General features: G+C 40.5%; 3 protein-coding genes across 4 annotated transcripts; all 3 read right to left on the minus strand.

Moving 5' to 3' along the window:
* Positions 1 to 21,741: 21,741 nt before the first annotated feature.
* On the minus strand, positions 21,742 to 26,412 carry Rdh14 (retinol dehydrogenase 14). Its single transcript, XM_005079059.4, has 2 exons — positions 25,965 to 26,412; positions 21,742 to 22,740 (listed from the first exon to the last, which is right to left on the minus strand). Exons 1-2 carry the CDS (start codon positions 26,349 to 26,351, stop codon positions 22,123 to 22,125), a joined length of 1,005 nt encoding a protein of 334 aa, XP_005079116.1. The 5' UTR covers positions 26,352 to 26,412; the 3' UTR covers positions 21,742 to 22,122.
* A 702-nt stretch (positions 26,413 to 27,114) lies between these two features.
* LOC101835181 (cytosolic 5'-nucleotidase 1B) lies at positions 27,115 to 47,370 on the minus strand. 2 transcript variants are annotated; one of them, XM_021232421.2, is made up of 10 exons: positions 47,251 to 47,370; positions 45,619 to 45,708; positions 45,128 to 45,301; positions 44,398 to 44,538; positions 42,823 to 43,338; positions 42,492 to 42,659; positions 41,106 to 41,235; positions 35,052 to 35,174; positions 34,475 to 34,659; positions 27,115 to 27,480 (listed from the first exon to the last, which is right to left on the minus strand). In XM_021232421.2, the coding sequence occupies exons 1-10, from the start codon at positions 47,281 to 47,283 to the stop codon at positions 27,151 to 27,153; spliced, it is 1,890 nt and encodes a 629-aa protein (XP_021088080.1). In that variant the 5' UTR covers positions 47,284 to 47,370; the 3' UTR covers positions 27,115 to 27,150. The 2 variants fall into 2 exon arrangements, with proteins under 2 accessions (XP_021088080.1, XP_005079118.1); XM_005079061.3 differs by lacking the exon at positions 45,128 to 45,301.
* Positions 35,285 to 38,125, minus strand: LOC106021858 (coiled-coil domain-containing protein 71-like). Its single transcript, XM_040731024.1, has 2 exons — positions 37,118 to 38,125; positions 35,285 to 35,296 (listed from the first exon to the last, which is right to left on the minus strand). The coding sequence occupies exons 1-2, from the start codon at positions 38,123 to 38,125 to the stop codon at positions 35,285 to 35,287; spliced, it is 1,020 nt and encodes a 339-aa protein (XP_040586958.1).
* Positions 47,371 to 72,089: the final 24,719 nt, after the last annotated feature.

The following is a 72,089-nucleotide window of genomic DNA, read 5'->3' on the forward strand; positions in this document are numbered from 1 at the left end:
AGTTATTTGTTGTGTTCCTTTGCCATGGTCAGCATATGAAACTCTCCAGACTGTTATCACAGTTTTGGAGGCTGGAAGCCATGACCAAGATGGTGGCAAGCTTGTTCCCTCTGAGTATTTATCCCTTGGTTTGCATACTTGCCATTTATTGGGTCCTCATTTGTTGATGTCCTCTATCATATACATCCCTGATGCCAGGCACTAAAACACACATGGATGGGACCTGGAGACCGGCGACACAGCCATGACTTCTAGCATTCTCTCAAGGGTAGAGTTTAGAGGCGATGGTATCTTGTGGCCAGAGAGGGTGGTCTTTAGAATATCCACTTAGCTGTAGTTTAGGGCATTTGAACCAGTGTGAGAAAACAAAGCAGGGAAGATAAATGAAGCCAAATCCAGGAGAATGTTTCCTGTTTGAGAGTGACCGTCTGTGGCCCGAGACTTGTCACATGGGCAGTAGTTTCATAAAGGAAGGTGGTTAACACTATCAACTTGACTGAATTTGGAATCTACAAAAATGAAAGCTTGTGGGCTTTTCTTGATGATGTCACATGACATGGAAAGATCTAACCTTACAGCAGCCACCGGATATAAGGAGGTCTGAGGGAGAGCCTTTGATTTTTGCCTGTTTGTCTTGCCTTATTCCCATGTTTCTGGAGAGTTCTACTTAGTTGCTGCTACCTCTGCCCTAGCCCTTCTCACCAACATCAGAACCCAGCTTCTGCCACCTCCTAATGTGATCTGAAGACCAGTGACCCTCCAGGAATCCCCCAGTGCCCATGAAGTGGGTCTGTTGAGGCATTCAGCCTAATAGACTAAGCAGACCCTGGGCTCTTAACCTCTTCACTATAAAGATATCTATTCTGGACTACCCAGGCCATAGTGCATAAACCAACCTAATAAATCCCCCTTTAATACATATCCATACAGCAGGTTCCGCTCCTCTAGAGAATCCTAATACAGGAATGAAATTGCTTTTCGTTCTCAGCCCATGCCATGCAAGGAGAAGGGAAAATATTTCCCATGGAAGGAAGTGCTCCATATGGAGAAAACCCTAGTGACTGAGGAGAAAAATCTGCAGGAACACCGAGCGGCTAACGTTAATCTGAGAAGCACTGTGAACTCAAGTCAGGGACTTTGGCTTGCCACATAGGTCACCTGCTTTCATGAACTTCCAGATAGCAGAATCAAAAGCAAGGGCTCACATATGGGATGACTTAAATTGGTGAGAGGGAATGTGTGTGTCACACTGATGGGGTGGTACGTGCTGCGTTATTAGGCCCAGCCTGAGGCCACAGTGCAGCCATAAATCAAGGAGCGGGTGTTTAAAAAACAGTGGAAGTGTTAAGGAAACATGAAGTGGGTGACCTGTGGGGCTGGGCTGTTCCTCCTTATAAGAATTTCAATGACTAATGATGTGGATAAAAAAGTGCTCAGCTTTCTTACAGCCACACATGCGATTTATTTAATTCTGGAGGTATTATTCGATTCTGGAAGTCTCTGAAGATGACGCGATCAGTTGCAAAAGCCTTTCCAACTTCTCAAGATGGACATGACCTCATTTTCCTAAACAGAATCCACCTTCTCATCATATACAGAGAAATGGGCTTGGGAGTGGCCACCCACCTTTCTAACCAGAAGATGATCTCTCTGCTGTCACTTTAAAATGAGAATAGCCTGGAAGGTTCTGCCTCTTCCATTAGAATGTATTGGACCTCGTTCACAGAGATTCATCTCACAGGGTGAGGGAATGACCTAAAAGCTCACATGATTGGAGAATGACGATTACTCGAGTACACACTAGAGGCTGAGCCCCTGCACAAGTATTAATTAGTGGCCCCTTATCTCTAAGCCTCAAGTCCCCCACTACTTCTCACTGTTAATAGAGGATGCTGTAATTGGCAGACGGGAGTGTGTCTGACCAAATTTATCGTATTATTAAATGAGCTAGATTGGAAGAGGTTGAGGAATGAAGATATGGTAATGAGTCAAAGGAGACAAGCTACTCCCCAGCCACAAGACACAAGCACTAGCCAGGAACTTTCATCTCTGGTCTTTGAATGCTCATCTGCCCAGGGCAATGAAAAGAGAAAGCTTATAGTCAGAAAGGGTGGAGGATACTCAGCATCCCAGATCACCCATCAAAAAACCAAGTGATACTGAAAATCTGTCTTAGGTATCTGAATGTTTCCTTGAGCTAACTTTTTAACTTTTGATATTATAATATGGTTACAACTATTTTTAGGGGCCTTTGGTACTATTTCTAATGAGGTTCTTCGGGGGCAACTTTATCAGCTTTATGACCCGCTATTTGAATTGGTTCTCACTAAAATCAAATAGAGTAAAATGGGAAACACAGGGTGGCAGATGCTGGGATGAGCTTTTTCAGCCCTCTTTCTCGGTGTCAGCATTTATCCCATGGTCACACATTCTCTGTTATTTCCAGATAAGATTCTCACCACAGAATTGTCCACTAGCAGGTGTCACCCAGCTCCAAGTGAAACCCCTTTATGAGGTCAATAAGCCTCCATCACTGGAAGTGGGTGAGGCACGGCTGGCTTGTGGTGTGCTGCAGCAGAGTATGTGTTAGCAATTTCACTTTTCGTGAACTGGGATGGGAAAGAGGAAGCAAATGTCATGACAGATGCAATATCTCAGATGTTCAGGAAGTCCATGGAAAGTTACTATAAAGTCTTTAAAATCAGATGGGTTTTGCTGAGACCTGTGGATATGTTAGGGGGTGGAGAGGGAGGGAGGGAGAGAGAGAGAGAGAGAGAGTCTGGGAGTTATTAATCTCTTAATTATAGGGGAAGCATGGAACACCAGGGATTCTTTTAGAACATATAAATAAACTTGGGCAACCCAGGCCCAAGGTGACATGGAGTGGGCAGGACAAATTGACTTGGGACCTATGTGGGGAAAGTCTCAGGAGGTATGAATGCTCAGACGTAAGAAGTCTTTAGTGCAGGCTCAGGGCCTTGCTTGGATAGGAGAAATGGTGCCTGAACATAAGGAAGAGGGAAATTTTGGTCAAAAACTGCCTTCAGTTTTTACTGAAACCTCTGGCTCCACAGCAAGAAGTCTGATTGTTAGCTTTGTGTAGAAGAACACTGACTTACATCTTAGCTCTGTGGTCATGAGGAGAGAAGGTCATACTCTAGGGGATAAAGCATGGGGAAAAGGGTCCATAGTAACATATATAAAGTATATATGACTTCTGAATTGCTTGTTATCAATTCTTTTTAATCTTTTTGCTCTTTGAAATTTTTACCCATGTATACAACGTGTGTTTATCTCATCCATTCAGACTGCTCCAACTTTCCGAGACCCTCTCATCACATCTCCTTTCTTATTTATGTCCTCTACTGAGTTCAGTTAGTGCTTCACATGTGTGTACACACACCCATGGGTGTGGAACCATTCTTTAGGGAATCACCAACCTATCAGTGGCCACACACTCAGTGAAAAATTGATTCTGCCTCTTCCAGCAGCTATTAAGTCCATGTAACTTTGGGAGTTCCTCCCCATTCATGCTGTAATACCCCCTCTTGAGCATCCAACATGGAGGAGGCATGACTAAGCCTTGTGTATGTAGTAGTATAGAGTCAACAACAGCTAATTTGTCCCTGGTCCTTTGGATCTTAAATACATGGATGGAGCAGTCCTACCTGCAGGCATGGAGGACAGAACAGCTCTAGTAACCTATGCTGATTTCTGCTTTGGGTCAAAATCCGTTTTCCTTGGCCAGGTGAAACACTGTTACAGGTTCATTTGCTCACTGTGCTTTGACTTTAGACAGTCTGAGATCAGTCACGTTAGTGTTAATTCTCAATTAAGGCTATGTGACTCTTTCCTGATCCCCACGGCCTCCTTTATCTCCCCTCCTGGATCACCATGCTGTCTCACCACCCACGTGCCTGTGGAAGACTGTGGATGATCATAAAGCACCTGACAGGGAGGGGTGGTCTCTGGTCCCTCCCCCCTGGGGTGCCTCTGGTCCCTCCCCTTGGATCTGATGGACTCTGAGTCCGATTCCAGCAGTAGCCCCTGTCAAATGTGATGCTACAGGTTTCCGGGTCCAGGCCCTAGGAGCTGTCCTGTTGTCACAGAAACACTTGCTCTCGAAACCCAGATGCCAGGCTCTAAGAAGCTCAAGGCAGTCCATGCTAAAGTTGACATCCAGAGGAACCAGGACCCCCAGGCAGCAGCCCTGGCTGAGCAGCCAGCTGGAGCCAGAATCAGATATCTTGCGAAGTACTCAAATCATCCTGTAAGCCGGTCCTTCAACCCAGTCAGGCTGCCAGTTCAGGACTGGCTGCCTAATTTGTGGGAAGCAGTACAGAATGAAAACAGACACGCATGATCCTAAGCTAGAAGAAACCTTCTTTGCTTCCTCCTTCCCTTCTTCTCTCCACTTCCTCTCCATCCTACAAAGTTTTCTTCTGCCTCCAAGGCTAGTCTTGAAAGTATTAGGTAGCCTAGGCTGATGACCATAAACTCATTGCAACGCTTAAACTGACCACAATCATCCTTTGTCAGTTGCTTTTGCCTTGCTCTGTAGTCTCTTTTAAATCGGCCTGTTGGGCTTTTAGACATATAGCATTGTGTTGTTCAAAGAGACAGACATAACTCAGAGGGACCCAGGTCTCCGGAAGAGTAAGGGATAGGCAAAATGGGGGAAATCGCCAGTCATCCCTAAGGAAACAGTATGTATCAGACAGTTAGACTACCTGTGTAGCTGTCTTAGGGTTTCTGTTGCTATAAAAAGATATCAGGACCATGGCAACTCATACAAGGGAAACGTTTGGCCGGGCGGTATTGGCGCACACCTTTAATCCCCGCACTCGAGAAGCAGAGGCAGGTGGATCTCTGTGAGTTCGAGGCCAGGCTGGACCGACAGCCTCCAAAACAATACAGAGAAACCCTGTCTTGTAAAACCAAAAAAAAGGGGGGGGGGAACATTTGACTAATTGAATTAATTGGGTGGCTTAATGAGTATGAGTGCCCAGATAGATGAAGTAGCCCTTAGCTAATGCAAAGATGAAAAGAGATGTGTAGATATGGACAGCCCAGCCCCAAATAACAGACTCATGAGTACAAAACACATTGCTGTGTGGTATTAAGCAACACTGTTATGGAGCAGTTTGTCTCACTATCAGCGGAAGCAGACAAAAATCTGATAGCTTAAAATGAAATGGTGAGAAGGATAAAGATGAGACCAGGAGCATGTAGGAGCTACAAGGGCCTCAAGAATTCATCAAAGCAGTTTCGATAAGAATATCATCTATGATGTTACAAAGGCAGTGTGTGGTGATGTCTGCTTGAGCCTTCTCTATAAAACTAGGTCAATGCAATGCCATTGGCCTATAAAAGAGCAGCACTGACTATTTGAATCTCTGTTTATGTTTTTGTTTTTATTTCATGAATACCTACTTTTCTTTCTTTTTGTGATTTTGTTATTAATATGAAATAGATATCTAGTCTTCATTCATCGCCTATGTCTCATATCCTTTACAAGTTTCTGATAGGAATGAAAAGGACAGCTTTCAATCTTTTCCAAAACTTTTTCAAGATTTATGAGTTTATGCTAATGAGGATGAAGTCTGGTTGCCAGAGGAACCAGCCTGTGGTTTAAAGTATGGAATATTGAGTACCACCACACAACCCATGGGGAAGGAGGAAGAAATGGAGATTTAAGTCAATGGCCCACAGCCAAAAATGGAATGAGTTATGCCTGCTGCATAATGTAGTACCAATGACGTACCATCTGGTTCCTAATTTCTGTCTTTTAGAACATTCTTTATAATAAAACTCATAACAGTAGGTGAAGATTTCTGAGTGTTGTGAGATGTCACAGTAAGCTGAGGAGGGAGTATTTGAAAATCCAACTGTGATCAATTTTGAGACAGTATGAGTAATCTGGTAACCCACCGCTTGTGATTCAGACCTGCAGTTTGGGGCAGTCTTAATTGGAAAGGTCTGACTGAAAAATTGAATCAGGATTGAATCACTAGACTCTACAGAGCACTCAAGAACTTCTTGGTGGGAGAAGATAAACTTCACATATTAGGTAGTGGCAGAGTTGTGAATGGTAGATGAACCATTCTATTTGCCTTTAATTGTTTTTCATTTTCTCTACATGAATTTTTGCCACATTTTATTTAACTCCTAGTACATTTCTTTTTATTCTATTTCTACTTTATATATTAAAATTATCTCCTCATTGTTCTAAAATATCTTAAGCTTCCATTTTATTTATCTTCTGACTCACTATTCATCTAGAAGTATACTTAATTTTTAAATATACATGATCAATAATATTGTATAGCAGTTTCTTCTGAGAGTGAAACATTCCATTTCCCAGGGAATATCCTTAAGACAAGAAGGTAAACAACTCAAAATAGCTTCAGGAAATCCCTGAAACTAACCAGATTCACTAGGCCCCCTCCCTATCCAAGTAAGCAATAAAGGCTGTTGAGAGTCACTCTCAGGCAAGCCTCACTGCAAAGAAGGCTCTCAGACAAGACAAGCTCAAAGAAGACACTGGGACCAGACCAGCTTTCTGGAAGAAGCAGAAACCAGCATGTGGCCGGGAAGATGTTTAGAACAACGAGTCACTTGGAAGGGACACTCTCCAACCTGCTGGAGGTTCCCAGTTTTGATGAGCTATAGCCCATCTTGGGTTGGGCTTTGTCAATGCAGCTTCAGTCTTTGAGTCATATTTAAGTAACCTCTCACTCATATTTCCAAAAGTAACCCCAATAAAACTCATGGTTCACCAAGTAGGACTTTGGTGGTATTGGTACTTTGGTCTGTTGTGGGTACCCTATTTGAGCTGAGCCGACATATGTACCACATCTCCACCGGAAAAAGCCTTGTCACAATAATAATAACAGCTAGTTATGGTTTAGCTCCTGATGTTTTTCTTGGCTGATGTGTGGTTTGGGAGACTTTCCGTGTACTCTCAAATCTATGATGTAAATTAGACCTTGCTCTATACACAGTACAAAGTCCCATTCTGAACAATTTCAGGAGCTTGACAGATAACATATCCTTCAATAAATGAGAGAAATGTTCTACATCTGGTCCATACAGTTATTTTGTCATAGTTCTCAAGAACTGATACAAACTTAAAATTTTTATTCCAAAGACAAATACAGCAATCACCTTAATAAGTACAATTATACAGATTTTCAGCTTATTAATGCTTTGAGGCTGTATTATTTAAGATTTGTAAATAATTAAGTTTATGAAACAGTTAATAAACTGGTGAACTAAATATTTTATTATCATGATATATCATCTGACAGTAATGCTTTTGGACTAGTTTTAATTTGACTAATAATTTCTTGAAACATCTTCCCCTCTTCTTTCTTACTTTCAAACTGTTTTCATATTTGTATTTTTTATTTTTACTAATAACACATGAGACTGTCCAAATCCCTCTGCTCCTGCTTTTGCAGAGTGATCCCCATCATTCCCGTTAATCTCAACTATGCATCTTGTCTGGAGTCCACAAAGCTAGTCCATGCCCTGCATACTCTATTTTTTTCTCCTGTTTCTCATTTTTCCTCATGTTACTTTATCATGTGATTTCTTACTATGTGATGCTGGAGAGAGTTCCTTCTTGTTATTGTTTCAGTGAACACCTGTGTCACAACAGCGTCCTTAGCAAGTTTTTAATGTCGATAGTTATTTTTATCTGATTTCTGGATGATGGAAAAAACATCTTAGAACACTCACACTCATCATTTCCATTATCTAGAAGATAATTTATATTTAAACATTGTTGGGTACTTTAAATTTGCCATTTTATACATCACACACACACACACACACACACACACACACACACACACACGAGGTTTTAAAGGAATCCACAAAACCCAGATAAATGATTAACAGCTATTTATTAGTGGAGCACTCACACAAATGGTGGTAAATAATCGCCTGCTTCTGAAGATGCAGTCTCTGGACTTCTGATGCTCCAGTGCTCTGACCATAACCCAAGAGATCGAGCCAACCTCTCCTCTTCTTATAAGGGGTCATGTCTGCATACCTGACCCAGGTCCCTAGGATTTGGTCCCCATGCAAATTCATTGGTGAAACAAGAGGCCACCACACACACACACACACACACACACACACACACTATTCTAAGTTCGTATTTTCTAATATACCTCTGAGGTTTAGTTTCCCCTTTCTCTGTGTTGTTATTTTGGATCTCTTGGCTCTTCCATCTACAGACATGAATCCCTGAGGATGCCTATGATGGGTTTCAGTCCTGTTTTGGTACATCAGCTAGCATGTGGGCATATTCTGATCTCTGGTTCAAATGACTGCTGCTGAGAAGGTAGCTGTCTCTCTCTTAAGGGTGATCCATCCATTCTTTTCCGTAGCTTCTCAGATTTTTCTCTCTGTCTCACTTTTTTTCCTGGATGCCTCTTCACTATGTATCTAGATAGGAATGTTTTCTTTATTGCTGTTAATACAGTTCACTCCTGGTGAACTCCCGGGGCTTTTGGCAAATGAATAATAAAGATGCTCTAAGATGCCTCTGTGCTCTCTGTTTTCATTCTTTACAATCTGCGCTAACCACTGATTATTCTGCTGCCTCTGTCGTTTGTATGTTGCAGAATGCAGTAGCCTCGGGTTCATACAATGTGCGGCCCTTTTCACTGTTTAATTTATGGCTCCAGCACAGGCCTGGCAGCATGCATCTTGTCAGCAGTGAAATCCATCTCATTGCTTAGATGTAACACTCAACTTGTTCATCTCCACTGTTCCGTGTTCGGGGCTGCAATGATTAAAACGTCTCCAAATATTCATAAATCCCATGTCTATATGTGCTAATATTTTAACATGTAACTTTTCACTTTTTATAACTCAAATTAGGCTTCTCGAAACTGAATGGTATTAATCGCATCTAGAATGTTCTTGCTCTTACTTCAAATATTGCCTCTGTTCTCATTCCCTATTATTAATTTCTGTAATACAGTAAATTCTTTAGTTATCCCACCTGTCACATCTCTTCGTATATCTTTCAAGGTTTCTGTCCTCTGTCCCTCTCTCATTGAATTTTGGTGATTTCTTCTCCGATCATCCCCCCACCCAGTGGCCACTTCTCTCTTCTACTGTATTCAGCCAACTCCACCTCTGCATCTTTTAGTTATGTTTTCATTGATACAGGGCTTATTTCATTATTACTCAGGTCTAACCATCTTTTTTTTGAGACAGCGTTCCTCTGTGTAGCCTTGTAGAACAAGGTCCATCACTTTTGTAGTTTTATGTTTCTATTGATGTTTTAATTTTGTTAGACATAGTAAATGTTGTTATTTTACCATTTACGTCTTCTAGTTCTTTTGTCTGAACTATGAGCATGGGTCAGTGTGCCTGTGCCTGAATTCTTAGTGTTAGTGATTATACTTAGAAAACTTAGAAGCTACCCAATCCTTTTTGGATGGTGCCTTCCAGTGAAAAATTGTTTTCTCCTGTCAATCACTAAGGAAACTACTGGTCCCTAACCAAATCACTAGTTTGAGTTTCTTAGACTCTCCTGTTAAACTCAGTTTGGACTCCCTGGAGGCCAGAGCACAGTTATATCCTTGAGGGGGTGAAAATTTCTTCTTTTGTCTATATTCCCTCCTCTGGTCTGTGTTAGTAGAACTACTATCACAAAGAAAGTTGGGAGAAGAACATAAATAACTCATGTATGTATTTAAGGTGAGTAGACAGCCATTCAAAATCCAGTTTTGTGTGAATTCTGTAGATGTTTAATTTTGTGTAATTTTTTTGCTTCTATTGTTCTTCAAGTGTCAGAAAATAAAAGAACAAAAGTTTATGTACATTGTTTTTAGATTGGCAGAGGGAGACAAGAGCCTCTCTGACCTAAGTCATCTTTCTGTTTGTGTCAGTCTTTTTATTCACATTGACAAGCTTTTGATCTGTTACTATTTTGTAGTTCTTTGAAGTAAAAAAAAAACATGAAATTTCACCCAGAGTTGTCCTTAAACAATGATAAGTTTGCATAATTTAGCCTATCAAGTCCAAATGCCAATGATCCTTTATTTTTTAAGAGACAAAAAATATTTTCTCTGCCACCCTTAACTTTATTTACACAAATCTGCATGAAATAATATAACTATACCAGGTATGTTACCAGGTTGGGAATAGGAAAACTATTCTAAGTAAGTGCCTGCCTTAATTGCTGGTGTTTTACTAATAAAGTGTGTCTAATGTCTTTGACTTCTCAGCAGCCGTGGGAGAGTTAAAAGTGCTTCATTGCAAAGGAAATAAATGTATTTTCTATAAAGTTCTATAACATGGTTCTTTTGATCATTTCATTATGATTTAGTTCAGACATCTCCATTGTTTGTTCAATTTCTCCAAAGTCGTGAAAGATGATATTGTGCCCTCTGGCAGAAAATGAACACTGTACTGGGCACTGGGTTATTTTACTACTCTGATAAATAATTTACACTTAGGATATTATGCAGAAACCTTTTTAATTAGCTTGTGTTGACAGAGAAACTAAATAGAGTATACTTAGTGAAAAAATTAACACATTCTTGACTTGCCTGGTAGAAGCAATCTTATTTAAAATAATACCTATCCTAGGAAATGCATATATTTAAGAGAAAGATGGAAAAATAATAGTTATAAGCATGACAATTAAATCTATATTATTCTTTTGAATTCAGAGGAAATATTAATTTGCTGTATGTAACTTGTTTGATTCCTAAAGAAGCATCTGCTAATATAGTAAAGCAGAAAAAACTCTACTTCCAGAAGGAATTTGGTTAAACCATTGGCTCATTAAGCCTTAGGTACATCAGTTTTTGTTTTCGGAATTCCAATTTCTTGTTCATAATAGAGGAATAAGAATTCCTTACACATCCTGCTGCTGTATCAGAGGTGATACATATAAAATCTCTCATAGAAATGGTAGCTATATGAGAAAAAAATTTTCCAGTGAGATTGATCATGTGTTCTTTTTGTGTTATTTATTAAGTGATGATCTCTGGTCTAGAAGTTCACAAAAGAATGTGTTATTATTGTATAAAGAATAAAAATCCCTCAAGTTTTTGCATCTACTATCTTACATGGAAATTCATTAATAGATGAGATAAATACACAGTGGTTATTGCAGGAATAATTGTGGCAGCCTTAGCATGCCCTGTTTAAGCAACCAAAAGTAGACAGTTCAACGCTGTACTTTGGAGCTCTGGAAACTACTAGATTGTGGGAGCCAATAATTTGACTAACAACCCAGAAGCATCTGGGGAAATTGGTGGCAGGAATCAGAACATTTTTCAGCATGTAGGACTTCTCTGTAGACATTCCAGCTCCCCTCTTACTAATTCTCAACTACCCTTGATTATAGTCACAGAAAATGATGAAACCTGTCTCCTAGTTTCTATTTCCACTGTTGAATAGGGCTGTCCCAGAGAACCCAGCTGTGCCTAATCCAGCCAAAAGATCTCTCTTCCCTTTTCAAACACTGAACCCTAACGTATTTCTGAGAGTGTAAGATGCACCGCTCTGCTTTCAGGACCACTGAAATCAACCCCATCTAATTTGAACATCAGTGAGGTGGTATGCATCTTACCTTTCAGGTTACCAAATATAAGCCCATATTAAAAAGAATACCTCAATGTTTTGTAATTCATTTGAGGCCACTCTTTAGAGAATAAGGGACTAGAAATGACTCACTCAAATGCTTGACTTCTGTGCATCAACAAATATCAACAAATTTAAATACCCAAAGTTGCTAGGCTGGGATTTAACATTACACATTTTTTTGTTGTTTTTTATTTCAAGACAGGGTTTCTCTGTATTGCTTTGGAGCCTATCCTGGAACTGGCTCTGGAGACCAGGCTGGTCTCGAACTCACAGAGATCCACCTGCTTCTGCCTTCAGAGTGCTGGAATTAAAGGTGTGTGCCACCAATGCCCGGTTTACACTACATAATTTTAATTTTACCAAAAGTTGCCATAGTAGCTGCTTCTTTCACCAGCTGTGTGTCTCCTTTTCCTTCAGGCTGTAAAGCAGTCAAATTCTCTACTTGTGCCATCTATCTGTACTGGAGTTATTTAGTCATCGAAAAAGTCAGTAATCCTGGTGGTCTATTTTATTTGTTGGAAATAGAATCCATCTTGGATAGTTTAAGAAGCAAGGTATATAACCACAGTAAGATAAGAACCAATAGAGTAATGGAAAAGTCTAGAAGAGTGGAATAAGTTACAGAATGCCTGAGAATATTACCAGAACTAATTAGCATAGTGAAGTTACTACTTCTGCCATAATCAGAAAGGCTAGGAGGCTTCTACTGGAACTACACGTTGAAACTTGGGTCATCACAGCTCTGCACCAAGATCAGGGTACCACCAATTCTGTCTTCCTTTCTCGACACCTTTAGGCATAAGTATACCCATAAATCATCAATGCTGTGCCCCAATTGTTCTTTGTCCTCAAAACTAACTGCTTAATAAGTGAAGTAAGCCAAAAGAAGTGACTGTTTGGATGATCTTTCTTGCCAGCAGAAAATATCCCATTGTGGCAGAAAGAAGGCTTCTTTCTCTGTGTTTCTGTGAAGAATCCTAGTTTAGCATCATGCATTTAGGATGGCACTGTTTTTGTTTTAATTTTTGTTTTTAAATTTAAATTAGAAACAAGCTTGCTTCACATGTCAAGTCTAGGTCCCTCTCCCTTCCCCCTCCTCCTCCCATGCCTTCCCATCAACCCCTTCAATATCCCCTCATTTCCCCAGGGAGAATGAGGCCCTCCATTGGGGTGTCCATAGTCTGTCATTTCATCCAGGGCAGGGCCTAGACCCTCCCCCAAGAGTCCAGGGTGAGAGTGCATCTCTCATTGTTGGATGGGCACCAAAAGTCCATTTGTATGCCTGGGAAAAATACTGATCTACTACCCAAAGCCCAATAGATTACCTAGGGGGAAGGCATGTTTTTTTATCCACAAATAGGCAATTCAGTTCTCTCTAGGTTTGGATTTATTTAAAAAAATTTTTTTTGAGAAGGTCTCACCTATCCCAGGCTACCCTAAATGGTACATAGCTAAAGGGGAACTAGAATTTCTGATCTTTCTTCCTCTATCTCCTAAGTGCTGGGACTATTGGCATGCTGCCAAACCCATTTTATGTGATGTTGTTGAAGGTAGAACCTAGGACTTCTCGCATGCTAGGCAAGTTTACCAACTGAACTACATTCCTCATCATTTGTTGTTTTTTTTTTACAATAAGTATTAAATAAAACCTATTGTCTTTATTGTTTTCATTTTCATAAGGATAATGTACTTAGTTTTTTTATTACTTTAATTTTAAATAGCTTGCTTCACATGTCAATCCCAGTTCCCTCTCCCTCCCCTCCTCTCGAATCCCCCCACCATCTCCCCCAGCCTCCCACCCTATCCCTACTTCCTTCCACATAGGGGATATCCAGAGTCTGTCATTTAGCTCAGGGCAGAGGCCAGACACTCCCCTAAGAGTCCAGGCTGAGAGATCAGAGATCATTCCTCTTTGTGTTATGGACACATGAAGTCCATTTGTATGATAGGGATAAATACTGATCTACTGCCCAGGGCCCAATAGGTTGCCCAGGCCTCCTCACTGACTCTCACACTCAGGGGGTCTGGATCAGTCCCATGCTGGCCTCCCAGCTGTCGGTCTGGGGTCCAAGAGCTCCCCCTTGTTCAGATCAGCTGTCTCTGCTGGTTTAGCCAGCCCATTATTTGTCTATTTGCTCATCGCTCCTCTCTCTCTGTCACTGGGTTCCATGGGTTCAGTTCAGTGGTTATCTGTGGATGTTTGCCTCTGCTTCCATCAATCACTGGATGAAGGTTCTAGGATGGCATATAAGGTAATTGTCAAGTTCATTATCAGGAATGGGCATTTAAAGTAGTATGCCCGTTATTTCTTAGCTTGCCAGTTAGTGTCATCCTTTTAGATCGCTAGAGGTCTCACTGGTGCCAGATCTCTCTTCAAACCTATGACTCCCTCTATTATAGTATTTCTCATGCTGTTTTCCCCCTATACTACCACCTACTCAACCTTCCTATTCCTGCATGACCTAGTCTCTCCTCCTCTTCTCCCCCTCTCTTCTTCCTAGCTCCCACTCCCTGCCCCCACCCTGCACCGTGTTCCCAATATGTTCAAGAGATCTTGCCTCATTCCTCTTCTCTGGGGTACCATAAATACATCCCTCTTAGGTTCTTTCCTGTTTCCCAGACTCTCTGTCAGTGGAAGTGCAGACTGGCACTATCCTGATCCATGTCTAAAATACATATATGAGTGAGTACATACCATGTTTGTCTTTTTGAGACTGGGTTTCCTCACTCAGGATGGTTTCTTCTAGTGCCATCCATTTGCCTGGGAATTTCAAGATTCCATTGTTTTTTCCGCTGAGTAGTAATCCATTGTGTAAATGTACCACATTTTCTCTATCCACTCTTCAGTTGAGGGGCATGTAGGTTGCTTCCAAGTTCTGGCTATTACAAATAATGCTGCTATGAACATAGTGGAACAAATGTCCTTGTTGTATGAATGGGCATCTTTTGGATATATGCCTGAGTGGAATTGCTGGGTCTTGTGGTAGATTGATTCCCATTTTCCTGAAAATCTTCATACTGATTTCCAAAGTGGGTATACGAGTTGGCACTACCACGTGGAGGAGTGTTCCCCTCTCTCCACATCCTCTGCAGCATAAATTGTCTTCGGTGTTTTTGATTTTAGCCATTCTGACAGGAGTAAGATGGTATCTCAGAGTTGTTTTGATTTGCATTTCCTGGATGGTTAAGGATGTTGAGCACGTTCTCAAGTGTCTCTCAGCCATTTTAGACTCCACTATTGAGAATTCTCTATTTAGTTCTGTACCTCACTTTTTATTTGGGTTCTTTGGTGTTTTGGAGACTTGCTTCTTGAGTTGTTTGTAAATTTTGGAGATTAGCCATCTGTCAGATATTGGATTAGCAAATATCTTTTCCCATTCTGTGGACTGCCTTTTTGTCTTGTTGACTGTGTCCTTTGCCTTACAGAAGCTTCTTAGTTTCAGGAGGTCCCATTTGTTAATTGTCGATCTCAGTGTCTGTGCGATCTCAGTGTCTGTGCTACTGGTGTTATGTTCAGGAAGCAGTCTCCTGTATTAATTCATTGAAGAGTATCTCCCACTTTCTCTTCTAAGAGTTTCAGTGCGGTTGGATTTATGTTGAGGTCTTTGATCCATTTGGACTTGTGTTTTGTGCAAGGCGATAGACATGGATCTATCTGCAGTCTTCTACATGCCAATATCGAGTTATGCCAGCATCATTTGTTGAAGGTGCTTTCTTTTTTCCATTGTATAATTTTAGCTTCTTTGTTAAAAATCAAGTGTTCATAGGTGAGTGGGTTAAAATTAGGGTTTTTAATTCAGTTCCATTGGTCTACCTGTCTATTTTTTGTGACTGGGTTAAAATTAGGGTTTTTAATTCAGTTCCATTGGTCTACCTGTCTATTTTTTGTGACAATAACAAGTTGTTTTCAGGTCTATAGCTTTGTAATAGAGCTTGAAGTCAGGGATGGTGATGCCTCCTGAAATTCCTTTATTGTAAAGGGTTGTTTTGGCTATCTGGGTCTTTTGTTTTTCCATATAAAGTTGAGTATTGTTCTTTCAAGTCTGTAAAGAATTGTGCTGGAATTTTGATAGGGATTGCATTGAATCTGTAGATTGCTTTTGGCAAGTTTGCCATTTTTATTATGTTGACCCTACCAATCCAGGAGCATGGGAGATCTTTCCATTTTCTGGTGTCCTCTTTGTTTTTAAATGCAACAAATTGTAAACATTTTAAATCCAGTTTCATTTTTGATAGAAAATTTATTTTTCACACAATATTCTGATTATAGTTGCCTTTCTGGAAACTCCTCCCAGATCCTCTCCTTTCTTCAGCTACCCAGACCCACAAACTTTCTTTTTCTTATTAGACTATAGACAGACATCTAATAATAAATAATAAGAAAAGTGAAAACAAACCAGAAACATGATTTTTAGAAAGGAATAATACTGAATACTAATTGATTATACCTGAGTGTTTCAAGTTCTATTTGTATGATTATTTTCTTATATAGTTTATATATGCCATACAAGCTAGTCCATCTGCCACAAAGTCTGTTGTTTGCATACAATGTCTTACATTAACGTATGTATTTGTGTGGGCACACACAAGGCATGGCATACACGTGGAAGTCAGAGGACGACTTGGGGAATTGGTTCTCTCCACTGTGGAGGTATGAGGAATCGGATTCAAGCCATCGGGGTTGGTGGTATGTGTCCTTACCAGTTCAGCTATCTCACCTGTCTGCATGTATTGTCTTAATTCTCATGTATATTTACATTTGTAAGTGTGCCCTAGTGTTGGATATAAATCATGCTTAGTGTAAGGTATTGGTTGGAATTCTGGGTATTAATCTGTCCTAAGATCAGTACTACTATGCTCTATACTCCTACAGTGAGTGAATCGGTATGGAATATGTGCATCACTGAACAAGCCTATAAAGAAAAGGCTCACATAAAGAATGATAGTGAACAAATAGCCAGGCAGATCTTTACTACAAAGAGCACTTACTTGGCCGTTATCTCTTCCTTTCTACTCCTCTATATACTTTTCTTATTTAAACATCATCCAGTTTGTGTAGTTTTCAGGTTTTTTTCTAAAATACCCAAATGTGGTTATCTTCTTTCCCAGTTCACTAAGAGAGACATAGAGCAAAAGTATGTATTTGGAGAAGAACAAAAATAATACATATCCTCACCTTCTCCAAAAGGTTGTGATGACTTTCACAACAACTCTGACTCTATTTATCTATAGGATGGCTCTTGATAGCTTTGTGTGAGCATTTGGAAGTTCCGCCAAGCCAGCTGCATGATCAACACAAAGACAATAGCTCCCACACACGGGGTTACATGGATTAAAAAACCCGATCCATCAGTAAATCTGCCAGATGGCAGTGGAATAAAGCTTGTAACTCTCTCACTTTCATTTCAACAGCAGCAAACAATGTTCAGTGTTTAAAATAAACTCTTCCAGATGAGCTAAAGATAAACTCAGAGGTGGGTGGACCTGATCTTGCTGGGCTATGGCTCTGAAGTGTTTGATTACATTAACGAGAAACCCTTCGGTAGAATCCCCTTCTGTCAACAGATTGCTTAGACCTGGACACTTACTACATGAAGCCGTTTCCTGCACTTTCATGGGTTGGTGGCAGAAACTAGGTTTGCTTTTCTTTCTTTCTTTCTTTCTTTCTTTCTTTCTTTCTTTCTTTCTTTCTTTCTTTCTTTCTTTTTTTGAAGAAGCTAATAATGATAGGACTCGGCATTTCCTCAAACCACACATACAACTTCCAGGTATAGCTAAAAGCCCAACATGTATGCAAATTTACAAAGATAAAAATTTCTGATTTACTCTGTTTACCACAGACTATTTGACTTCTCTTAGGAGTTTTGTGGTGGTACAAAGAATGGAAGCTAATAATTGAATGATTATTTAGATGTGTGTGCTATTACAACAACAACAAAATGTACAATTGCTTTTTATAAGTTTAGATTTATAAATGTATGAATATATTTGGTGTTTTCAGACAAGCTCGAATATCGGCAATGGGACTGTAACACATATATAACACGGCAACTTCTGATTACAAGATGACAATGTTCAAACAATAAATCTTGAGTATACAGGAACTTTGCTATTTACCATAATTAGTTGGTACTTTTTAAGTGAAGGAGAGCAAGGCAAAGCTGATAATGAAATTAAATCTGAAGGAGCAGCTGCAAAAACATGTTGGGACCACACTGATTATATCAGACAATCGATTCAGCACGTTGGTACATTAAAAAAATAAAGTTATTCCAAATTTTAGAAGTCTTTGGATAATTGCGAATTACCCCACAGAAAATGTGTAGTACAAATTCCATCAAACTGAAATTCTTCTGAAATGCCAGTGATTACTGTGTTTTACACAGTAGAATTCTTCTTACTTGAGACTGACTGGTTACGTGAAAAGGTTTAAGAAAGCAGGAAATAATGAGGAGTCATCTACACCATGTAGCCACTACCTGAACTTGAAACATCCATTCACTAACCTATCATCTCATTTGAGGCTAAGGGCTTAATCGACCTCCTTGCTGTTCTTTGAGCTTAAATCCACTTGGAACTGTATCTTCTTACAGTATATTTACTTAGGGAGTGCAGTCTATGATTTCCAATTTTTGTGTCTTTTTTTTTTTAAGCTGACCTAATAGTCATAGCCAACCTGTGGTATGTAGACTACTTGTACCCCAGGATAGCTGTAAATGAAATGTTAGAAGGGCTCTCTCTCTCTCTCTCTCTCTCTCTCTCTCTCTCTCTCTCTCTCTCTCTCTCTCTCTCTCTCTCTCTCTCTCTCTCTCTCTCTTCCTTCCTTTTTAGCTTTTGTAGTTTCACAGTTTTCCCGAATGATCTTTGGCAGTGTATTCTTGCAGTGTCCAAAGGTTGGATACTACACAATGCTACAAAGGAGCCCATCACCACCTTTGTGGGTTGAGACTCAGCCTGTGTGTTTCTCAGAATAGGATTCTGGTCCTACAGTCAGTTACACGGTGGTTGCTGGAGTGAATCTACTCTACTCTGATTAAACATCTGGCTTTGAAAAACCTCTTCCTTGCTGTCTGCAGAAAACTGGGCATGCCTTCCAACTTTCCTCTAGGAATTAACTACCTTCCTCCATGTTGACCTCTAACTAATTTAACTCCCCATTGTCCAGGGAAGCATTGTGAACATCTGAAGCTGTCTGTGGGGGCCCAGCTCCTGAAGGGTGATTAGTAACATGTTCTCTTTAGTGTTCCTTGGGACATTTGGAATCAATTAAATATTCAAATATAGATTTTTCTTAGATCTCTGGCCAGGCCCAGCAGGTTTGTGCAGGGAAGGATCTGGAAGCAGATAACTGCTATTCCTCACCCCAGAATCTATAGCTGGAGGTAGATTTCAAAATATACTCTCTAGACCTCCTGGGTCTTCGAGCAAATAATCATACAAGATTAAAAATCATATAGAAAAACAGAAGCAGCTCCATACAGAAGGCGTTTTTGTTATTACAACCACTGCAGAAAGATGAACTGTATGTGAATGTAGCAGGCTTGGAAGATGGCACTAGTTGTGGAAGTGCAATAGAATGTTCTGGACTAGCTGAGAATGGTCTTTCCAATTTTATAATATTGGAGCAAAAAAAAATAAGAAGAAGAAAAAAAAGAAGACGGTGTGTAAGAAATGTGGATTGGCAATGACTCACCAGACCTTAAATATACACAATTAGCTTCTGACAAAAATAGGCTCCTGGTTCACAGTCCTTTACATCAGCTAACCATTGCTATCTCTAATTCTTATTCCTATTACTGTCACTATTAGGCATGTTTTTGAAATAGAAGTGGATGCATGTCTATGTTATCATTTTAATAAACACTGGACTCTCTGTTACATTCATTCATGGATCAGTACTTTAGAGTATGTAATTGTCAACCAGCAAAAATAGTTCAATGCTTGCTACAGATGCCTGCTGACCTGAGCTTGATCTCCAGAACCCAGGGCTAGGTGAAAGGAGAGAGCAGACAACTCCACAAACTTGTTTATGACCCTTGTATATACTCTGTGGCACAGGCACATAGTCACTTTCCCTAGTACACAGCAATAAACTTTAAAGTGGACATTATAACTAACATTGGAGCTAGGAAAACAACCTTTTAGAAAGGTTAAGTAATTTCCCTTCATCATTGGGAGAATTAAGTTGGGGAAGCCATTACTGTAGTGGTATGCCAGGAAATGAAACCCCTTTTGCAACTAAATGGTAATTAGGAACCCCACTAGATTAAGAAACATGGGTGATATTCAAACAGCAGGTCAATGATTGTGTTCTTTCTAGGACCAAACTGCTTGAATGAAGCCAATTTAAAACAAACAAACAAACACCAAGTCAAGAATCAGTATGGAAAATTGGGTTTCCCCTCACTTATTTCATTACCTCATCCAGGCTTGCTCTACCAGTATGTTGCTGAGGTAAAAGTATCAAAGTAATAGGACTGTTTCTCTTATTCCTTTGCTCTGTGGAATGATCAGAATTGAGGTATGGGAGAAAGAAAAGAGCTGGAGTAATCTTCCAACTGTAACTAGTCAGGCTGGTGCCACAGTAGTGGTAAAGAAATCTTCCAAATGGCAACTCATTTTATCATAATAGTTGGTGTTTGCAGATAAGTTTTCCCCCCATCACTATAAATTAATATATCTTATTTTATTGTGGTGCCACTAACGAGAAACCTGAAAGGCTCAGAAGGTTCAAATCCCCTGAAAAGAATCAGGTATCAAAATCCAGCCAGAAGAGATGGTATTAAATGAAAAAGGGAGCTCCTTTTTAATGAAGTCGAGGTGTAGGACAGATTTATTAGCTTCTGTTTTTCCAAGTTGCATTCTCCTGTACTTTCTGCCCATATTTCCGAGTTAGCAGGTCTCTTTGTAGGATAACCTTCTAAAACACATTTCAAAGCACACGATGTAGCTCTGCCCACTACGCCCCCAGAGGCAACTGTGATAAGAGGGACCAATTGCTATGCTTACAAGGCAATCAGTAAAAGAAAACAGACCTTTTACATGATTGGCCAAGATCTTGCCAGCCTGGAGAAGAACCAACATTTGTAACCACGTATGACATCTTCTTAAAGGTAACAAGCATTTAGCTCTGCCCTTGTGGTCATAAACTCAAGGGAGTTGCCTCTCACTTGGTGTTTTCATTAATACTCTGAGGTGACAAGACAAAAAAGGTGAAACTATTAAGTTGGTAACTTCTGAAGCCTAAAACATGGGCCCAGATATTTTTATAAAACATTTTATATTTATATACGTTATAGAATTCATAAATGATATATAAAATATATAATTTTATAAAACCTGCAAATATACACATATTTCATTCTTTGTTGATCTTTTTTACTCAGTGAGCCACTACATTTAACTCTTGAGAAAACCTACTTTCTATGGATAATTCTTTTAAATTGTCTAACTGGACCTGGAGTGAATATTTAGTACACTTTAAGCAAAGCCACCAAAGCCAAAGGAAACAAAGCAAGAAGACAGAATTGATTCTGCTACTGATGAACGAACACATGACAAGTTGCTTGTATTCTTGAAACAGGGTACTCTAGACTGAGGGAACATACTCTTTACACATGTCTAGTCTACTATATTGGGCTGTGATGGACAGAGTTCTTTCCATTCAGCAGGATTGAGTACAAGGCCTGTGGATAGTTGGGGGGTGTCTCCAGCATGTGTTACAGAGCTTAAAGTTTAAGGATGATTTATCAACTACAACATTCTATGTCCCTTTGGGGGATTTCAGCCCTATATCACTGCTATATTTATATATTGAATCTTGAAGTTTGAGTAAAAGACTTCTTTGAATAAAGAGTTGTACAGCTGGAAAAGGAAAACAAAAAAGCAAAACAACAACAAAAAGGTTAAGAAAACTTACTGCATTGTTAACTGGAAAACGACCACAGGTTTAGAATTGTGTTAAGTCACAAGGCATTGGATTGGAGTTTCATAAACATAATCTTTCAGAGCACTATGCAAATATGACAGGAATAACATGGGTACAGCAAGACCAAGAAAAGTCTATGACAAGCTAATGGACGGCATTCAGGTATTTCTAAAGAAATGCACACTGACGAATCTGCATCACAGATTTATTCAAAGTGATAATTATGTGCACACAGGAGGCATATTATTTCCACAAAACAAGCACTGTAGTAAAAATTCTTAACATTTTCCTTATGGAGCCCTTATATCTTTTAGATTGCCAATGCCTTTAGCATTTGTAATTTATGATTGCCCGGTTGTAATTTTTAATGATAAAACAGAATCATGCTGCTCATTCTAGTTATTTAACATTGTATTAGTCCACATAGCTCCAGAGCCCCTCAAACATCCATGTGTCCCTCTCAGCAGTGTTATTGTCAAGCCTAAATTGTTTTCAGGCAGCTCATGCTCACATGCTGCTCCCCATCAAGGGAATAACGGGTCATCTTATAAATAGCCCTCCTATCTTTATTTCTATTTTAAAATGCCAACCATCACTTCACTGATATCCCACAGTTTCCTTGCTACTGACTCATCCATAGCTTTGGGTAATAGTTCTTCCTCCTTACAATCTCCAAAGTACCTTCCAGACACTCCTTCTACCTCGGGTGAAGAGGCTAAGTAGATGGAGGTCTGGGCACCTTCTTGTGGCGTTTTGAAAAAAGCCCACGACACCAAATTGAAAAGTGGTCTGGCTAGGATTGGTATGTGTATGTGCCTCCCAAGGTTTGTCCTCACAATACCAGGATGCAATACATTGACAGTCACATTTGTTCCTTCTAAGCGTCGGGCTAGTTCTCTGGTGAAAAGGATGTTAGCCAGTTTGCTTCGACTATAAGAGAAGCTTTTGTTGTAGCTTTGCTCACTGTTCAAGTCTTCAAAGTTGATGTCTCCATATTTATAAAGCTTGGAAGAAACGACTACAATTCTGCTGGGAGCGGAACTTTTCAGGAGTCCAAGCAGAAGATTGGTGAGTAGGAAGTGACCCAGATGGTTCACTGCGAACTGCATCTCAAACCCATCTTCTGTCTTCATATAGGGGCACTGGAAGATCCCTGCATTATTGATCAGGACGTCTAGCCTGGGCTCCTCCTTTAAAACCAGGAACAGAATGCAGAATTACGAACACATATTTTCCATAGCTCTTTTCAGTCATGTTTTACTAACAATGAAAAGAATTTGAAACTAAGAACTGCTCTCGAGTTTCAGCCTATATATCCAGTAACTATATGAATCACTGTCAATCTTAGTAAGCTTTTTACAACCTGATTATGAATATGTATACTCTTACATTTCACCCAGATGTTGATTATACAATTATCAAGGTCTTTCTTAAAACAGAAATAAGCAAATTTGGGGATAAAAGACTCCAAGGAGTCTATATCTACTTTTAATTTCAGTTGAACTAGAAAAATATCAATTTTGGTGTTATCACATCGAATTTATAGTGTCCCAGAGATAAACCTAAAAAACTTGCAAAATATAAAATATATACTTTTAAGGCAAAGTTGCATGATTAGTAGAGGCCTGCTTTGTCCTTTTCTCACATTATCTACTTCCAGTGTCCTAAGTTCAAGACCCAGCTCACTTGGTCAAAATCATCAAGCTCCTAAGAGCAAATCAGAATCAGCCTGAAGTTGAAATCCATAGACTCCAAAGCCCATTCTCATAATTAGTAACCTAGCCTGACCTACCAAGTGAGTTGTTTAAAATGGAGCCTGAGTCAAGATGAGCAAGGCAGGCCCCATCCAGCAAAGGGCTGGCTTTGTGACTCCCACATTACTGGTATCGCCATTAAGGGTAAATTAAGTTTAAAATGTCACCATAGGGACAGACCAACTTGAAGGCACTTCCCCAAAATTGGGACAAAGGTCAGAGATGTAAACTTTGGAGTTAAAGCAAATACTATTAGTAAATCAAAAAAGAAAGGTTAATAAAATCATTGAGTGGGCAACATAAAAGTGTTAGTAGCTGTTAGTGACTGTTACAGGAGTCTTTCAATAGTACAAGAGACCAAAGACAAAGGAGATGAAGGTCAACAGACACTATTAACTGTTACTGTGATTCCCTGTATGAAGTATCTTCCAAGAATTATCTACCTCCACATCTTCCCAAATTAAAGTCCTAAATTGTACTGTTCTCAGAGGGAGTCTTTTCACTCCTTCCATCATTTAAGTTGGTTTTCCTTGGCTCTTTCCTAGCTCCTCTGTCTCTTCTGATGACAGAGGGAAAGAAATTTGCAATATGTTCCAGGTGCAAAGAAACAGTGATGACCTATGATTAAATTAATTTCAGGTCAAATTTCAACTCTTTGCTTTTTTTTTTCTTTTGCCAAGTGTAAGTACAAGAAAAATGTGTTAAATTTCACAACTGTTATCAAAGGCTACCTGTCGGGTTAACTGTTTCTCATTCTGGCCTGTGGAAAAACTTTCTATTTTCTACCAGGCAACTTCAAAAGGAGGGCCATGAGTTCACAGATATGGGGAAGGAAGGAGTGTTCATCTTCTCTAATCTTCTGGGAAGTTTTCCAGAATTCATCATTTCAGAACTATCATTCTTTGCTGGGGTTGTGTGAAGACTTTATCATTTACTATTTTTTAAATTCTAGGTGATAAATGGCATAAATTCCAAGAACACCAAATAGTAGAATGTCAAAAATTTCTATTTCTTTTTCATTCTAATTATAATCACTGAACTTCAGAGCCAAGAATGTAAATACTTCGGATAAAACAATTTAGTTACCTCTTTGTGTTCTGACTGAAGCAGCAATGGCAGGCATCAGTAATGAGCATGTGCAACCCTATTTATACATCAGTGAGCAGGATAACCTGCTTTCTCTGCTTCCAGAATCTCTCAGAGCCTAGTCTTGCTACTTGATCTGCTGTATGCAAATGACATGCTAATAACAAAACAATTCCTTTATCTGCACCAGCTCTTAATATGCAACATGACACCCCAGAACACAAAAGCAGCTCACTGTGCAATGGTTTAACCTTGGGAGAAACAGTGGTACTCTCTACTCATTATCTAATACTCCATGTGGTTCTGTATGGGCTTTCTTCTGATGAGATGGTCTCTTTTGTACAGCTGTGAGTTTAGCAGTTATGAACAGCTATGGTCTTAAAAGCAAATGCAAAAGCCAAGAAAAAAAATTCTATGTAGAACAAGGAGGTGGCTGCATCCAATCTGACTCGGAGATTGGGAGAGTCACTACAGTGACGAACAGGTACCCTGTTCAATTAATAATTATGGTTACATATGAGTTAAATAAGATACTTCTTTTTGAATGCTGTCTATTATTGGGAAGTTATGGAATTTAGGACACACAGGGTTAGGTTGCTAACAAATGAACTTCTAGAAATTTGTTTTAATCTCAGTACATCAGGAAAAAAAAGTCATTTAGAACTTCAGCTTTAGATGCAAGAGATTCCAACTGAGAGAAGCAGTCTCCCTATGCCTAACTGGCTTCAGATCTACCTCTGGCAAGTCCCCTTGGCCACAGTCTTCCTACTTTGATGGAACATTTACCATCCACCCTAAGAAACCTTACCCCTTAGCCATCCAGCACCAGGACAGGAGATTAAAGCAAATTCTAAAGACAGACGTGTTAGTTACTTAACCTTCCAATGCTTCAGTTCCCTATTAGGAAATGGAGATATTAATGCTTACTTTATCAGAGTCACAGTCAAGATCTGGCAATAGCCAATGATATTTTTCCATCACTGAAAAAATGTGCCTGGCACATCTCCTGGCATACATCAAGCCTTCCACAAAGCTGGGCATATGATTTTTATTCCTGTCCCTCTTTGGGCAATTAATAGGATTCCAAATTCCATTCTCTTTGGAATCTGGTTAGGGATGAAGGTGTCAATCAGCAGGTTACACTCCCTCCTGCTTCAGCAGGGCAAAACAAAAACAAACAAAACCTGGAAATGGAAATAAAGAAAAACCGAAAAGAAATTTGTACAATGGGCCTAATCAAAATTCTTGGCTAGCTTTTCTCCGGCAGAGCTCTCAGACCTTGTGACACCAAGTAGGATTTGGCACACATTTCACTTCTGACACAGGAAAAACAATTCAAAGATCAGGTGATGATGCCTGGACTGTCCTCGCCTAACAGAATGAAATGTCCAGACACTGGCTTAATTTGTTCACTTCTCCTGGGGACCTCCCAGGAATTCCTTCAGGGACCTGACCCTCCTCCCAGCAGGGTCCCAGGCAGGCAGGTGTCTAGCTCAGCCACGACAGCTCTCAAGGTCACACCAGGCCTCAGGGGCCCCTCCCCGGCGGGCGGCTGGTCTCCATCAGACCCACACCTGCAGCAGTTCTTGGCAGAAGGCTCGCACAGAACGTAGGGAGGCAAGGTCCAGCTCCTTGACGACCAGCTGGCCTTCGGTGGCGTCGGGCTCTTGACCCGCGGCTTGGCAGAGCTCCTGGCGGAGCTGACCCGCCGCCTCCTCCGCTCTCGCGCGGTCCCGACATCCCATGATGACCCGCGCCCCCAGGCGCAGCAGCTCGGCGGCCGTGGCGCGGCCCAGGCCGCTGTTTGCCCCAGTGATCAGCACCGTCTTCCCGCGCATGAGGCTCCGGTCCCCGCCTCCCGGCATTCGCTGGCCCCTGGGCCCCGAAAACCTCCGCGTTGCCAGCCACAGCGCCCCACCCAGAGCGGCCAAGAGCGCCGCAGCCACAGTCGCCACGGCCATAGCCTTCCGGGTTGGGGGCACCGGGCCTAGAGCGCAGGTTCCGGAGTCCAAGAGGCCACTGAGCACGAAGGACTCTGGGGCGCCGCCTGCTGTCCTGGGCTAGTGCGCCCAGGGCTTGCTGGGACTTGTAGTTTCCACTCGGAGGACAGCTTGAAGTAGAGTTCATTCTAGAAATTACCCAGTGGAAACCACCAGTGGATTTATTTAGAAGGGGACGGTGTTAAAATTGGTGTTGTTAAAAGGCTCGCCACACGGAGTTAACAAAGAGCACAGCCCCAATTTTTAGTAGTGTTCATTCTGCCTTGCAGATGTCTGTTCTAGGTGGTGATGGGTAGAAATCCATTCGGCCTGCTAATGCTACAAAATGAGCAGTGTTTCCAGAAATTAACTAAGCTTCCTGCGAAACAAGTGTGTCAGTTCTGAATTGATCTAAAGAGTCACTGATACGAGTTGCACCGGTGCAATGGATTTCAACATCATTAGCTTACAAAGAAGTAGCTTGACTGTGTAATTTGACAGTTCAAAATGTTTTGCAACAACACAAAAGGAAAGAAAAAGAGAAAGAAAAGGAGAGAGGGGAAGAAAGAGAGAAAAAAGAGAGGAAGAAAAGGAAGGGGAAGAAGGAAGGAAGGAAGGAAGGAAGGAAGGAAGGAAGGAAGGAAGGAAGGACAGAAGAGAAAAACACCAAAGGGGCTATGTACTGTGGTCCCATCTTCGGAAATACCTAATCACTCTAGACATCCAAAACAAGTGCCATTCGTAATACCAGACTGTCACTGTTTATTTCTCCTCCCCATCCCTAGTTGCGTTTTTGAGCAACGCCATAAGGTACATGGGCTGTGATGGTGCCGAATTTCTGTGCTGATTCGATGTGGAACATCTGGTCATCAAAGAAGATGTGGGGCCGAATCTTCACTAAGATGGGACCTTTGGGGGCTCCAGCCAAGAAAAGCGCTTCATCTATCTCCAGACCCCAGCGGCGAAGGGTCTTCAGCACACGGGCGCCTGAACTCGCTGCACTCCTGGCTGTAACCAAGTAGGTCCTGATGGGACAAAGTAACCGTTCGTCTTTGGCATAGAATTTCTTCTGCAGTTTGCCTAAATCTTCCAGAAAGCCTTTAAGGGGACCCTGGAAAAGAGAACATATGTCTCAGCTGTGAATGGGTGATTACTAACAAAGCAGGGGCTTCTATGACCTTATTGTTATGACTAATGTGTCTGGAGGAACTTGGTGGATTCCATGACAGGCGAGGGTGACCGAAGTGGGGGACAAACATGCCAGGCAGACAGAGCTTAGTGAGAACTTGTATTAGAAAGGGAAAAGGCGGGGGGGGAGGAAGAGAAGAGGTAAAAAGACACAGATACAGAGAGAGAACAGAAGAAAAGAGGGGGACAGGAAAAGCCCTGTCAGCCCCAGGGCAACATCAGGAAAGAGAGCCAGAAAGAGGAGAATGGAAAAGAGAGCGTAAGTGGGTGGGTGGGTGGGGCTCTATCTTCTAAAGGGGTCTTCTGCACCAGCATGCAGACTAGTAGTCATGGAACCCTGGGCTGACCAGGCTACTGCCTGAGTGCATTCTGCCAGCATAATGCCTGAATCCTTACACTTAAAAAACACACAATGCTAACTGTCATTCAGTGATTCTGGGCTGGCAGCATGGTTGCCAAACTCTCTGCATTTGTGTGAAAGTATTTCCTGATACGCAACCATCCCGTTGCTTGCCTGGAATAAATCTTGGATACCCATGTCATTTACCCATACAAGGCTATCCTAAGTGTGAAAGAATGTTCTATAAATAAGTAAGCCAGGACAACAGTCGTAACTATGTGTGGTAACTTTGTGAGATGTCAGGTGATCACCAAAACTACGTTTCCCCTCAGTTTTTGTTTAGCTGCATCTTTTACCTTTGAAATTATTTGTCATGAGCTGTCTTAAAGCTATATATCTTTTTGTTTGTTGGTTGGTTTGTTTTTTGAGACACGGTCTCTTTTGTGGATTTGGAACCTGTCATGCACCTAGCTATTATAGAACAGGCTGGTCTTAAGCTTAAAGAAATCCGCCTGCTTCTGCCTCCCAAATTCTGGGATTAAAACATATATCTTTATAGTTTCTACATTAAGATATAATGGTTGCTTCTTTTTCTATGATACTCTAGTCTTTACCATTGTTTCATGTTTAAATCCCCGAGTAAATGTGTTTTATATTCCTCTATGTCTTAGTGCATGTAACTGTTGACATGCTGGACACTTGCCCCACCATACTAGTTTATTTAAGAAAATGTTTGTGGAAATAATCTTAGAGAAATTAGTTTATCATCAACCATACTGCCTGGTGTCTCCTCTTTACCTGAGTGAGGTTTGGCCTGGATTGTTCATGATTTATATTTTCTGTGCATAAGATGGGTCATTGGGATTGGTGGCAAGCACCCTTATCCTCTAAGCCACCTCACGGGCCCATTTTACAATCACACACATGTGTATGTGTGTGTGTGTGAGTCTGTGTGTGTGTAAAAGTGTATAGTTCACATATAGAAGAGGGCTACTTGCCAGATTTGGTTCTTTCTTTTGACCATGTAGGTCTCGTGCATTGAATACAGGTCATTAGACTTGGAAACAGACACCTTTTATCAGATGAAATATCTTGCTAGTCATATGTATGAATTAAAACATTTGGAATCTGTCTGAGATTTGGAAAGTACTATATAAATTATTTCTCCTTTCCTAATAACAATAAATACCTGGATAGTTGGAATAATTATAACTTTTCTTCCATATATCATAAAACTAAATCAAAGGATATACAACTAGACTAAAGTCTATGGAGAAATGGGCATCTTCCAAGGAGAGCTGGTGGGCAAGACCCATCCATCTCCAGAGCAACGAAGAGGGAAATACCAGACACTGTACAAGCAAGTATGAAAATTTAAAACAACAGTAAAGGACTAACCCCATTCTCTACTGACCAAGAAGTGCACTCTTGGATTTTTCTCTGTGGACTTCACTAGGTGTTCATGAGAGACACTGAAGGCAAGGAAAGGATGCAGAAAAGACACCATAGCTGGAACAAGACATGGTGAGGAAGCCCAGCATTTGGGAAAGGAGGGACCCTTTAGACCTTGAGGGAAAAAGGTGTATACTGATAGAAGGGCTTTAAGCATCCACTCCTCAGGGATATGTAAAGATCCACTCTCACTAGAGCAGTGAAAAGCTGTCTGCTCTTAGAGTTGACATGAGAAGCTATCAGATCCCTGACTACCGGTATTCAGGAAAAGTAGCACAAGCTTCAAATTACATGGTACACAGCAAGCAGAGAGGGAAAGAATTACTGACAGGGTGAGTTTGGAGATTCTTCTTTATAGACTTATAGAAAAGGCCTGGAGGTTTGGGTTGACAAAGACTCATGGACAGAAAGAACCAATGAAAAGAATTTGAAGTCTGTGATAGTATGTAGAAAGCCACAGCAACAACAATAACTAACTAATGAAACTCTTAATACATTGATTTAGTCTATCACAATCATTAGTAGAAGAGGAAGAATGCCAATTAGCAGATTGATAACAGTATTTAGCAAAGCCCCCATGTATAGATAGTGCAATTGATCACTATATATATATATGAGAATACAATCAAACAGAAATCTATTTTCAAGAGGAATTTAAAGAGCTTAGACTTAATGAGGACACAAATATTAAACACATAATAGAAAAATTAAAAAAAAACCCTGTTACTAATCCCTTCAAAAGTCCAATGTCTACTTTAACAGAAGAAAACAAAGACAAGTACAGCAGTAACTTTGGCAAAGAAGAGTTGAACACAATGCAAGAATTAAAAATTGCTGCACAGAAATGATGTCTTCAGCTGGTGACCATCAGACTCTGTATGACTAAGACAAGAAGTGATAAGCTTGAAGATGAATAAAAAATAGATTTAAAATATAAAGGCAAAACGAACACATTGAGATGCTAGGGGCCACACAAACATACATAGGGGGCTGGGAGGAAGAAGAAGAGAGGCACAAATGCATGCAGAGGCAAACAGGTCATGTAAGTGATTACACAGAGACATAGAAAGAGAGATGGCAGCATATGGCACACAGACATGCATGTACATGCATACACACATGTAAGCACTTTGCGTGCACTTTCTCCCCCACATACATGGTGGGAGTGGGTGGGAGAGCACATGCAACTGCTCCAAAAACAGGACATATAGAAAACCTTGATGAATTAGTGATAAAAGACATGGCATATACAGAGGATCATAGTAGATAAACAGTTCAAAATATTTGAGGTCAGAACCTTTGCATGCCAGTGTGTAAGGAAACCATGGATGAGCATCCTAAAGTTACTAAAGAAAACAGTTCTATTACTACTGAAAATAAAATATACTTTCATTTTCTTTTGTTGAGACAGTATCTCTTTCTGTAGCCTTTGCTGTCTTGCAACTCACTATGTAGACCAGTCTGCCTGTAGAACTCACAGAGATCTGCTTGTCTCTGCCTCCCGATTGATGGTATTAAGGATGCATGCTACCAAGCTTGGCTATAATGTAATTATGAATTTAGGAAGAAACAGAATTTCCAGGAATAGCAAATGGTAATGATTGCCAGCATGTATGTCCTACTGAATGCTAAAAGAGGACCTACAATTTTTAAAAGGAACCCAAATATAAAAGACCATTTTTTTCTTGGTGCTTATTCACTTTGAGTCATTGCCAAAGAGAAAAAGAGCATCAAGTTATTGTGAATTAATAGCATAGAAAATAAAGTCAGGATATGTCAAAACAACACAGAACAAGGTTGGGGGAGTTTGGGAGTGATCTGTGGCACGGCTCATATATTACAGACAAGGTAAATAGGATTGTTTTACCATATGTCAGGGTTACTTGAAGTTGTGTATTACAAGACCTATCATAAGCACGGGAAAGCCTTCAGTTAGTTATTAGTAGTATGTGTAAAGATTAATCTGAAGCAAATGACTAAACTAGAGATAAATTAAGAGATGGGACACATAGAAGACTGTAGGAAGGCTATAATGTAAGATATTGTTATTATTATTGATTCCATATACTTAAATGATTTCAAGTATACAGGATGCATTCAAGTGTCAGCCTTCTCAGCAGAAAACACCACAACAAACAAAGTACAATACAAAATATGTGACCAGCAAACTTGTACATGGTAACATATGTGTTGAAAAACCTCTTCAAATATTGGTAATTAAGTAACCTAATTGTAAACAACCCACCACACAGAGTGGAGGACACAAAGAAATTAAAATAATAATTAAAAACAGTGGTTTTCAATTGTATAAAAAGTAACTCCAACTGTATGTATATATATATATATAATGTCAAATATAAAATCGAGATAAATTTAAAGTTATGGATTGGTTGAATGTAAAAGTACCAAAAATATACATTACATACAGCATTATTCTAAAGTTCAGAAATATATGAATACCCAACTTGGGCATTGCACGAGAAAGATGAGTTGGTGAATATAATGAAAAATATATACAATAATCCTAAATATGTTGAATTTAAAATACATTATACAGAACTGACTAAAACTGCCAGTTGTGATGGAGTACAACTTCAATTCCAGCACTGGAGAAACTGAGACAGGAGGGCAGTGAGCTCAAGGAAAGCCTTGGTAACATAGTTAGATCTGTCTCAATCAATCAATAAATCCCACGTTTTACTAGGAAACTTCAATACTGTATTCTTGCGAATACAGCAAGCAAACAAAAAGAATTGTCCATCTAAAAACATGACCAGGCACTAGAGTGATGTGGCAGGTAGTAAAATGCTTGCCAGCAAGAGGACCCAAGTGTGTATCTCTAGCACCCACATAGAAAGCCAGGTGTGGCAGTGTAGGACTGTTTGTTATCCCAGATCTAGGAAGGCAGAATCAGGAGGATGCCCAGAGATGCTGTCTAACTAGTGCTGTTGTGAATTCAAAACACAAAAAGGAGAGTGATGGGGAAGGCAACTGACATCCATCTCTTCTGTGTGTGTGCGCACTGACACACACCACACACACACAGACACACATACACACACCTTCAGGATAAAAGCATGACTTTAATTAAAATGCTTAATCTAATTAACATTGGTAGAATATTCATTCCAACTGCAGCAATGTATTATTCTCAAAGTACAAAGGACACACTTGGTAGGTTATAGCATTCACAGTGCAAAATATAACACAAAGTAAAATACAAAATCTTTTTTTTGTCACAATGGAGTAAGACTTACACATAGTAACAGAGAGCACCAGGATGGGGTGGGGGAATAACCTCACCAAATATTTGGCAGTTAATTTACTTTACTTTAACTGTTAACAATGGTCGAGAAGTCATAAAGAAATTCAAATATATTTTGAATTGAAATAAAATGATACCACTTAAAAAAGTCAGGGAGATAAAACCATAGCCTACAAAGAAGACAAGATTCAAAACGTCTATTTTAGAAAAAAAAAACAACTAAAAAGATTGCAGTCAGTGACACCACATTAAAAATGTTAAGAAAGATATCTCATAGAAAAGAAATAAAATTGATAAATTATTGCTCATACTGACAAAAGAAACCAATAAAATAAAATGACGACAATCACTATCAGACATGAAAATGCAGACACATTCCCTAACTTGTCTACAAACATTAAAAACATAGTAAAACATTTACAAGTTTATGGTTATAAAAATGACAAATGAAACAGATGATTCTTGAGAAACACAAACTATTAAACTAAAGAAAGGAATGAATTGAAGAACAAAAATTAAATGAATAAGTAGGTTAAAAGCCTTCCAAGGTCTGGCAAGACCACTCAGGAGAAAAAGTGTTTCCTTCGTAAGCCAGATGATCAGAGTTAGATTCCTGGAACTCACACAAAGAAAGAATGAGAACTGACTCTACAAAATTGACCTCTGAACTCCATATGCATATGATATGCAAATGTGTCTCAACTTTATCATCACACTACCACCCCCACATTTTAATGCATATTAAAAAGTCTTTAAAACAAGTTGTTCAGACCTAGCTAGATTGTCTAGAAAGGCTCACCAAACATTTGCTTAGTTTTCATGCATTTTATAAAATCATCATTAATACGCAAATGAGCCATCATAAGTAAACTATAGACTACTTGGTCTGAAGTCAGACAACATTGCAACTCTAAAGACTGAATCCAGGAATATATATAAAAAAGATCACACTATATGACCATTTCGAGTGTACCAGCAGTGCAGAACTGCCTCAGCAAATTAAAATCCTTGAGTGGATTTATATGTCAATGACTTCAAAAGCCATTTGATTTTCTCAGTGAATAATACAAGGGCATTAAACAAAATCCAACATCCGTTATACAAACCCTCAAAAGTACATAGTGAGTAGTAGCAGTCTCAACTTGACAAAGGATACCTGCAAAGACCATGTAGACACATTACTTAAGACTGGAAGATTGAAAGTCCTCTGGAGGACAGAGGCCGATGCTCATGGCTATTACTGAACATTAAATGGTGCAGATTCAGCATTAAAACTGGGTCATCCATCAGTTCAGATTCAGTTTGGGTACCATTTTCATGCTTCCAATTTCCTTCTGTTCAGATGTCTTACAAATCTTGAAAACTCCAAACCAAAAACAAAACCCCCAAATACTTGTTTTGGGCTTGTAAGGGATGTTGGAGGCTATTTATTTATTTGGATACAAGCTCTCCATCTTGAAGCTCTTCTAAGTTAAACAGCATCTTTCTTGAATTTGGGGGTCACAGCCTGACAGCCCTGAGCAGTATATTGGAGATGACCTTACTGTTTTGAAGACTGAAGATTTTGGAATGGCTTCTTGGTGAGCTGTGTTATGTGTTACTAAGAACTTTAAGAGGGTTAACTCGTCAGTAACAGATTACAGAAGTGTTTCCAAAGGATAAATAAAAGATGTTCAATTTGGAAGCCAGTATTGCAAGCAGTAGATGTTCCAAAGTAAGGAATTTACAATGAAAAGGGAGAAGAGTTCAAAGAGGCTGGAGGGAGCCACCTATAATTAATTAAAATTACATCACAAGGATCAATATCTATATACACGTGTTGGAAGATAAACAGATGAAAACTGAACTTGGTAAACTTACCTGAGCAAGAGGCTTATTCTCAAATAGTGTTTCATGTTGGAAGAATTTGTCCAGTCCGTGATCCTTGGCAATATGTTCAGACTCATCAGAGAAGAGGACTGCATCCCCATCAAAGGCCACACGAAGCTGTGTGTCGCAATAAGCCATGTCTTTGGCTCCAGCAAACATGGTTGCAGAGGCAATGCCTGACATCATACAGAGAGATTAGTATTCTTCATAAGCCTATGGGTTTTAGTTTCTGCCAATAAACTTGTAACCCCACAGTGATAATTCTTCTGTAATTATTGCCACATAATTCTGTTCCGGTCCACAATTACAATTCTCAAAACAGATATCTATGCACTGATTCTGTTTATACAGGGATGGGAGGCAAAATCGAGTTGTGGAATAACCACTGAAAATGTTCCCCCTTCCAGGAAGGTCAGTTCTCTAGGGAACAAACCATAAGGGGTGCCACATGTGTAAAAGCATTAGCAAAAAACCCAAGGTAGTAAGCCACCTGAAGCTGTGTGAAACCCAAGGCAACTAAGCATCAGTGAGAACCTTATGAGTTGGAAGAATAAACCGAGGTCATTACCTTCTTTAATTGCTTCTTGTACTTTTTCTGAATCTGCAGACAGATACAAGTTGGTAAGATATGCCTTCAAATAGCCAATGGGACTTTTTCCACCCGTCAAACAGAATCGGTCAATTAGCAGACCTATTGTCAGGTAAGAAAGACTGTGTTATGGTTCAGACTAAAGGTACAACATTGATCCCAACGATGTTTATTATAGGGATAAAAAGTTGTATTAGTAAATTGGTGTGAGTTCATTTGCAAGTCTAATTGAATATTATCATAAAAATTATTGAAAATTAGAAAATCTCTCAGATACTTCATACTCTATGATTGGTACACTGTAGTTATGAAACATACTCACATAGGGCATGTCAATTCATTCAAGACTGCATGGCAGGCATTATTTTCCTTATAGGACAGGCTGCTGAACAGATTTGTACAATCTACTGGTTCACCCACTTAGGGCAGACTTCAGCCTACATGTGTAATTCATATCTGCACTAGGATAATTCTCTCTTTCCTTAAGCTACAGCTTCTTCCTTGCTTATTAAAAGGGGATTTTAAAGGTATAACCCTATTTTAAATACCATTTCTACATTTCTTTAATGCAATACTAATAATAAATCACTCTGTGATTTAAACTAGTTTCTAATGATTATTTAAAATTTTTCCTCTTTCTTGACTAAAATATTTGACTATAGTTATTAGCAGACTTAACAATATTCTCTGGATTTTCCTTCCTTTTTTCAGTAATGTGGCTTATGCCTGGAACATCATATATGTTAGGCAAACACTCTACCAGTGAACTACCACATCCAATTAATTTATTAAAATTATCAAGTAGGATATAGCTAGGTTGGCCATATTGGTTTTCAACTTGCTATGTTGCTGTGTAGCTCAGGTAGGTCTTGAAACAAAGGTAGTCCTTTAGTCTTTTTCAAAAATTTGGCATTATAAGCCTATGCCCTCAAACTCTAATTAACATACTTTTAAATACCTTCCAACAATTAAAGATAAAATGGACTGTTCAGAAGATTTTTGTAAATCCAGAACCCATGTATGTAATGAATGAAAGGATGGATTGATATAAATTGTCTGGAAAGAGATTCCTTTTTTGAGGTTATCATTTTAAAGAAATAACACAACATTTTGTTAAAGATTTATGTAGAAATGTCTGAATTTAGGACTTTATTTGAAAGAAAATGAATTCATCAATATGAGACACTACCATGCATATGATAAAATTCTATGTGCTTATTCAAAATTGGCTTTAAATTTATTAGGACCTAGCGACCAGAAGCCTGCTGAGAGACCCTGCCTATTCCTGCCCACATTCAGGGCAAAGGATAGAGGGCAGAGGACAGAGGGCAGAGGTCAGAGAGCATAGGGCAGAGGGCAGAGGTGAGCTCCAGGCCCCCTTCCTGGTCCCCACTTCCTTCTGCCTGCTCTCTCAGGGATCACCTGGAATGGAGACTGCAGCAAGCTCAGCTTCCCCCCACCCCCAGGACTGAGCATCTAGAAGCCTGCTGAGAGAGCTTGCCTATTCCTGCCCCCACTCAGGGCAGAGGGCAGAGGGCAGAGGGCAGAGGGAAGAGTTCCGACCCATGGGGAGTGGGAGTGCCTGAGACCCATCTGCACCCACTGTGAGACCTATCAGTGAATTGGACCTGCTTGTACCCACTAGAAGAGAACCTTGGACCTATACTCACCAGGAAAGGAAGAGACCCCTCCTGTACCCACTGAAAGAAGAGATGGGAAGATGACAATACAAGAACAAATCCAGCAACAGAAAAAGAAATATTATGCCACCAGAGTCTAGGGACTCTACAGCATCAAGATCTGAACATCACAACACAGATGAAACAGAAGAGAGTGACCTTAAAAACAACTTCATGAAGATGATAGAGACCCTAAAAGAAGAAATGAGAAAAATCTTTTAAAGAAATGGAAGAAAAGACAAACCAAAAATTACAAGAAACAATTCAAACAGTGCAAGGTTTGAAAGCTGAAATAGAGACAAAAACAAAAAAAAACAAAAAACAAAAGCAGTCTGAGGGAATATTGGAATTAGAAAAGGTGATTACGTGATCTGGAACTACAGCTGCTTTGGTCTTGGCCTTGACCACCTTAGCTTTAGCCTTGTCCCTTAATACATTGGCCTTGGCCTTGGCTCCCGCTGCCCTGGGCTTGGCCTTTGTCGTCTTGGCCCTGACCCTTACCGTCTTGTTCTGGGCTCGAGCTAGACTGGCGTGGGTATGAGCAGCTTCGGTCATTGTTCGAAATGCCTTGGCCTGGGCTGTTTTGGTGCCCAAGGCAGAGCATCCTTTCTCGGGTAGACCACTGCTCCAGGGCCCAGCGCCTCGTCTGTCAGCCCCAGAGCCTTTCCTGCTAACACATTTGAGGCCTTTGCTTGTGATTTTCCTGGATGCTTTGGACTGTTGATTCCCCAAACTTTCTCTCAGTTTCAGGGAAGAGTTTGCAAGTGACAGCTGCAGTGACTGTGCCCTGTGCTTAGAACCCAAACAAGGAGTCTTGAGTGGGACCAGTGCTTCAAGGACCACAGAGAGATGCATGGCAGGGTAGACACCTGGGTAGAGGTGGGAAGAGAAGCCTACTGTTGTACCACTGGTGTGGCTGCCATTTGATTGCTTCAGGGAGCTCAGCAGCAGGTTAGTGGGAGCATGCTTGGCAAGGGCTGGTGTGGATCCCTTAGTCAGCCTGCCAGACAGTGGCACCGGGAGCAGTGTGGCCTGGCTTACAGGTAGCGACACAGCAGTTTGGGGAGCCCTGGATGGAAGTGATGTGGCAGATGGGTTGGTGGTACAAGCTTGAAGCTTTGTCTGGGCAGGGGTGGGGGTGGCTGTGCATGAACTATAGCCATAGACATCACCACTTCGCAGAATGGTTGGCTGGAAGCCATCATCTCGCAGGCCTTGTAGGCAGGCCACAAGCTGGGCCTTTGTGGCACTGAGATCCTGGCTCATAGGATTAAACGCAAGCAGTGCCTCTTCCAGGGCTTTCTTCCCTGCTGTGGAGATGCATGACCAGGAGTGTACAGCTTTCTCCCCCACATGGTGCACTACCACGCTCATGGGATTAGGTACTGCAGATATGCCTCGGTATCCACAAACCAGCACTTGGCACCGGCACCTCTGTGGGGACCCAGGAAGGCATCACTGTGCCACCTTGCTGCTCCAACATGGCCGCATTATTTGTAATAGCCAGAACCTGGAAACAACCTAGATGCCCATCAACTGAAGAGTGGAGAGAGAAAATGTGGTACATTTACTCAATGGAATACTACTCAGAGGAGAAAAACAATGGAATCTTGGAAATTTGCTGGCAAATGGATGGCACTAGAAGAAACCATACTGAGTGAGGTAATCCAACACAAAAGGACAAGCATGGTATGCACTCACTCATGTATGGATTTTAGGTATGGAACAGGGAAGAGCCAGCCTACAACCCCACTGTCAGAGAATGTGGGAAACAGGGAGGACCCTAACAGTGATATGCATGGTAACCCAGAGAAGGGGAACAGGACAGAATCTTCTGAGGGAACTTGATCAAGGGGGTGGGAAGGGGTGAGGAAGCTAGGAGAAAGAGAGAGGGTGAAGAGGAGGAGGGAGGAGGACATGGCAGAGCAGGAAAGTTGAGTAGGGGGAAGAATAGAAGAGAGAAGGATCAGAGATACTATAATTGAAGGAACCATTATAGGTTTGGAGAGAGATCTGGCACTAGTACGATGTCCAGAGACCTACAAGGATGACATCAACTGGCAATCTAACCAATAGTGGAGAGGCTACCTTAAATGCCCTTCCCTGATAATGTGATTGATGACTTCTTTGTGTGCCATCCTAGAGCCTTCATCCAGTGGCTGATGGAAGCAGAAGCAGGCACCCACAGCTAAACACTGAACTGAATTTCTGGAACTCAGTTGCAGAGAGGGAGGAGTGATGAACAAAGGGGTCAAGACCAGGCTGGAGAAACCCACAGAAACAGCTGACCTGAACAACGGGGAGCTCATGGATCCCAGACTGATAGCTAAGAGGCCAGCATGGGACTGATCCAAACCTCCTGAACATGGGTGTCATTGAGGAGTCCTCAGCATTCTTTGGGGCCTTGGGCAATAGATCCCCATTTATCCCTGTCATCCAGATGGACTATGGGAGTCCATTCCATGTGGAGGGATGCTGTCTCCACCTGGAAACATGGGGGAGGGCCCAGGCCCTGCCCGGGATCATATGACAGACTTTTGAGATTCCCCCATGAAGGGCCTCACCCTCCTTGGAGAGTGGAGTGGGGATTGGGGGAGGGTTGAAGGGGAGCAGGAGAGGGGAGGGAGAGGGAAGTGGGATTGATATGTGGAGCAAACTTATTTCTAATTTAAATTAAATTTAAAAAAAGAGGAAAAAAGAAAAAATATGATAAACTGGGTAACTATGCTATCTAGGTAAATCAAAACCTGGGTTCTAGTCAGCTGTTTGAAGGACTAAGGACATAGGTCAGTGAAGTGGGTAGAAGTATCTGTTTTGGCATTAACAAAAAATCTCAAATTTTCATTCGATCCAATGTTGGGCATAAATGAGTCAAAAGTGGATCTTATAAACCTGTAAATGACATCAACATAATGTTCTGGAAATTATGTGCTGGAACTAGGACTTCAAAACTGAATGAAAACATTGGCTTTGTTTTCCTTAAATGGATCCCAGGTTTGTGGAACCTGCCATGTAAATTGTAACAAAGATCACAGCAGATGTAGACACAGGTTATCTTCCATACACTAAAGTAAGAAATAGCTCTTCCAAGGTAAAGGCTGTAATTCCATGGAAAAGGCAAGATGGAAAAATGTAATAACTAGTTTATCAACAGAATTCAGATATAAGAACCTGGAAATCTCAGTGTTTTTAACATGCTGAAGGAAAGATAGGCCAGTATCACTTTCTTAATAAATAAGACTCGTTATAATGCTGCACACCTATAATCCCAGTTCTGGGAAACTGAGAAAAGATGATGTAGAGCTATCCTGGGTTATACAAGTGCCTCTGTGAAAACAAACAAAAAGCATTGAAATATTCTTCATTTACTGAATGAATATTATATGCCCCTCAGCGCCTTTGGCACACACTTTTTCTTTTCAATTCATAACATATGAAGGTTGCATTAATAAAATACATTTCAAAAGCCAATTTTATAATTAGGATCATATGAAATGATAAAATAGAACTCAATAACTTGCAATACACCTTGGTTAATGTCTAATTTAACCCTTTGATCTCTATGTGCACAAATTCAACCCGATTTTTAAGTGACATACCCACAACTAGATCCAATACTAGAAAATAAGACAATGACGTCCCAGAGGGAATGTTAGGTAATTTCATAATAGAAAAAAACACCAGGGGAAACTTTATAAGAAAGTGACACATTGATAGAAAGGTGATAGACTAGCACCAATGAAAATAAGACAATGACGTCCCAAAGGGAATGTTAGGTAATTTCATAATAGAAAAAAACACCAGGGGAAACTTTATAAGAAAGTGACACATTGATAGAAAGGTGATAGACTAGCACCAATGAAAATTTCCATGTATAGTACTAAAGAAAATTTTGCTGAAGAATATGGATTTGTGTGTGGGAGAGAAAGGGCAGCCAGGAGCACCCGGTTTTAAGAGTTGGAAGGGGAGGTGAAAACCTTTAAACCCTTAACATGGATCTGTGGTGAGGAAAAAGTTTGATCCCATAGAAAAAGCCTCTGGGCTGACGGCTCCTTGAAGTCAAGTTCAGAAGTGAAAAACATAAAGCAGAGAAATATATTGAGGACCTGGGATTAAGACTTTGAAATTCACACTTGACAAGTTAAGTCCAGAGCTTTGAGTCCAACTCTGCGCTGAAGTTAAAAATGAGCATGGCCTTTCTTGTTCTGACATAGGCAAATAAACATTCCCCACGCAGAAGGGGTTGCCGGTATCAAAGACACTGCCGTGGTTTAAGCCACAGTTAGCAAAATAGCATGGCCTCTTTTTTGCAGAGCTGTGAGCTGGTCTTCCACATGGTATTTATTTTACTTACCGTAGTGATTGACGCTGTTTATAAGCCGTACTCCCACTTGGGCATGGTTATTAGTCATCAGTACTATATCAAATAAGTCTTGTTCTTCAGGATACAGCTCACGGAGTCTAGAGTTGACGTGCTGCAGTGCCTGCAGGTTACAAACATGGTTGTATAGAAAAGGGCACTCAAGGTGGGTGTTAGGCAGCAGGAGGAAAAACACCCTGGCAGGGTCAGAATCAAGGTCCACAGAATGCTGGCTGAGAAATCTGTGCTCCTTTAAGACATGAGTATGTCACCGTTCCTGTGTTTTATGGTTCCCAAACATAGCCTTCAGTTAATGCCCATGGCACAGATGGGTAACATTCATGGGATGCTATTATAGTGGTCTGTTTACTAGGATTATCTCAAGGGTGGGTAGAGAAAAAGATCAGGGTATCTATCCCTTTTATGATTTGCCTTCTGGTTTGTCTATTTGTCTTAGTTTCTAGGTTCTGATTTTATTGTGAGAAATTTGGAGTGGTTTGGAAATTTACATGTCTCTCAAATGAAGAAAGCAGATTGGAGCAGATGGATAATCACAATGATTTTGTTGCTGAATGTACTATGGAAGAGAGATAATAGGCTGTGATTTATTTATTTTAATTTTTTGTTTTTAGTTGTGCATGTGTGTGTCTGTGTGTGTGTGTGTGTGTGCACATGTGAGAATGCAGATGTCTACAATGTGTCCAGTTCTCTGGAGCTGTGGTTATAGATGGTTGTAACTCTCCCTGTACAGAGATTGAGAACCAAGGTCAGGTCGTCTTCAAGAATGCTGCTGATTTCTGATACCACTCCCTTCTTGCCAGGCCTAAAACCTATGTTTTTCATAGGCTTTTGTGGTTTATCACCATGCTTCTACGTGTCCTTCGAGAACCTTTTACCCCAAACCATAGAGGCACCATGTGCTTTCCCATGGTTTTGCGACTGGTTGTGTAATAATCTTACAACTAACATAGGTGACTAGTTAGAAGCACACATCATAATCCCAAGTGTCAGGAACATTTCGATTTTCTCGATATATTTGTAGGGGGTCAGATCAGCTAAAGTGAATTCCATCATTTGAAGACAGCATTTTATTTCCACAGCCCTAGTCCTTCCTACCTCTCTGTGTATGAAGGAAACACGTTTTTGTTAAAGGTCCATTTAAGAAATCCCAGATATGAAACCATGGATTCAGGTTGAAAATCACCCTTTCTCAACAATTCTAGAAGTCTTTGGGACTTGATCAACTGGAATGGGGCAGGGATTATAAAGGTGGTTTAAGGATTGTCAGGGAGACTGAACAAAAACTCCCAAAGATCTTCCCGAGTCCTTCTCTTGCCACCCAGAGTCCCTGATGGGAAAGCAAGACAGCCCACACGGTACCTTGACAAACCGAAATGCTGGCCCTGGGGTCAGGATGACATTCTCGTTGGTGAGCTGATACTCCATGTACTTTTCCAGACCCTCTTCTTCATAGATTTTCCTGTCATCCACCATATTGAAGAGTGCCCGGGAAGAGACAGCAATTGTGATGGCGTGCTTGGGTTTGGGCTGCAAGGAAAAAGAGAGTCAACAAATACAGAAGGGAGGGGGGGAGGCAGCTGGGAAGAGAAAGAGGTCTGAGGTGGAACAGGCTTTCCTAGGAAGTAAGTGGGAGGGAGTTGAGGGACTAGAAGAAGGGAGCCCAGGGGTGCCAGAGGTCTTGTACTCTCACCGGCCTAGGTCGTGCACAACTAGGGATCTTCTCATACAGCATGCTCACAGAAGACCAGTAGGCCTCGTCCACTTCATCTTCCTCTATCTGCTGCCGCTGCCGCTGCTGGACTTCAGACAGACATTCCTGGTCCATGTCCACAGAGGTACCATACTGCAGGCGGCGCTGGACATAGGATTTCCACTCAGTAGGAGGAGTGCGCGGATAATCTCGAACAGTCTTGGGCACCAGATCTCGAGAGTCACAGCTGTGTGCATACTCCCTCATCTGCAAGTCTCTAGTGTCTCTGTTTTCCCTGTGAGTCCAGGCATCATTGGCCGAGTGCATCTTCGAAGTCCGCCGGGAGTTGGGCTCTGGCTCCGGAGGAGTGGGAGGTTGTGAGTCCATCGGAGTGATAGGTCTATTCTGTGGAGTCTGCTGTATGGAGGGCTTCTCTGATGCTTGAAGTGGAGGTGAGGTCTCGTGTTGGCTAGGGGAGGCAGAGGAATTTCGAGAGGTCGCAGAGCTGTTGGGGGCCTGGTGAAGAAATTAGGGGTTGAAGCCCAGACCCATGGGGATTCACATGCCAGTCTCCCACATGGCATCTCCTAGCTCTAGCCTATTCCTAGACCTTGAATGAATCCTAGCTCATTCTGGATCCTTTAACTAGGCCACAAAGCAGCCAAGCAGACATTGGATATTACTGTTTAAACGACAGACTGTTCTGCTCTCATTCTCCAACCTTCCCTACCTGCACCTCAGGAATACACATCACAGGCACTCCTTCTAACACCTGGTATTTGATATTGAGTAAATAGGTTCAAGTCCTCTTAAAGGCTTTAAGATGTGTAAGTCATAGACCTGGTCTCATTCTGTGAGTCCTGTCAGCTCTATGCACAAACTGGGTAAGACCCTGGTGCTAGAATGTTCTATTTATTCTGATCCTCTCTGACTCTGTTCACCCTGTGACTAGTATGTGATTGCTGGGAAGACTGGGAAGTCACACGTCATCTGTTTTGGTATGCTATCAGATAAGAGCAGAACTGACTATCTTTCTAAGTAAGAAGGACAATTCTAGAGAAAGAATACCTTTACTGATACAGCTCTGCAAGCTGTTGTCCAACATTACCTCAATTTATGTTTGTTTCACATGTGTGGAAGGATATTCTTGGTGAGATTACTGAATCAAATCTGACAGAATATAGGTGTAGTAGATATGTATGTGTATGTAATTGTGTGTCAGTCTAGGGGAATCTCTTATTTTCTATGCACCTGAAAAGGATCTCGTGATTTTCCTTATGTGGTCAGGCCTAGTTAAGGGCTTACAGCATACACAATGACATTTAGTTTTTCTTTTTTGTTGATTTGACTTTTTTTTCTTTCATCCCTCATTTGTGTTTGTTGTGTGGATGAAGGACAGAGAGCACACATGAAACGACATAGACCTGAAGGCTGTATTTAATACTGCTCTCTATCACATTGTAGTGTGAAAACTTTGGCAGAGTACCCTGAGCAGGACCTGAGCGCTTTGAAAAATAAGTCCCAATAGATACGTCATTATTTATCGCACACTCCTCTCTTCCATCCCAGCTCTACCTTGGCAGCAGTATTCCTGCTTCTGGGCTCATCCGTCACTGATGGAGCTCCAGTGGATGGACTCCGTGATGTTCGGGACCACTGGTTTCTCACAATGTACCCCCGAGAGTCTGTATTTGGTACAGGTAATTCTTGGGATCCCTGCGTAAGAGAAGAGACCCAAATATTTAATCCTTAACTACCCACTCCTTACATATATATGCCCACACAATAACCAGGTCAGGCTAAAATCAGCAGCAGCCAATGGAAAGATGCCCCCTCCCATTTCACTCTAGGTCCTTCTAGGTCCTTGTTGTACCGCTCTTGCTTTGGCCCAATCCTAACTTCAGTATGCAGTAACAAAGTGGAGATTCACCTAAAAGAACAGGGGTATCCAATATTAAGAAACCCTTGTGGCAACTCAGAGTTTTCTGTCTGTGACTCTTCTGCTATGGTATGTAACAGAGTTAATCACACCCACCCCCCAATCCTCCCTTAAAGATCAGGCTACTAATAGAGGTCAAATTTACAAATCTGTGATTTTACCATACTGAAAAGTGAGGGCAGAGGGCACCCAAGCCACAGCTGCAGCAGGGCTCTGCGACAGCTACACACAAGTGCATACAACCTGCCAGCCTTTGTTTCATGGACACCTTGGAGAGGCAAGTGGACTAGTTCCTGTCCCGTATCCTTCCCCTACCCAGGATACCTGGGGCTCCCCTCCCAAATTAGTCATGAGATCTCTGCTCACCCTGATCATGGTGATCTGCCGGCCCTGCTCCCACAACAGGCACATGTGAATATAAATACGTATTGTGCGGCAGGGGCTAGTTCCCTCAGCTGCACAAAGGCAGCGTCTACAGGAGTGGTGATACCGCATGGGGCAACATCTCAGCGAGTGATTCGGATAGCCCGCACGCCTCATCTGAAAGATTGTGCAGAAAATGGGTCAATGAGATGGCCAGTCTTCCCTTCCCTCCCTAATCTGAAGGGACCGGTCTCTTCCTTTTGGAGGAGACTGTGGTGTTACTACACTTCTCCTTCCACATGAGCGTGGGGGCTGTGGACTGGAGGGAGGGCAAGGGCCAGCTTCTCCTGAATTGTTACTAAGCTCTTCACTGGACCTTAGTTAGCCCACGGTATGGATCTGAATAGCTCACATGTATCTTCTAGTACTTGTCACTTGCTGTTTTCCATTGTTTTCTGCTCTCTCTTTCAGCTGTGCTACGGAGGGTAGCTCACCTGAGTGCTCAGTCGAGCTCCAGTTTTGTCGGAATCCTTCCTTTTCTCTGCATCTAGACTCTCTTTTGAGTACCTCATCCCAGGCTCATTCTTAACATGGAAACAAAGAATGTTTATTAATTTTGGTCCTCAGAGACGTTAGAAACCTTGGGTTTGGAAATTAAAGAAAAGGGGTGGGGGCAAATAAAGCCTAAACGCTGTCTCTTTGTCAACATAAAAAATATATGTAAACTCTAGACACAATTTCTTTCCCATTCTGAGAAGCATAAGAAAAGGGGACACATTTTATAAATAAAAATTACACAAGCATGTTGTTCTAAGACTCAGTTATCCCACAGGATCAGGATATGAGCAGTGTTTATCATTAAAAATGATACCATGAGAAATGTAAGGGGAGTCTTCCAGGGGTCAACAACTCTTGGATTTAAGTCTTAAGTTGCTTATGCAGAATAGCTGTTTCTCCCCCTCTGTTTCTAAGACTGCTAATTATGGAGCTTTTCATTTTCTATATAGATCAGAAACTCATTTAACTGACCCTAAGCAATATTAATTTGAGTTTCACAAACAAGGACTTTAATCTTGTATGAATTTATTGGCAGAATATCTTTTCTTAATATCAAAGTTCTCTCAGCATCTAGCTGAAAAGGGGGATTTCCTATAAACAAATTAATAGGGAAAAATCAAGTTAGGTAGGATGACCATTTATTTCAGGGAAACAGTCAAATATTGATGTTTTAATTTTTAACTGGGAAATACTTCTCAGGACACTATTTATACTGTTCCACACTAATTCAGATGCATACTGTGATTAATATTCAAGTTAAATGTATGTTTCTGGAGCTCCTTACATAAATTAGACCAAAGTCCTCCCAGAGACTTATGTTCTCATCCATTTACTCCCTGTGCCTGCCCAGGCAGGAGTCATCCTCCCATGTTAGCTGAATGCAACTTCAAGGAATGACTAAATTCTCTATGCCAGCTCCCATGCCTCCATTCCAGACTCAATAATATTCTGTCACTCGTAACTCTGGAAGGTCTTTAAATCCAACTCTTCTATTAAAGCCTTCCCATTTCCAAATGTGTCTCTGTTATTAAATGTAAGCCTAGTTTGGTTCGGTTCATTCCTGGGTTAGCTCTGTGTTTACTCAGGCACATCAGGAGCCACAGGATGGACCCCACTACCTCCTGCCTCCATGCCCACCACCCTTCCTCTTACATTCTACTTAGGCTAAGTAGCTTTTCCCTTTGTCCTTTCTGTATAAACTATCTTTGTCTTCAATAATCTGTAAAGCTCTGCTCATCCCAATCTGGGTCCAGAACTGAACATTCCTCTGTGTCTTTATAGAAATTTTGCTGAGCACTGAACTGTAGTGTTTATGTCTCTGTCCTACCAAGTCATTGAACTAAGTTCTTCACATTAACTATGAGCATATGCTCAGCAAATGGTGACTCATTAAGTTGACCTACACTCTCCCACTCCACTCCTTTCTTCTGTTCCCTCTACTCCCCTTTACATGTCACCATGATTTAGCCTTATTTGTTTTTTCAGAGCATTCCCAGAAAGAGAAGATGGACTAATGTTTACATGTCCTCCACTTCCCGGTAAGATTCTGAGGCATCTCACCCACTCACCTTCTTTTTTTGTTTCAAAGATGTTTGACTCATGTTTTCGACTGTTGGAATTCTTTTGTTATTAAGAAGGTCTTCATCTCCCCAGCTCCATTTCCTATCACTTCCCTGGTTCAGTCTAGCTATGAATTTAGAATGTCAAATTTATGACATCAGTATGATTCTATGGTAACTAACTGATGCCACAAATATGCAATTATGCTTTGTGTGTGTGTGTTTGTGTGTGTGTATGTGTGTGTGTCTTTGTATGAATAGAGCAATGGTCTCTTTCCTCTATCAACATATCTGTTTATAGTCATTCATTCCTCTGAAACCCTAGAGTTGATGCGTAAACTGCTCAAATGCAGCAATATCAATTTTACAACATCATTTTTATAAGTCTTTTAAAGCCTTACTCTCACTCATCATATTAATTCTTCTTGTGTCTGTATATTTTCTGATAATGTTGAAATGAATAGCAAATATATTTGTGGTTTCAAAGTTTTGTCTTTTTCTGCAGATTTGGAGACTTTTTGACAGCTGAGAATTGATTTTAGTTGTGAAGTTTGGTTCTGAGTTTCGCTTTAACGTGTGACATTGTTTTCATAATGGCGAAGACTCTTGAGGAAGTTACTGTCAAAGCCCTTCCCTATGGCTGGGCAGAGTAGGATGTTGCCTATACTATCTGTGTCTTTCTTTATGTTATTCTAATCCTTAACCTTTGAAATATATATTTTTCCTCATTGTGAAAACAGAGAGCACTGTATCAAAGGCAGGCCTCAGACTCTGGTTTTAGAGTAAACAATATTCTATGTTTTTTTTTTGTTCTGATTTTAATCTACATACAAATGTAGGTTAAATACATGTGTCTTGATAGCCTGAGCTATTGAAACAATCAGAGACAGAGACAGCTCTCTGACCTTCATAGAAGTCACTGATTGTCAACTTTGAGTAGTAGACATTTTCCAAATAATCTTTCAGTGGATAAAGCATTCAGGCCTCAGATTTAAATTCTTTTATATTACCACTCTCTACCATCATATCATTCTGGGGGTCCAATAGTTTGGCTACTTTTTATAATCTTAACTTTCTTAATTACAAAATAGAGAAGATAATTGAATAAGCCTTGTGGAGTTATTATTGGGACTGGCAAGATGAGCAGGTAAACTACTTGTTAGATAAGCATGAAGACCTGACTTTGGATCCTCAGCAATACTATAAGAAGCCATACGTGCCGGGAGCATCTTTAACCAAATTATTAAGCAGGGCAAGGACAGGTGGTTCGTAGGGGCTTACTAGCTTCTCTAGATGCAAGGCTCACCTTTAGGTTCATTGAGAGACCCTGTTTCAGAACATGAGGTGGGGAAGCCATTGAGGAGGACATCCCAATGATGACCGTTGACCTCCATTTGCAACTTTATCAGTGAACACACAGACATACACACACATTTGTTGTAATTGTTGAAATATTATAGAGCATGCAAAACATTTATAAATGAGTAATAAACACTTATTAGTTTTGTTAATATTTTTGCTGTAGTTCTATTACCGTGTCTACATAGAAAAAATTAAATAATTTAGAAACTACTGAAATAGAGTTGTAAGAACTGAATTTAATGAATACTTGTTGCTGTTCTAGATTTATGACTAATCAAATGTCAGTCTTGTGTTTCCTCCCATCCCCTACATGGTAGTCTTAGTGGTACAAGCACAGTGAAGTAGCCATTTGAGTCAGGACAGGTTGTGGGAAAACTCTATCCTGTTTTCTACAGAATAAAGAAGGTATTGGGAGAATAGTTCAGAGGCAGAGCATTTCACTGTGGAATCAAGAAGATGTTACAAGATGAGAGCTTAACCTAGTCTTTTTCTTATTGGTCTTTCTAAACCATACCTATCAGCTTTGGATGATATCTTGTAATCCTGCAATTATGTATTTCCAATATTACACAGCATATGAGAGAATAGGATTCTTTTTTTCCCAAGACAGGGTTTCTCTGTGTAGCCTTGGTCATCCTGGAACTTGCTCTATAGACCAGACTAGCCTCGAACTCAGAGATCCTCCTGTCTCTGCCTCCCAAATGCTGGGATTAAAGGTATGCACTGCTACTGCCTGACTGAGAATAGGATTTCCATATGTACTTAAAATCATTTTATGGATTGAGATCGATATATGTAGCTATGATGTTTTGTTTCAAACTCTGAAGGTGACATTTAACAGCCCTTTCCTGCTTATTTTCAGATTTCTTTATTTTCCTTTATTCTTGTCTACTTCTTAACTTTGTTATTAAGCATGGGAAAACACACATATGTATAGGAGGTAAGCAAATTATTTGGCTAGGATTCCTCTCTCCAGGAGTTTGACCTTGCTCATAAAGGTAAATTGAGACATCATTATGATGACATTTTTGTGTGGCCTTAGAAGACCACCTCTGACTGGTTTTAATGACTTAATTATTATTGCCAGTTCCAGTTGTATATAATTTTTAAAGGAGATCCATAAAGGGATTGGAAAGGAATGTTAGAAAACCACAAATCATGGAGAGTTATAAATCTGCATTCTTTATTTCTTGGAGCAAATACTTTTCACTTCTTGCCATGGTTACAACGAAGGTCTACAATTGTGTTGACTGTGCTCTTCTTAGCAGGATGTTTCAGAAAGATTTTTGGAACATATTTTCCACCTGGTCATGCTTCACCTGGTCATGCTTCCTCTAGTTGTTATTTTCAGGACAATAGCGACATCACTTGAAATTTTGGGAGACAATAGTAGACTATTGGTTAGTCTGGAATTTTTCAAAGTATAAGCCAAAGATTGAATCAACTAGGAATTGCTATCCAGGGAAGATCCCAAAGGCACATTTTCATCACCATTATTTATGGTGGTATATTTTTTATGATTTATTAAAGCTTGCATGAGCATTCAGAAAGCAAAGCACCCACAGGCCATAGAAGCCAGGCATACACCATTAATCCCAGCAGCTAGAAGCTAGGAGGTAGTGGTACACACCTTTAATCCTAGGACTCAGGACTAAGAGGTAAATGGATCTCTCTGAGTCCAAGGCCACTCAGATCTCCGTGAGGTCGAATCAGTCTAAATCTAACAGATCACAAGCCTTTATTCCCAGCACTAGAGGGATATAAAAGATAAAAGCAGGGTTTTTAGTATTCAAGAAGATAGGAAGATATTGAAATCTCAGGATTCTCCAGCCACACTAAAGAGAAGCAGTAGTTTGAGACTTGGTGAAGAGTTTGTGTGTGGATCAGCCCTTTTAGCCTGAGCTTGAGGTGAAAGCTAGTGGCTGCCTGCTTTGCTTCCCTGATCTTTAGGTTTAACCCTAGTATCTGTCTCTGGGTTTTTTTATTTTTGGCGTCACAATTACTCCCCTGTTTTATTCAGATAGTTAGAAATAAATATTGTGAGATGTAACTCTGTTGCCTTAATAGTATTTTTATGTCCCGAGTCTACTCATTTTACTGAGTTTAAAGATACAGGAACACATAAAAAATGTTAGAAACCTTCATGGCTGTATTAAAGTTCTTTCAGGTATTTGGAAACACAGGCTTAGAGTTGATGAGACTTTAAAAGTTAGATTTAGAAGCACAGGTGGGAGATAGGAGTAGAGAGAGTAACCAGAATGCATTAAAATATGCATAAAATAACTTAATTTTTCAAAAACAAAAGAAGCAAGGAAAGTGAGTAAATATTACAAGAAAAAATAATTAGAGCTATAAAAATCTTTGAACTTCCTATATTACTATAATTATTGTAATTAATTTATCTGGTTTAACTTTTTTTCTGTCAAATATTGCAATAGTTATATAGCATACACAATTCAGTATTTTGATTTTTTTCTTTCATTATATTAAGTATAGCTTCCATATTGTTACTTGCTTTGGGAAATCATAGCTTTTAAAGGCTACCTAGCATTACAGACTGAATGCACACCTGGAGAGGTGCCTCAGTAGGTCACTGGAATCTCACATCCATTCTTTCCTTCTTTGGAAACAACAACAACCCAAGCAAAGACTTAAAGCTGTGACTTAGATCATATTCCAAATTCTGTTTCTCCAAACACACACAAGTAAAGTCAATGTTCTTTCCATGATAGCTGTCACCTCATCTCATCTCCAACAGCAGCCTCTATATCTTACTCCCTCTAGGTCTGTGAGCTAAGAGTAGTCTTATGTCAAGACAGTCAAGCTTAATTCTTTGTTTGCTAATGTTTCTCCTGTAGCTGCACGACTCCCCTGCTCACTTCAGCTGGCTTTCCAAACCCAAGGCATCTCACAGAGGTCTTTGTCATTAAAACCAGCACCCTCCTTTCATTAGTTCTGTAACCCTTATCCTGTTTTCTTTTTATTCACAACGATTTAGACCTGACTATTTCACAAGATTTTATCTATTGATCCTATCGCCTGGCCCCATTGGAGTTAACATAGCATTTGAGAAATGACCTGTGTATCTTTCTCATGGTTGTTATTTTACATTCCAGAACAAATAATTAGCAGGTGTTTACTAAATGTTTGCTGATTAGATATATTAATCTACTAGGGAAGTAATTTATTTAGCAATCATTACAAAGACACAGTGGCTTATGTTAAAAGTAGTGGTTCAGGTGAAAAGGAGAAATCATTTTCTTAGGCTTTAGAAAAGTGATACTAGTGCACAGGGTGTGTGTGTGTGTGTGTGTGTGTGTGTGCTCGCACGCGCACATGCATGCGTGTGTATGTGCGCACGTGGGTGCGCTTGTGCAGGCATGCGGGCACGTGCGCAGGCATGCGTGTGCACAAATGACCTAGGAGGTCAGAGGTATCAGGTATCAGATCCCCCTGTATCTTGAGTTACAGCTTTCTGTTATACACATTTGTAATCAAACTCTGAAGAAAAGAAGTGATCTTAATCACTGATTTGTCAGGGTCTGACCTTTATCAGTCCTACACTGTAAGAGCCATCTATTTTGGACTGATGTCTTTAGGGCTGTGTTCAGAACCAGCCGAACAGCCCCGGGTCCAACCCTGAGTGGGGGAGTGGGGATCAGGGAAGTTCTAGCTACCCAAAGGCTTAAAGAACGAGACAGAGACATCTTGTCATTTTAGGAGGGCTTTCAGTCCATACTGGAGACACTGGTTTATTCAAGTATCCTCTTAAATAGCATTCTAAAAGTAGGGTACAGGCAGAAGACATCTATTATCATGTATATAGACCTGACTAGAAAACACTTCCTTTAATCCTAGGGATGATCCTAGAATGCACATACGTTTGTCCTCAGATTTTCTGTAATGGCACATCTCACCAGTTTTCAGGCATGTCTTGCAGGTCCCCAGTGTCCCACTAGCTCTCATGATGGGTGTGGGGCCTAGGTCTATTATTACACAAACAAGAAGTCATTCCCCACTGTGGCCAGGCCATCCAAAGGTAACCAGCCAACATCTAAAAGGCAATAGGAGATTCTAGCTCCTGGAGTTGAGCTGAGACCTGTAACAGAAATATCATATTTGGGCCCTGACACTGGTTCACCTCTCTAGCTCCTAAATAGGTAGTTCAGGCTGATTTCAAACTCATGGTCCTACTATATTTACCTCTTCCACCACTGTTTGCTGTTCATCTTTTTCTTACTCACCTTTGAAGCACTTTATCCAGAGATCAGTCATTGTCATCTTTGAGAAGGCATCAGATTACGTGGACAGCCTATAAAATGAGATTTCTACAGGCTAATTAACAATTTAATTGTGACATATCCACACATGGAATAGTAGTTAACAGGTGAAACTATCAATACAGCCGGTCGTATAGATGGTTTTCGAGGGGAAAGTAATCTTCAAAAGTAGTAGACTGTGTGATAGCATTTATATACTACTCTTAAAACGACAAATAGTAGAAATAGAGAGAAGACTTATAGATGCCAGGGTTAAACAGAGTCAGGGCAACAGAATAACATGGAAGATCTGTTTTAGTACCTTGATCCTTTCATTGTTGGTATCCTGGCTGTGGTATTGTTGTATGCTGTTACAAGATGTGAGCACATGTAGAGAGCTGCGAAGTGCCGCACCCTTAAGATGGTTCTGGCTTCTGCCTTCTGCTAGCCCGACAGCAAGTGCTCTCTGTGATAAACAACTCCTTAAGAGCCCCGCCTATATTTGGTTAAGGCTGGATATCAGGCTTGCTTCCACGTAGGTGGACCTATCTGCATGTTCCACATGGCATACTGGTGTTGGCCGCCCAAGGGCTTTTAAGGTGTGGGTTGGCACTCCCCGGGGTCAAAAGATTGTTCAAGGTTCCTGAGTAAAACTGTTGAAGAGCCCAAGCATTGTTTTCCTTGCTGGTCGAGGTGGGCGCGATAACCACATACTTTACCTTGTTGTGCTTTTAAAGCATGGGGATACTTGAAAAATGCTCAGGGCTGCAGCCAATGGTGATCATCATTCATTCAGCAAATAGAGGTGATTCTTGTCATTTGATTTGAAAACATTCTGATTTTTAAGCAGAAGGCCTAAGAAAGTTTATATGTACACAAGTTTTGAGTATGTGCTGAAGTCCTTTAGATTCTTTTGTTTGCATATCTTCGGGTAATTAGTATAGTTCTCCTCTGAGGTCATTATTTTACAGACTGGAATTGAACAGGCCTGGGTGCTCCTATATACCTAAAGGGATTTATATTGCAAAGACAGTTGTTGAGTATTTCTTTTTTTTAATTTTTTCTTTTTTTAAATTTAAATTAGAAACAAGCTTGCTTCATATGTCAATCCCAGCTCCCTCTCCTGCCTCTCCTCCCCCACTCCTCCAACCCCTTCCAACCACCCACAACCAGTCCCCACTCTGCAGCTCCCCAGGGAGGGTGAGTGAAAAGTTCAGGCATTATGCTGGCCTGCCCTGTTACCTGACAGAATGCACTCAGGCAGCAATCTGGCCAGCCCAGAGTTCCATTAGAACCAGTCTGCAAGCAGGTACAAAGGACCCCTTTAAAAGGACAGACCCCTGCTCACTTACTCTCTCTGTTACTTTGTATCTCTCTTACTTCCTCATATCTCATCTCATCTCATCTCTCTCTCAGTTCTGCATGTGTTGGTTATCTCTCGCCCCCCCACCCCCTTCCTTTCCTGTTTGCCAATAAAACTACACCGTTGACTCATGGTTCCTGTCTTGTTACTGGGTAAACTTAGACATTTTAACAACAGTAAGGCTAAGGCCCTCCATTGGGGCATCTCCAAAGTCTGTCATATCATACCAGGCAGGGCCTAGGCCCTCCCCAATGTGTCCAGGCTGAGAGAGCATCCCTCCATGTGGAATGGACTCCCAAAGTCCATTTGAATGCCAGGGATAAATACTGATCTACTACCCAAGGTCCCATAGATTGCTGAGGCCACCTCACTGACACCCAAATTTAGTTTGTCTGGATCAGTCTCATGCTGGCCTATCTGTCATCAGTCTGTGGTCCATTACCTCCCCCCTTGTTCAGGTCAGCAGTTTCTGTGGGTTTCACTCAGCCTGGGTTCCAGGAGTTCAGCTCAGTGTTTAGCTGTGGGTGTCTGTCTCTGCTTCCTTCAGTTACTGAATGAAGACTCTAAGATGGCATATAAGATAGTAGTCAGACTCATTATCTGGGAAGGGCATTTAAGGTAGCCTCTCCACTACTACTTAGTTTGCCAGTTGGTGTCATCCTTGCAGATCTCTGGAAATCTCACTAGTGCCAGATCTCACCTCAAACCTAGAATGACTCCCTCTATTATGGTATCTCTCATCCTGTTCTCCTCTGTTCTTCTCTTGACTCAACCTTCCTGCTCCCCCATGTCCTCCTCTCCCCTCCTCTTCTCCCTTTCTTTCTACCAGCTCCCTCTCCCCTCCCCCATGTTCCCAATCTGCTCAGGAGATCCTGTCCCATTCCCCTTCTCTGGGGTACCATGCATATCTCTTTTAGGGTCCTCCCTGTTTCCCAGACTCTATGGCAGTGGTGGTGTAAGCTGGCACTCCCCTGCTCCAAGTCTGAAATTCATATATGAGTGAGTACATACCATGTTTGTCTTTTTGTGAACAGGTTAGCTCACTCAGGAAGGTTTCTTCTAGTGCCATCCATTTACCTGATAATTTCAAGATATCATTTTTTTTCTGCTGAGTACTACCCCATTGAATAAATGTACCACATTTTTCTATCCACTCTTCAGTTGAGGGGCATTGATGTTGCTTCCAGGTTCTGACTATTACAAATAATGCTGCTATGAACATAGTTTAACAGACATTTTTGTTGTATGAATGTGCATCTTTTGGGTATATGCCTAAGAGTGGAATTGCTGGGTCTTGTTGTTGAATGATTCCCACTTTCCTGAGGAATCTCCATACTGATTTTTAAAGTGGCTGTATGAGCTATTTCTAAAATTAAATGTAAATTGATACATTCTTACTAATTGTTTTCTGTATAAATGGAGGTACCACTCATGGTTGCTTTCCAAGAATATTTGAAATCCTATACTCTGTTGTTAAGACTGGGTCTTACTATGTGGCCAGGTTAGCCTCAGTTTCTCCATTTTTCTCTCTTCTCCCATGTACAGGATAATAGGTCCATACTACCTAAGCTATCATTATTTCTCTAAAGTGTAATGGTTTTGAGTTAACAAAAGAGCACCTGCTACATCTATATGGTTAATCTAGGAGTCTTCATGTTTTTGTCTATAAAGCTGGTGTTATACCTAGTTGGGTCAGGATTTCAGGGAGTAAAGTAGTATGATACCCCTATGAACTTAGGGAATCACAACAAGTGTTTGAGTGCTCTAACCTCTGGAGGGTGCTGTTATCCTGAGTCTGGGTTGATATATTCATGGCTGAGAAATCATAGATTATGAGAACAAGAAGCCTGAAGCATATGAGGACATGTTGTATAGGTTGCACTTTAATTCATAAAAAGACTACCAAGTAGTATAGAATGATACAACTTGTCTGAAGTTACAAAGTGACAATTGGTAGAATATCATGATTCTATTTCTGTCCTATAGGCTTCTAATATTTATAATAGGCAGTATGTTTAATCATCCTTCCTCGTGTCCAGTGGCCTTGTCTTGTACATCCACCATAAGAATAGGTTATCTGAAATCCAGGACAGTTAGTTAGAAAGACTTAAGAACTGGATCAGAGACATTTGTAGTTCCCAAGTGGGAGCTTTTGCCCAAGGATGCTGTGTGTCTCCAAATTTCAGGACAGAACCAAGGAGCAGGTCCTGCTTCCACACATTTGTAGAATATTCTTGCCAAATATGCTAAGTAGAAATTCCTTGTCTAAAACTTAGACTGAAGGCCGTGTCTATACCAAGCTTTTCTTAGATCATGGTGACATCAGCATTATGCATGTGTAGGCCAAGGCTATGAAATACAAGTCTTAAGAGTCCCATGATGAGAGAAGAGTGCTCTTCAGAGATCCATGGTGAAGATTGCGTTGTCTTTTAAGTTCACAGCTCTTATTGGTCATCTATACATTCAGGGATTAGCATTGAGTCAGAAGGCCAAATAACTCTGTCTAGGAAAACTGAGGTGAAATGTTTTTGATGAACTGGAAAATAATTTTTCTTTAAAATTCAGAACACTAGTAATGTAGTAAAGAATTTAAAAATTCTACCAAAGGGAATATCAAATGGAAAGATGTTCCATAAAACATAAAGCTTTCAAAGAAGCAGTATTCATAATCTTCTCACTTCTAAAATAGGAATCAAACTCTCTCCATTCCTCCCTCTCCCTCCCTCCCTCCCTCCCTCCCTCCCTCCCTCCCTCCCTCCTTCCCTCCCTTCCTCCCTCCCTCCCTCCCCCTTTCTCTCTCTCTCCCTCCCTCTCCCTCCCTCTCCCTCTCTCTCTCTCTCTCTCATCAATACCCCAGTAGTTTTTTTTTTGTAAAGTCCGAATGTAGTCATGCAATCAGCAACATTTTTTTTGCAGTGACACGATCTGTCCCAGAGATTAACACCAAACAAATATTCTATCAATGACCTACATCCCCAGCCCAGACATTCCTAATGACACATACCTCTAAGCCAAGCACTATATAAAACATATCTATAGATTGGTTAGGGAGAAAAGGTCAATTGAAAGACAGCCAAAAGGCTTGAAAATCTGCTTGGTTAAACATTTTCATAAAGGCAAGATAGCTTGGTCCCAATGTGAAATCAGTATCTTGTTCTTTTTACAAAAATCATGATTTGCTTTTTCCACTCTTCATGTAGTTCTGCCCAAATGGTTCATATTCACCTTTTCCCCTTCCATCCTGCTTTCAACACCCACTCTTAAGTAAAATTAACAAATGATCCCATTTTTCCCATTCGTAACAGCCATTAGCAGGAATGTTCAACACCCACCAGCCTTAACCAAAACCTAATTAGCCAGTGCTGCCTGCAACTTCCCACTTACAAAGCACACCTTTCTTTCCTCATGCCAGCTATAATGCTCTTCAGAAAAGCATGTAAAGAACTCTCCTCCTCAGTCGGCTCTGCCTCACATCATTAATCAACTTGTTGTATGCCTCATCCAGGGAGGGGTTGGTTTCCTGCTGACACTGGCCAGTAGAACAAGTGCTAAGTGCGGCTTATGTATACGCATGGTACAACAGCAGCTACATCTAGAAATGCAGTATATATAGACAGAAAGACGTGTGTCCCAGGAGCTAGTCTGTCTGTAGACCCATTCTCTGTGACACCCTGAAGCTTCTGCTGTAAATGGCAAGCTTTCAGTAGAGCAGCACAGGTAGGACAGTTAAATGCCTTGCTGACTCAAGAGGGAGATTGATGATCTAAGAAGGAATGCTGGAAAAATAAGATGTTTCTCTATTGATAGCTTCCAAAGAGAGAAGCAGAGAATTGTAATTATCCCTGCATGTGTAGAATTCATCTTGCTGTGCTTTCACTGTCACTAGTTATTTTCTGGGAGATGGTGGCCTTCACTTCTAGGAACCGCAACATCTCAGGTGGGACACTCACATCCTTGAGTGATAGGCTGCTAAGGAACGAAGCAGCCTTATAGCTTGGGCTCTTAGATTAATGCTGTTCCTTGCTATGCATCTCTGTATGTTGCTTGCTCTAACGTTCCATTTCCTCTTTTGCAAAATAAAAAAGATAATACTTCAGAGGGGGAAGGAGACAAGGGAAGAGGGAACCGAATGGGATACTTAGAACAAGCATCAATAATTGGCCTCTTCCCAGGACCCCTGCCTCCTCACTCACCAATATAAATATATTTCAGGGGCTGTGGATGGGCCTTCCACTGTATCCCAAGGCCACCTACAGAGGGCCCTGCCCTGAACTCCAGTGCCGTATGAACAAAAGACAGAGAATATTGTCTCTTTGTTTTTCTTTGGTGTGTTTTTTTATTTGGGGTCTGTGTGATTTCCTGGCAGCAGTCCCCTCTGTGGTGAGAGAATATGTGTGTTTGCTATTTGAGGAGCATGCGATTTATTTCTGAGGTCACCTTACTACCCACTGATATTACCACAGAGTATGAGTCAGTGATGAATGTTCCTGATGGAACACATCTCTGGTCAGAGTCCTCAATCTGCTCCTGCTCAGATTCTGTGCTTTGGTGTTGCAAGTGGGCAAAGTAGCTTTAGTGACATGGTTTCGTTTTTAAAGATTTGACTTTGATATAGACAGCTTCCTGCTCTCTTCCATTTAGTTCCTCTGGGTACCTACTACCTCCTCCCCTGTAGAGTTCAAAGATACTGCTGCTCCCCTTCTGCTTGTTTTCTTTAGATGGTACAGTCCCAGAATGAATTCTAGACTCCCAAATCTTTCTCCTTGACATTTAATAGCATCCTTTGGTTGGGTTTATGTAATATTCCTTGAAACTGACTATACACTCCCAATGATTATGTGGTCCCTTTCATGGCATCCTGGACATTGTCTATACTACTCACCAAGTTTACCAGATTAGAATAATTTGTTCTGATATTTTTCCCTCACTATTTTTCAAATTTGGAGACTAGAGCCTTCTTGTTATCCATCTCTGTATCGCAAAATGCTCATGGCATACTGTATCAAGTAATTATTTCCCAAAGTAACAAAAGAATAAGGGACACTGGTGAAGTTGGTACATGCTTATAATTGTAGCCTGGTATACCCAGAGATACTCTTGTCATAAATAAGAAAAAAACCCAGTAAAACAATATGGTGCCTCTCATTTGAGAGTCTATGTCGGAGAGCAGATAAAGGTTTGAAGAGGGACTTTCTAGACCTTAAACTCTGATATCCAATCTTATATTCATCACTTGCCTATTTGAATTTTTAACTGTCAGCCAAAAGTATCCTCAGTAATTGATTAGTGTCTTTTGAATAGCAGACTGTTCTAAAGAAACTTAAGAATGAGTATACTTCATGACTGATGGTACCTAAAAATTGATATGACTCCAAATGGACTAATTTTGGAGCTCCACAATGTTCTCTGTTTATTATCATGGGTGGCCTTGAGCAGGGATAGGAGGGTCTTGCAAAGACACTTCCAGCTCTGTCAACCTGCTAGTTACTGGGTCACTCTGGTCTCCTGATGCAACTTTCCCAACAATTCTTGAGTCCTGCACTTTCCCATTCATTGTTTATTGCCCCCCCCATCACATTAACACATGCTTCTGCTGTAAGTTCAGACAGACTTAAGGAGCATCTTGTTCAGGGTGGTCAATATAGTGAGAATAAAACTCCTTTGACACATTGTTTCTTAGGCGTTTGCTTAAATATCTTTCTCTTTACTTGACGATGAGCTATTAGGAACAAGAAATTCCACTGTTGCACAATACACTTGATTTTTGGATATAATTTGAAACTTAAAGTAAAATGAACTCTTAGAATTTTTTGCATATTCCTTTATTGCTTATATTTTTATCCCATTAAATCTCCTAAACTAATGATGGAGAGATAGATATATAGAGAGGCAGATTATAAGCTGATAGACATACTTTTTATTTATTTTTTTCTGATCCTTAGAGTAAGTTGTGAGTGGTCCTTCACTCTTAATTATGTCGGGGGTTTAATCAACTGGGGTGTTTCTACTTAAGTACATTGTAGCTACCACACACAGGAAATGTACCGTTACTAAGATATTGCAATCCAACCCATGCTTTACCTTCGTATTTGGTAGTTGTCTCAATAAAGCATTTCTTTTAATGTGATTATCTTAACTTTTCAGTATCCAGTCTGTGATTAGAGGTTCCACTTAGTTTTCATGTGCTGTAGTCTTATTCCTGGCATAGTTCTTCTACATTTCAGAATTGTTTTTGTCCATGAACTTTTGGATATCGTCAGCCAAATGTTTCTGGTTATGTCCTTCCCTTTGGGCTAGATACATTCAGGGCAGTGAATGTCACTCAAATTTTTAAAAACTTATTCAGTGTGTCTATTTCATCATTCATTTCTCTGTCCCTTCACATCTTTCCTCTGTCCTTGCACCTCCCCTCAAATAAAACAAAATTTACAAGGAAAAAGAAAAACATTAAAAAGGGAAAAATTGAAAACCTCGTCATTTAAGCCGCAGTGTGACACAGTGAGTCACGCTGTCCTTTGTCCATCTGTCTTTACTTGCAAGTGTTCACAGCAAAGAGTCATTGGTCTGTTTTGAGGCCTCTGATTTCTACTACGCTATTGATGGTGGATTCTCTCTAGGATTCCTGGATGTCCTCTTGTTGCCCTGTGTCATGGAGATCCTGCAGCTTTGGGTCTGTGGGTTATGTTTCTTCATGTGTTCCAGCAGATCATCGATGGAGTAGATGTTGGGGCAGGCCAAGTCATAATCCTGACTCTGGACCTGGCAGCTGTAAGGTTGGTCTGCCAGATGAGAAATGGGGACAGCTCTCCCATGTTTACAACTTTGGGGCTGGCTCACCCACACCTGCACTAATAGGGTTGCTCTCCTGCTCTTAGGACCACAGGGCTTGCTCTCCCACCTGCTCCAGGTGTTGATAGATGGGAGGGAAGGAAGAGAAAGTCTCCCATACCCCTGCTACCACAAGGCAGGTGGGTAATAGGGACAACTCTCCCATGCTCACAACTTTGGGGCTGCTTACCCACACCTTGGCTAATAGGGTTGACAATGTTGTGCTGCCCTGGTGAGGTACAGGGCCAGCTCTCCCGAATGTTGCAGTTGGTGGGGGTCAGGGATGGCTCTCGCACTCTTATCACCTGCCTCAGATGTTGATGGGTATCCATCAATTCATCTTATTCAGGAGATCGTGGTATCATTTTGTCTCCATATTATTAGTTTGGTAACTTTGTTGAACTTGCCCTTCCTTATAAGGTCACCACAAATTGTCCCTCTCTGAGCAATTTGGTAAATTGATAGTCTTTTCAATCCATCTTTTATCTCTGCTTATAGTTTCCATTGGTGATTCCTCAGCTTTCTTATGCCTTCTGTGTTAACTGTCACTATCATAAAGTGCTTTTCCCTTATTCTACATTAAGAGTAAGAACTCATAGGTATGTCTTTTACTCAATGGGTGCAATTTATTGTTGTCACTGTTTTAATTCTCAAGTTTACCTCATATTTAGCTAATAGAAAGAAAGCTCTTTTGTGTCTCTTGGTGTGCTTTGAAGCTACCCCTTGTTTGGTTTAGAATGTTGGTATTTTATAGAATAATAAAATTCTCTAGAATTATCTTGCATTCTCTCTTTAATCCCAGAAATCAGCTTTTTCTCCTGAAGTATATGTAGGTGTTATGTGTGTTTATTGGTTCCATAGGGCATTGTTTATCCTCTCTTTGTCTCTGTCTCTCTGTCTCTGTCTTTGTCTCTATCTCTCTGTCTCTCTCTGTCTCTCTGTCTCTCTGTCTCTTTGTCTCTTTCTCTGTCTGTCTGTCTCTCTCTCTGTGTCTCTCTCTCTGTCTCTGTCTCTGTCTCTCTCTCTTACATACACACACACACACACAGAGCTAGGGCATCTGTAATTTCTACATCTCACTCTATACTTATCAGGCTGCAACATTAAAAGCCATGGGTTTATATGGGTATCTCCAGTTGCAATCCAGCTATCCAGGATTCACTAAAATATTTCCTGATTCCATATTTCTAATTTCCTTCATTTGACTTTGCTCTTCTTTCCTGGCCTCTAATGTGTCTTTCCCAGTATCTTACCTCCACACACAAACCAGTGTAGATGAATATATGGGAATCCTCGAGAGCCCGAATAAAAGGATATCAAGAGTTATTAGAAAGCACTCAAAAATAACAAGATAGAGAAGCAGCAATCTGATCTCTGACCAGCAAGTAATAAACAAGGTTCCTGCCCTCCTCTTTCTTTTTAAAGGAGCAGACAAAAAGCATTGCCTGTATCAGGACCGAAAGCCCAAGGTCATGGGTGGGGTGAATACCCACTGAACATCAGAAAAACCTTCTCAAGTTTACCATCGCAGCTCACCTGTTTAAAAAGACCCCACGTCTTTTATTTCCCAGAGTTCTTTAGCTAACCTGACCTAAGCATTCTGCTGTCTCTTTTTCTTACTTAGATTTTGCAGATATCAGACTTACCACCATTTCTGAGCAATCCTCACCGAGTACCTGTGACTTTTGCATTTTTCTCCCTTCAACCAAATTCTTCTTCTTGATACTACTTTTAAATTTCCAGAAAACTTTGACATACCTATATTTGATATAATCTATTCATCCCTCCAACTGTAGCTCTGTTATTACCTTCCCTGTTAACCTTTACCAGTGCCTTCTAGGAAGATTACATATTGCCCCCTTCTGGCTTTCTTGACTCTTTGCAACTTGTGCTTGGATTATTTTTCTTGGTGCAATCTAATGATCTAGAACAGAGAATAGAGGCTCAGGAGTGGCAGAGATAATATCCTACACTCTTACCCAACACCATTAATTCTTATTATTGATGTATGTCATCATATCCTGATTATTGATGTATATTGCCATATCTTTATTATTGAATATGACTTTATAAATTGTCATGTTTCAGACAGTACTGATATAGTTCTTCTCTCCTTCCTTCCTTCTTTCAGTTCTTTTTTTTTCTTGAGACAGGGTTTTTCTTTTTGCCTTGGGTGTTTTAGAACTTACTTTGTAGACCAGGCTGGCCTCCATTTCAGAGATCTGCCTGTCTGCTTCCTGAGTGCTGGGATTAAAGGCATGCATCAGCACTGCCCAGCATTTAATATATTTCTTAAGTTGCACAGAATACAGTGGAAGATCCAATTAAATGTATATCTGTACATCGTGAACAGTTAGATTCAGTTCCCTAAGGTAACTCTCATGTCCAAATCTGTTTGTCTACTGGAGTTCCAGAGAAAATCATGGTGATTTTCAGGAATGAGAAGAAAATTCCTCAAAATGTTAATTAAAAAAACAGTAATGGGGACTGGAGAGATGGTTCAGCAGCTAAAAGCAGCAATTGCTTTTCCAGAGGACCAGAGTTCAATTCCCAGCACCCACATGGCAGATCACAACTGTCTGTCTCTGAGATATGGCACCCTCATACATAGCGTATATGCAGGCAAAATATCAATGCAAATAAAAATGAATAATGAATAAAACAGTAATGGGTGGGTTAAGTGCCCTTGATACTTTTTGCAGAAATCTGAGCTCTGTTCCCAGCACTTATAGTGCAGCTTAAAACCAACTGTGTTTCCCTCTTCTGGTCTTTAGGACACCAGGTATGCACATGATGTATATCATTCATGTAGGAACTCATATGCACCCTATCTATCTATCTGTCTGTCTATCTATCTATCTATCTATCTATCTATCTATAATCTTTAGAAAAAATAACAGTTTAAAAGCAAACACTACTAGGGAGAAGTCATCATAGAAGACCTAACTATGAGCTACATGTTTCACAGAGATAACTGTTCTCCAAACATAGCTGTATTACTAATATCTACAAGATTTTTCTCTTTTATAATAAAACTGTAGATTTCCAAGAATCTTCATGCCTTTGAATTTCCCACAGTGCTTAGCACATTGTAGATCCCAATGTCTACTTTAGAGCTCAAAATTTCAAAGTTTAAGACTATGAGCTTTTGTCCTTACTAAAGCAAACCAATATTGTAGCACAGTGTTTGTCTCCTTTTTCCCTTAGACAATGGGTGGCCTTGTCTCAGAGTGCAAGCAGAGATCAGAAAAGCCTGCCTACCAGGGTATATGGCCCTTCCTGTTTTGTTGCCTTGTATACCAGGCATGTGTTCTGAGACTCCGTGTCATTCCATAGTGCCCGCTGACAAATAGCACACGGTGAATGTATGAGAATTATTATGAAGAGGGGAGAAAATATCCAGATGTCGGTAACCCATAATGTTTTAATTTAGAGTAGTGTTTTCACCCAACACCATCACCAAAGGGTTGTCTTTGGTTTATTTGTGTTATCACAACAGTGAGGATGGAGTTAAAGGCAGCCTTTGAAGGAGGATTTTTGCTTGTTTCATTTACATTCTACTGTTCCTTCATGAAACATTTCTAAATATCCACAGGGCCCAATTCTAACAAAAATAAATCAGATAAACCTAGGGTTTTTTGCCAAGTCAAATATCTACAGTTTCTGGCAATTATTTAATTTCCAACTGTGCTGCAAGAACTATTGCTGATAAGTCAATCGTCATAAAGAGAGGAATTCCAGACCAATCTTTATTAGTGTGTCCTTCGCTGATATATGCAAAGTCTTTTTTTTTTTCTCCAAAGCAGCGTTGTAACTTTCTTTGGTCCCCAGTGAATGGCTTCTCATCATAACAGTTTATATCTGGATAATGTCATAGTAAAATTTGAAAATGGTAAATTAAAACCAACGAAATTGCATTCTGCTGTTATTAATAAAAACTTGTTCTGCTGTGCAGTGCTTTGTTATGATGGTGCTGTCTCATAATGCAGCCTCGTGGTAATGTATTTTTGGCATGGCAACTTGATTTGGCCCAGACAAAAGCAATATTTAGAAAGTCACTCTGTGGGACTTCTCTGGGACAAACGAACTGGAGAATCCTGTGTTAATTTAAAAAACCTCCTTATAGTTGAAGTTAAACACGTTAGTGATTGGAAAGGGCTTTTATGTAGAGGGGAGATATGTTCTTCTTTAGAAGTAATAGAAAATAAACAAACTGAAAATACCAGCATGTTATCTTTTTGTCAGGGTAGCATATCTGTTTGGTGCCTATAACACATTGTTAAAATGCTTGTTTTAAGATAAAAGTGTTGCTTTCAAATCACAACTTTTGCTCATGCCTAAAGAAAAGGCTCTCTGTTTTGAGAACTTGTCGTGGTCTGGGAAAGTAGGTTTAATATGTGTATTGCACAATGAGGGAGAGGATCTCTCATCATCCTTTGTCCTTGCCCCTTCTCCACACTCTAGTAAGTACCATTTCTGAGTTCAACAAGGAAGATGCCCTTCAAACCTGTTTCTTTCCCTGTGACTTCAGGTTGAGCTAGCCCTACCATTAGACTATATCCAGAATTCCCCCTATGCTTACCCTACTCTGTTGCTGTTTTCCTACTTCAGTTTATTGTCGCTTCTGGTCTCAACGACTCTAAATCATTATCTTGCCCTATGTCACTAAGACATAATGATTCCATGACTTCTTTCCCCTCAGCACATTGGTGAATGATCCAGCTACGTAGAATAAATGTGGCCTTTGCGCGTTCTACAGTGTCTGCTCTCTGGCTATCTGCCTCTCCTATAGAAGTCCTTATTACTGTCCATTGCAAAGCATGTCAGAGTACAAATACTTTGTTTCCTCTTGTTTCACTGTTCTGGGAAGCCATATTCCTAGTGGTTTTTGACCCTTTTCATTGGTTCATTGGTATAGGAGTGCAGCTGGGGATGTTCTCAGAGTAAGTGGGGAAGGGGATTGGAGACATCCCTTCTAGGATTAGTTGGAAATGAGGACACTTGGATTCCTGCTGCTGCTCTTGGTTTATCTGAGACCATGCAACAGGGATGGGAACTGGAGATTTCCACAAAGGCAATTATAGTGTGGTAAATACTGTGCGTTTTACAAGCATGGAGTTGCTTTAAGTACCCTCTCTGGGAGTTTTCATCTGAATGAGAAAGCTCTAGTTTTAGCTTGATGAACTGGTTTCTGGTTAATTCAATTGTATGTCCCCTGCAGAATCAGAGAGTTGGGTATTCAGAGCAGAGAATGTAGTTTTGAAAGGACATTATGAATAGTGTTGCCAGATTAATAATTAAAATTTAGGATGATGTGCTTAGAATATAGCTCAGTGGTGGAGCATTTGTCTTTAATTGTCATCACACACAGACAGACCGACAGACCGACAGACAGACAGACAGACAGACAGACAGACACACACACACACACACACACACACACTGGTTAAGTTAGTAAGCCAGATAAACAGGAAAACTTTCACAGAATAATTCTTTCCCAAATACTACATTACATTTTTAAAAATTACAAAATACATAATTTAGAAAATGTTGTGGACTCTAAGTGTAACTTAGAACACTCATCTAGCATGCTATGCTTCAGGAAGAAAGGTAGGAAGGAAGGAAAGAAAGAAGGGACAGAGTGAAAGGAAAGGAAAAGAAAGGGATTGTTTGCTGAATTTCAAAGCTGGATGGGCCCACTATATTCTTTCTGGCATCCTTGATCATGAATAATTAAAAGTTAATATTGTCATGGCTTTCAAAAACATTAATTCACTGATTATATTCCCTAAAATCAACAGATGTTTTAGAAAATTGCCTCAATTTTGTAGATAACCTACAACAGAAAAAGATTAACTTTTTGTTCATGCAAAATGAGTGGTCATATCTGTACAGATATGAGTATTTACTTTTATGTATATAATAATATGCTATACTAGGCTTACAAGGTTTGCTTTGTTTTAATTTAACTCATTAAAGAATGATACTTAGGTATGAACAATTTTCATCCTATTAAATTAGAATACAAGATAAATAATGAATCCAATTATGTATAAAAAACTAAAAGATTTGGAAAAATGAGTCTTTTCCTGGTCATATTGATGATAGGATATATCATGAAAAAATACATGTGTACTTTCAAGAATATATACTTTTATAGACATTTAAATTTTTGTGAAAATTGTGTTATAATAAAATTTTGTAGTCTTTTGAAAATTCACATTGCAGTCTGTTTTTTCTTTCACTAAAATTATTTATAAATCATGTTCATGGGTATGTACTATTCCTTCCCTCAATGTCTTGTTATTTTCCTGTCTTACTATTAAAATGAGCCTTCTATTTCACATCCATTTGATGAAAACTTTATTGTACCTCTGGAAATATACTTATTTGACATGAGAATAAAAATCTTTTGACAGTTTGTATTATGAGTTTTCAGTACTGCTATATGACAACCTGCATCCCCTAAACTTTGCATTCTTGTTTTGTGCTTTGAAGAAATGTCCTTGTCGGTTTTACTTTCTCTGTCTCTGTCCTTGTCGTTTTCACTTTCTCTGTCTCTATTTACCCCTTGCCATTGGATAGATGGAGATTAATTAGTGGATAAGTTTGGAGCCAGAAAATTTGGTTCAATTCTTCCCATGTTACATTTCTTTTGGATATGACTAAGGTACCACTCAATATAACTTTCCCTCCCTCTCTCTCCTTCTCTCTCCCTCCTCCTCCTCTGTCTGTCTCTCTGTTTCATTCTCTCTCTCTCTCTCTCTCTCTCTCTCTCTCTCTCTCTCTCTCTCTCTCTCTCTCTCTCTCTCCCCTCCCTCCCAAGTGGCTAGATTACTAGGATAGACCCTGCTTGCCAGATGTACCTGAAGCTGTAAGTTTTACTAATGAATAAACTGGAGATTGAAGCACATGTGAAACTTTTCATTGAAACCATTCATCTCATTCATATCATCATGTGTACTAACTTTTATATTTTATTTTTTGAGATAGGTCTCACTCTATAGTTCTGGTTGACCTGGAGATGCTATACAGCCAGTGTACCCTTGACCTTGTTATTTTCCCAAGTTCTGGGTTTACAGGCAGGTGTAATCTCATTCTTCTGATTTTAAATAATATACCTGAAGTTTGCTGTTTACCTTTCTGAAACCATCCATGCTTAATTCTCAACCTATCCCAAATCCAAATGGATAGCGAAAGCATCATGAATTATTGCAACTCAACCATCAAATATATGCTTCATTGTCCAGGAATATAATTAGGGTGCTGGCATGTAGAGTAAAAATAACATGAAGAGAGTGAGATTTTTAAGTACAGCCGACATTATCTTAAGTCATTTCAGTATTTGTGATATTGAAGCTGTGGACTTTGAACTTGAGGCTGACAGTGTGAATGGTCAACACTGAGCTAGGTTACCAGTTTATATGTGTCATACATTGATCTATTTTGTGATGATATTACTTGGGTGATGTGGGACTAAGGATGCTGGAAACAGGCACCCTTTACTTTTGAAAACATCATTTTGGAATCAGTTTATAGGCGTTTTACTGCTGGTTTATAGCTCTGTCTTCACTTTTTATGCAGTGGGGGCATGAACTGAAGGATAGATTGAACATAAATATGGCCCAGTTCCATGATGAACAGAGAGCACCAGTTCATGAGTACTGCACCCAGGCATGAGTGAATTCCATTAGTCCAATCTTGAGGAACTCTGAAGACAAAGCACATTTTACCTGAGTGCTACAAATCTCAACTTTGTTTTGAATACTTCCAATTTTGGAGAGTAATCCTGTTTTTCAGGTACTTCAGCATCCAAGCTAGGAGAAGAAAGAGATGAAGACAGAAAGAGGGAACAAAGAAAGAAGCAAGCAAGTAAGTGAGCATGGAAGGAGGGAAGATAGGAAGGAAGAAAGAAAGAAAGAAAAGAAAGAAAAGGAAAATATTTACTTTTTTAATATTCTGTGCAGCAGATCTAAATTTTCAAGAAATTTGAGACATAATGAAAAGCACTAAATTAGACATGAAAATAGTTATTAAAACAATTCATTCTTGAGTCTAAGAACATGGAAGACTCAAACTGGTACAAACCGGAAAAGCTTATCCTTATTAGCTAGCATTCATAGTAGTAGAAGGTGGGATACATTTTACCAGAATAGAATCATATTTAATAGTCTTGCACATCTGTGAACTCTGAAAACTAGCTACAATAATTGATTGAACTCATGCTTGCTACTTTCAACTGGGCCAAAGCCTCATGTTTTGCTGGGTCAGAAGCTCTGGAGGAGATGCTTTGAATATCGCTCTACTAAATTGACATAGTAATAAATTTCTCCATGAGTCCTTGTCTTTATATTCATAAACTGTTATATCTCTTAATCATCATGAGGGAAGTTTTATATAGTGGATATCCACAACTATCCAACATGGAAAGAAAATCATGTTCTCCTCTAAATGGTATGTATATCACAAACTTGGTCCCCTCAAGGGATTATAAGAGTCCAATATAGTGGACGTCTGTAATGGAACATGATCCGGCTGTTGCATACCAAGAGTCACAGCAACTGGGACTGCACACATACGACCTGTATATGATTAAGCCAGCCAGAATCCCAGCATGGACTGGGAAGGGGCTCATGAAGTCCTAGCTTTAGAGATACTGGCAATCGATGGCTGCCAAGTAAGAACAAGGAGGAGTGAGTGGGCATCTTTCTATCAGTTCACAACAGCACCTCATTGGGCGCAGGGCCACAACTTACTGACCTTTTCAGGTACCCCAGTCCTTGCACAGCTCAAAAACTTGTTTTAGCAGATAGAGTACTTCATTGCACCTAAGTGACTGTTTGGGGGCTGTTGTCCTCTTCAACCTTATAAATTGATAACAATATTGTATATGGGAGGCTGGAGAGATGGTTCAGTGGTTAAGAGCATGGCCTGGTCTTCCAGCAGAACTGGGTTCTATTCTCAGCATCCACATATCACTCAAAACTATAACTCCAGCCCTAGGGGGACCTGATCCCTTTTTCAGCAACCATGGCCATTGCGTGAATGAAGTGCACAGATAAAATGTAGGTGAAACACTTATCTGTATTATAAAAAGAAAAAATCCAAAGATTATATATTGGTAGGATCTTTCAAATTACAATCACTATAAACTGAGGTTATTAGTTTAAATTCAATGTGACTCGTGCATGCAAAAGAGATGTTAGGGCCTTGGCGGACACAAAGGGAAGAAAGTATGAACGCATACAAGGAAGGAGAGCCAGAAAGAAATGCCTCAGAAGAACCCAGACTGGCCAATGCCTTGATCCTGGACTTCTTGTTTCCAGAATTGTGGAAAAATGAAAACAAACCTCCGATAGCTACCCTGATGATTCTGTGATGATTCTGGCAACTCTTGCATACCTGGATAGAGGGAGAAGGGGGGGGTTGTTGTCTCATGGCACAATTGCATATTAAATTGAAATGCTTTCAAGACTGAAAGCGTAAGTGAGTTTTACACTTTGTGCCAGAAGCCTGCAGAACATGATGTTCCTAGGAGCCCTATCTGAAGAGCTGGGCTGAGGCCATGCTAGCAGCTCACAGTGGCAGCTGCTTGCCCTCTGAGCTGGAGCTGCACTTTGAGGACCTGCATTCCAATCTGTTTGACACTCATTAGAGCAGTTCCCCCTGCTGCTTTTCCAGATCTCAGTCCTGGTAGGGGTAACCACTGACTACAGGTGGCGGCTATTTTCTAATTGTGCCACCTACTGATCCCTTCTCAGTAAATCCATGCTTAATCACCCGCTGCTCAGTGAAATGCTGAACTGTCCAAATAAACATTGCAGGAAACTCTAAGATCAACAGTTTCAGCCCATGTGTGTTACCAGTCACCCTATCACCTCCAAAAGAGAGAGGGAAGGACACACTTCCCATCTAGTCTCTGCCATTACCTTATCAAGCCCCTCACCCTAGTCCTTTGGTTAGGCTTTTCCTCTTTGGGATTCCTAAAATACTAATTGTTTATAAAATCCCAACTTAATATGTATTAAAAAACATTGTAGATATTTATCAAAAGGTTTCTTTAGTGCACTGTGGATCCCTATAGTCATGGGCTCTGATTTATCTTTGCATCATTAGGAGCTGTTTCAGAACCTGTCACAGAAAAGGCACCAAAAGGGAGCTTCATGACATCACCCAATTCAACAGAAAATATAGATGGCTAAGAATATATTCTCACAGGGTTTGATTTCTGTAGCTCTGTCCTTTGGGACGCTTCCACTCAAGAGACGTGTTCTGAGTTTGTATCATGTACCAGGTCCTGCCCCATGCATTGGAGATTTTGGTGCAGAGAGCCACCCCAGGCTGCTTCTCACCATCGGCTCCTGCCAGGATCTGCTTTGTATCAGTCCTATGCTTCAGGGGCCATGTATTCTGGACTGTTGTCTTTGGGACTGCGATTGAAATCAGCCCAACAACTCTGGGTCAGACACTGAGTGGGGGAGTGTGGATGAGGGAAGGCCTAGCTACCCAATGACATTAAGGACTAGACAAAAACACCTGGTCATCTCCAGTGAATACTGGAGACTCCGGTTTGTTCAAGCATCCTCTCAAATAGCTATCCAAAAAGGGGGTACTGGGAGAAGGCATCTATCATCATGTATATGGAGCTGATATCAAATATTTCCTTTAATCCTAGAGATACTCCTAAACTGAACATACTCAAACTCTCAGACACTTCATATCAGCACATATCACCAGCCTTCAGGGTGGGTGTAGGCTTGCCAAGGCCTAGGTTTTTTGTTACACAGACTTGAATCCATTCCCCACAGTGACCAGGTACCTGGAGGTAATCAGTAGGCATCTAAAAGATAATAGGAGTTCTGAGCGCCTAGAATTTTGTGGTTGAGCAGAGGCATATTTCTGAAACATTATATTTTGGCCCCGACATTCTCCCTTGGTTCTCAGGCATTCAAAAGTCGACTAAAGGTTTCTTGGTCTGCAGTTTGAGGTGACAGTTTGTAGAACTTTGTCTGCATAGTCACACTTGTCATGCTTTC

Source organism: Mesocricetus auratus, unplaced genomic scaffold (genome assembly GCF_017639785.1).
Source record: "Mesocricetus auratus isolate SY011 unplaced genomic scaffold, BCM_Maur_2.0 Super-Scaffold_100024, whole genome shotgun sequence".
NCBI classification, from domain to species: domain Eukaryota; kingdom Metazoa; phylum Chordata; class Mammalia; order Rodentia; family Cricetidae; genus Mesocricetus; species Mesocricetus auratus.

What these genes read in the sequence shown, in the direction of transcription:
- Rdh14 (XM_005079059.4), bottom strand. Translation starts at nt 26,351, where the DNA reads ATGGCCGTGGCGACTGTGGCTGCGGCGCTCTTGGCCGCTCTGGGTGGG. An exon ending in TCTGCCAAGAACTGCTGCAG is followed by an intron (nt 22,741 to 25,964) that starts GTGTGGGTCTGA and finishes CTGGTTTTAAAG; the next exon opens with GAGGAGCCCAGGCTAGACGT.
- LOC106021858 (XM_040731024.1), bottom strand. Translation starts at nt 38,125, where the DNA reads ATGAGCGTGGTAGTGCACCATGTGGGGGAGAAAGCTGTACACTCCTGG.
- LOC101835181 (XM_021232421.2), bottom strand. Translation starts at nt 47,283, where the DNA reads ATGAGTCAAACATCTTTGAAACAAAAAAAGAAG. An exon ending in CAGCATTTCGGTTTGTCAAG is followed by an intron (nt 41,236 to 42,491) that starts GTACCGTGTGGG and finishes TGTAACCTGCAG; the next exon opens with GCACTGCAGCACGTCAACTC. An exon ending in ACAAGAAGCAATTAAAGAAG is followed by an intron (nt 34,660 to 35,051) that starts GTAATGACCTCG and finishes GTATGATGTCAG; the next exon opens with GCATTGCCTCTGCAACCATG.